Source organism: Psammomys obesus, unplaced genomic scaffold (assembly GCF_907164565.1).
Source record: "Psammomys obesus unplaced genomic scaffold, mPsaObe1.curated_primary_1811, whole genome shotgun sequence".
NCBI classification, from domain to species: Eukaryota; Metazoa; Chordata; class Mammalia; order Rodentia; family Muridae; genus Psammomys; species Psammomys obesus.
In genome coordinates, this window is record NW_026588752.1 from 7,889,223 (window position 1) to 7,958,315 (window position 69,093).

Sequence of the window (69,093 nt, forward strand, 5' to 3'; positions counted from 1 at the left end):
TAATCTCAGCACTTAAAAGGCAGAGGCAGGTGGATCTCTGTGAGTTCCAGGCCAGCCTAGTCTACAAAGTGAGTCCAAGACAGCCAGGGCTACACAGAGAAACGCTGTCTCAAAAAACCAAAATAAACAAATAAATACTTTCTTTTATAAGTTGCATTTATCATGATGTTTACCACAGCAATAAAACCCACAGAGTGGAAGAAGAGAACTGACACCTGCGAGTTGTCCTCTGACCTCTATACACACCCCATGACAGACACATGTGCTCACACACACACAGAATACAATAAATAAATGATAAATCAATAAACAAGCTGTAGTATGTCACAGTGTGGCCCACAGTGTGTCCACACTTCTTTGTTTGTTAACGTCCAATGCAATGAGCTTGTTGGTCTGGTATGAGGCCTCTGGCTTCTGCTACTCTATTAATACTAGGGCCTCCCTGGGACTCCTCTCAGATGTCCTATTGTTGCCCTGTGTCCTGGAGATTCTATAATTTTGGATCTGTAGGACTGGCTCCTTCACATACTCCAGCAGTTAATCGGGGCTGTAGATGTCGGAGTGGGCCGATTCAAAGCCCTGGATCTGGGCCTGAGAAGTATCTGAGCTGGTCAGCCTGCCAGCTCTCCTGTTCCCACACTACCAGGGCCAGCTCTCCTGCCCTGCCCCAGCTGGCCCATCCAGTTCTGCCACCAGCAAGGGGCAGAGCCAGCTCTCCAGCTCTCATTCGCTTAGAGGCTGGATCATCCACACCCATACCGTCAGGGCCAGCTCTACTATGGGGCCCAGGAGAGGTGCAGGGCCTGCTCCTCCTAGTGCTGCATCAGGTGAGGGACATAGCCAGCTCTCCTGCTCCCATGACCCCAGGGCCATGCAGTAGGCGGCCGGGGCGAGCTTGGGGGAGAGCACCTCGCTCGCCCATGTCAGTCACAAGCATGGCAGACAAGTTGTGGGGCCAGCTGTCCCATGCTCACACCCTGGAGCCAGCTCACTCATGCCCCTGCCACCAAGGTCAGCTGTACTGTGCTGCCCAGGCAAAGTGCAGGGCCTGCTTTCCAGAGTGCTACAGCTGATGAGGAGTAGGGCCCGCTCTCCTGTTCTCATGACCCCAGCCAGGGTCAGCTCTCCCAAGATACCCAGGCAAGAGGTGGGACCAGTTTTGCACAGCTCTCAGGCATCAAAATGTCCCCAGTTAGCAACCCAGACCAGAGATGTCCTCCTGGCCTTTGGTGGTAACAGACCCCTGATGCTGCAGGGCCGTGGACCCAGACATGGCTCCATGATGGCACAGGCCAGGACCCCACCATGGTCCTAAGCATGTGCTCACATCAGGCTGTTTCTCACGATCCTATAGTCTCCAGTTCTGCCTCTCCTCAAGTTCTGCCTCTCCTCATTGTCCCTGTATCCTTCTGTTTCTCTTTCTCTTCCAATTCTCCAACTCTTAAGGTGCCCAGGGTCTCTGAGAGTCTGTGGTCATCTGAGGAGTGGTCTTAGGAATTCCATGCCTCACCTGTGACTTATGGCACCAGGCAGGGGCGTCATCTTGGGCATGGTCTGCCCGCACCCAGACTTACCTGGCACTGGATTGATGCTCTTCTCAGGCTTCCTTCTGGGTCCTATGGTGCCTGATTGATGGTGGTCTTGGGCTCACTTCTCCCCCAGCTTGAATGGCTCCCATGGTGGGAGGGGAGTCATCTGTATTGGGCTCACTCCCTTCGCCACCCCCTCAGCCACTGTCAGTCCCAAGGGGGATTCCTCTTGTCTCTGGCTCACTCCTCACTCTGGGAGCCCAGCCAGACCTTCGAGACCCTGGACACTGGTCATCTCGTCTCAGACTTGCTTTCTTCAGGGAGTGTTAGGCTACTAATCGTTCAGATGTCCACAGAACACTGAGAATAGACAGTCTCTCCCCTCTCTGCCCCTTACTGACACACATGGGACACAGCAGCCACACTTGCAACGTATCTAGGTCCAAGGCTATATAGGATTGGCTTCATACCAATCCTCTCAAAAAACAAAACAAAACAAAAAATTTTTTTGGTTCTATCCTAAAACTTGCTCTGTAGACCAAGCTGTTCAGAACTCACAGAAATCTGTCCACCTCTGCCTAGGGAGCACTGAGATTAAAGGTGAACACCACATTTTTTGGTCAGGCATAATAGTACACACCTTCCAACCCAGCATTTGGGAGCCAGCCTGGTCTATATATCACTTTCCAGGTCAGCCAGCTTTGTTCCCAGCCTCCACGTGGGCAGCTAACAACCATCTGTAACTCCGTTTCCAGAGGGTCTTACACCCTTTTCTGGCCTCTTCAGGCTCTGCATACACATGGTGCGTTACAACACGGTGGTTTCAGGGCTGTTGACATACATTAGAATTCTATATATGTGCAGTTTATCACATATTATTTATATCTCAATAAAGCTATAAACAAATTATTCCTGGGGGGGGAGGGGGAAACACTTTTGAAAATTTGTATGGCTAGGCATGGTGGCACATGCCTTTAGTCCCCGTACTCAGGAGGCAGAGAAAGGAAGATCTCTATAGGTTCAAGGCCAGCTGGATCTACATAGCAAGTCCCAGATGAGTTAAGGGTTGTATATTGAGTCCTGGTCAATAAATGAGTAAGTAAATGAGCAAATTCCTGTCGTGTTTATATGCTGCATGCATGTGGGTGCCTCAGGAGTCCAGAAAAGGGTGTGGATGCCCTGGAGCCGGAGTTACAGTTGAGCCACCTGACATGGGTGCTCAGCTCCTCTGGAAAAGCAGCAAGTGCTCTTAACCACTGAGCATCCAACCCTGAGATACTTTTAATTTGTAATTTTGAAAGCTAGGTTAACATTTCGTATTTGACAAGCACACTTAAGTGAGAAGTCAATTTTAGGTCCCTATCGCACACACCCCTGGAGCCTCCAGCAGTCAAGGGCACAGAGCCTCTCATGTTTACTGATATTTTATTTAGTGGGAAGGATTTTTTTTTTCTCACCTTCAAATTTGGCAAAGTACATTCCTTTGAGTAAAAATAGAGGGTGAGTTTGTAAGGCAGAGTTTAATTCCTCCTGACTCAGCCTGAGGATTTGATGATTTTCTTATTTTAACATCGTATGCTGAAGTTGCTCAACCTGCCCCTGTCTCCCTGGGAAGACGAAGCATCTCCAGCCCCCACGCTCTCCACCCACCGTGCCTCCCCTCCTCCCCTCCACACCCTTTCCCACTCACACGGCCTGGGGCAGGAGAACTGTAGCCACAAATCAGAATGTCCTGTCTATAGCACCCATCAGTTTCTGCCCATTCGCCTCGTTACCCAAATACGATGTAATTACATAGGGAAGACTTCTAAATTATTATTATTTTGGAAGCAGGGTCTTGCTATGTAGCCCTGACTGGTATGATTCTCTATGTTTAGCTCAGGCTGGCCTCAAATTTATACCAATCCTCTTAACTCAGTTTCCCAAGTGCTGGGAGTAAGGGCACCACCATATTTTGCTTCAAAGTCAATTTTATTTACTTATTTGCAGACAGAGTCTCAAGTAGACCTTGAACTGGCTATGTGGCTTAGAATGACCTTGAACTCCTGATCCTGCTTCCTCTTTTAGAGTTCAGGAATTACAAATATGTGTCACCATGCCCTGCTGTATTTTTTGTTTGGTTGGTTTTTTGTTTGTTTTGTTTTGCTTTTGGGTTTTTTTTGAAACAGTCTCTTTCTCTATAGCTCAGGCTGGCCTTTACATGTTGACAATCCTCTTACCTCAGACTCCTATGTAGTAAGATTACTGCTATGGACCACAATGCTTAGTAATTCTTCATATTTTTTAACAAATGTTCCTTCTTCCTTCTTTGGCTGCCATCTCACAACTGCACTATGGGTTTCCAAGCTTCCTTGGCACAGAGAAGAAGAACTGAGATCCATATGGGCATATGGAGGGATGCAGAAGGAACATCGTATCTCCTCAAACCTAGAGCATAGCTTGTCAAGTGCCAGTGTGGCTGGAGTCTGGCTCCAGTTCTTCCATCCCAGGCCTGGAGATTTGTAGCCTGCATCTTCCTTGAGTACTGTTATATAGTCTAGGAGCTAGTGAAGGATCTCAGGTCATCTTTAGATCTATGGGGCCAGAGTAGAACTACCTGCATCCAAGCAAAAGCATGATGTGTCCTGAAGGCAGCGCCTCAAGGACCATACCCAGCTGACAGCTGTGGTCAACTTGGAAGTCTTGATTGAGGCCCCACTTGTCCAGTGTTCTAGAAGATATTGCTGTGCACCTGAAACCTCAGCCCAGTGACAGAGACTGACAGAATGCCACTCACTGCCGATCTATGAATCCACTGGAGAGCTTCACCAAGGCAAAGCAAATTTAATCTGTCCCAGGGAAGAAGGATAGTTTGGTAATCCTGCTGGATGAGAATTAGATCACTACCACCTTTTTTTTTTTAGCCAAATTTGAAGTATGCTTTATTAAATACTGGCCAAGACAATAGACAGTGGCCAGGTGGCATAGCTGGGATTCTCAGAGTATGGACATGAATTACATTAGTAGGGGGTTTATAAAAGCAAAACCTACAAGCTACGATACTTCCCAGCTTTGTCCAATCAGGGGCCAGCGTACAACCTGATGCATTCACTGCATACATACCTCCTGTGCACTTGGGACAGCCAAGATCGTTTACAGAAGTAAAAACATCTGAACAGCAGCTTCCAGCATTCCAAGGAGCTATCTGTCCTTGGGCAAGTGGGGCTTTCAGGTCAGAGGCATTTTTGTTTTACAGATCTCTTAAGCACAGCAATTTAAACTTAAAACATAACTTTAGCCATCATATTAGCTGCTGGCCTTAGAATGATATGGTTAATGTACTTTTCTAGAAAATATCATTACATCTTGTCTCCCCTCCACTCAGTCATTGATACAGACAGAGAGAAGCTAAAAAGCCATGACCATAGACACCAGTACTTTCCATTGAGGCTCAGCTCACACACTCTGGGCCTGGGTCCCTAATGCTTCGAGGATATTAAAAATGTTGAGGGCCTGGAGAGATGGCTCTGTGGTTAAGAACACTGGCTGCAATCAGTCGGTGGTGGCACATGTCTTTAATCCCAGCATTCAGGAGGTAGAGGCAGGTGAATCCCTGTGAATTCCAGGACAGTCAGGGCTACACAAAGAAACCCTGTCTCAAAAAACAAAAGAAACAAACACACACACACACACACACACAAAAAAAAAAAACAGTGGCTTCAGGATCCCCCTGCCAGCTCTTCTGCAGATACTAGCAGTCAGACAAAGCCTTTCAGATGAGTAAGACTTCAGACAATAGAGACAAGGTGTTTGTGCTCATCAATTTCACAAAGGGGTGTAAGCCATGCAATGGGAGGAAGAGGAGGAATAGAGAAAATATTAATTAAGTAGTTTGTAAACTATAAGACTTGTGAATAAGGTGGGCAAATCAGTTTTAATATAATGATTGTCAAGTTGAGAAGTGTTTTTGTATTTAATAGGTATGCTATGTCAACATTGTTTATTAATAAAATGTATTTCAATGTAAAAAAAAAAAAATTAAACCACCGGCTGTTCTTGCAAATGACCTGGCTTCAATTCCCAGCACCAGCGTGGCAAGTCACTGTAACTCCAATCCCAGGGGATCTGATGCCCTCTTCTGGCCTCTGCAGGCACTGCATCCCCAGGGTGTATAAACACATTCAGGCAACACATTCATACACAAAAAGTAAATAAAAACTAAAAAAAAAAAAAAAAAAAAAAATTGAAGTGGAAAGGCCTTCTTCAGGGGCTGATGAGATGGCTCAGTGGGTAAAGCCACTGACAGCCTCACAACCAGAGTTTGGTCCCTCAAACCCATGTAAAGGGAGAACTAACAGCACACAGCTATCTTCTGACCTCCACACACACGTGCTCCCCTCCTCACAGCGTGCACACACACCTCACTAGGGGCCAGCAAGATGACTCAGCAGGTAAAGACCACCAGGCCTGTCACCTGAATTCAATCCCCAGGACCTATATGGTGGAGAGAGAAAATCAAGTCTCCAATGTTATGAGCTGTCCTCTGATCTCCACATGTATGTACCCACACATATACATGCAAATAAATAACAGGAATGTTTACAAATAATAAAAAAAGAGGTCACCTTCAACCTGTCTCCCATGCCCCGAGGGGGAAAGGGGGTAGCCTCACCCTGGAATGCAGAGAGGACCCAGTGTTTGGGAAAATCCCCCAGAAAGACAAGTGGATTCTGGTGCCAGCCTTGTAGCACATGTAAGCCACAGCTGGGCTGCTCTGGGTTACCAAGGCAACAGAAATCAGTGGAGAGGAACCCCTCCAAATTAGCACTGTTTATTTTGGGCAACTTTAAGGTTTTTGTTTTCAGTACAGGCAAAGATAAACACAGGCAGACCTTCATTGGTAGCCTGTGGATAACAATGGCATCCTGGAAATCACCTGTGTGACGCAACCCAGGGCACGGGGTGAATAAATACAGATTTTTTTTCATTCATTCGCTCAACATGTCCAACGCAAGGCACTTTGTTGTTTTTGGAGGAGTTGTTTGAGACAGGATTTCTCTGTGTAGCCCTGGGTGTCCTGGAAAATCACATACATCTGCCTGCCTCTGCCTCCCAAGGGCTGAGTTTAAAGGGGTGCACAACCACCACCCAGCTACTTTGTTCATTTTAAGACAGGTTTTTTCTATCTAGCTGTCAGTCTGTGGAAGCTGGCCTTGAACTTGTGGCAGTCATCCTAGGATTAGAAGTGTATACCACTGAGTCCGGAGTTTTGTTGCTACTGAGGGGTTTTGATTTTATTTTTAGTTTGTTTTGTTGTTGTTGTTTGGTTTTGGCCTGGTTTGGTTTTGAGGCAGGGTCTCACTGTGTAGCCTAGACCACCCTTAAACTCTCAGATCTCCTGTGTCAGCCTTCCAAATGCTGGAATCACAGGCCTGTCCCACTACAAGGGACTAATACTTCTGAAAATTCTGCATCTAGGGAGAATGACTCTGTTTAAAACTACATACTCTTGTTGTTGTTTTGTTTTGAGGTAGGGTTTCTCTGTGTAACAGCTCTGGTTGTCCTGGAACTCTCTTTGTAGACTAGGTTGGCCTCAAACTCACTGAGATCCATCTGCCTCTTCCTCCAAAGTGCTGGGATTAAAGGTGTGTGCCAACACTCGAGGTTAAAACGATATACTCCTTTCGGAGAGGACCAAATTTGATTTTCAGGACCCGTGTCATGAGACTCACAACAGATTGTAACTCCGGCCCCAGGGAAATCTCAAGCCCTCTTCTGTACTCTGAGGGCATCTGCACTAACACGTGCACAATCGTCTGAACTAGAAATACCTTGTGTATTGTATGGCTGTAGCACCAATAAAGTGAATGGCCTATAGCTGCGGCAGGAAACAGGAGATGGGACATCCACCAGGTAGCAAGGATTCTGGAATAGATCGAGGCTCTTGGGGATTCAGCCAGCAAGATGTGAGGAGGATGGACACATGACCTCTGAGCTCAGCTAGCCAGCAAACCAGGAGGCAAAAGGTAGGTTAGTACAAGCTAAGTTGTGAGGCAGTCAGAGAAGAGCCTAGCTGTTTGGCCTAGATATTTGTAAATAATTATCTAGAGTCTCATGAGTTGTTATTCCAGGAGTTTACGCAGCAAGGAGGAAAAACCTCCTGAAACATTCAGACACACACAATTTTAAAAAAAATAGGGCTATAGGGACAAAACTCTGGGGTTTCTGTGGAAGTGTTGGGGGAAAGATGGACAGACCTGGAGGGGACAGGAACCTCACAAGAAGACCAACAGAGACAACTAACCCAGTGACATGGGGGCTTTTAGAGACTGGGACATCAACTAAAGAGCATACATGATCTGGACTAAGGATACCTACACACATGTAGCTGACAGGAGGCTTGGTCTTCACGTGGAGCACCCAGTAAGTGGAGGTGGGGTTGTTTCTAACATAGACTCTATTGCCTGCTTTTGGACCATTTTCCCCTGGCAGGGCTGCCTGGCCTGGCCTTAGGGGATGAAGAGGGACTCAGTCTCGATGTGACTTGATGTGCTGGGAAGGGTTGATACGGGGGGAGGGGATCCCCTTACTAGGGGGAGAGGGGGAAGGAGGAAGAAGAGGAAGGGGGGACTGGGAGGATGGGATGGATGGGCACCCTCAGGATATAAAGTAAATAAACTAAACATAAAAATTGAAAAGAATTATGGCTACAGAGATGGTTCAGTTAGGAGTACTTCTATCTCTTCCAAAGGACCTGAGTTCAGTCAGTTCCTAGCACTCATCCTGGAGGGGAACTCCAACTCCAGGCGTTCTGACACCCTCATCTGTTGTCCAAGGGCACATTTCACACAAGTGGCATATACTCACAGATACAGACACAAGGTACATAAATAAAAACAAATTTTAAAGAAATCTGCATCTAAGGAGATGGAGAGAGAGCACAGCAGTTAACAAGCACTTGCTGCTCTTGCAGAGGACACGAGTTCAATTCCCATCACCCACACAGTGGTTCACATCAATTCATTATTCCAGTTCCAGGAGACCTGAAGGTCTCTTCTGACCTCCTCTGGCACCAGGCATGCACATGTCATATAGACATAGATGCAGGCAAAACAATCATACACATTGTATAACATAAGTATAGCAAAAAAAACGTATTTTCAAAAATCTCCATCTAGGGCTGGAGAAATGGCTCAGAGGTCAAGAACACTGGCCTTCCTAAAGGTCCTGAGTTCAATTCCCAGCAACCACATGGTGGCTTACAACCATCTAGTGAGATCTGGTGCCCTCTTCTGGTGCGTAGGCACACATGCAGGCAAAATGCTGTATAAGTAAGTAAGTAAATAAATAAATAAATTGAAAAAAATACTTTGTTTAAAAAAAATTAAAAATAATCTGCATCTAAACTGGGTATGGTGATGCACACCCATAATTCCAGACCCTGGAAAGCTAAGGCAGAAGGATCAGTTCGCATTTGAGGCCAGCTTGAGCTATGTAGTGAGTTCTATGGCATCCTAGGCTAGTGTGAAAATCTGATCTCAAAAACCATATTATCTGGGTTTGAAGAGATGGCTCAATCATTAAGAACTTAGCCTTAAGGTGTGGCTGAGTAACATAGCTCTTGCCTAGAATGTGCTGTGGGCTCTGGGTTCACTTCCCCAACACCCCCCCACACACACACACACAGACAAAGGAGGCAGAAAATGCTTCGTCCTTTGAAACTATGCATAACACAGAACTAAGGCAGAAAGCTGCAAACCACCATGTCTTCATGAACATTTCAGGAACAGACACACACGTGGTTTCTTAAATGCTTCTGGCAGCCAGGCCTAGTTGTGAAGGCCTATAAACACAACTGAAGCGCAGGCAAGAGAATTACAAGTTCAAGGCCAGTCTAGACCAGTTAGTGAGACTTGTCTCAAAATAAGAAGTAAAAAGAGACCTGGGGGGCATGGGAGAGATGGTTCGGTAGTTAAATGTGCTTATTGTTCTTGCAGAGGCCCCTGGTTTGGTGTCCAGCACCTGCATGGTGGTGACAACCATCTGGATCTCCACTTCCAGAAAACCCAGTGCCCTCTTCTGGCCTCCATGGATATCAGACATGCACTGACTGCACATATATACATGCAGGCAAACATTCATATGTGTGTCTACATGCATACATTATAAAATTAAAGAGTTGGGGATGAGCTAGGCAGTAGTGTTTGCCTAGCATGTGTAAGTTCCCTAGGTTCAATCCCTAGTACCCCAAAGTAAAAACTAAAATGCTGCTGGAATTTCGACTTTGTCTTTAATAAGATAGTTGTGTTGTTGATTTGATTTACTATGAAGCCCAAGTTGGCTTCAGACTTACAAGTCCTCCCAATTCAATTCCCTAAGCACTGGCCAGACAGGTGTACACCAAGATGTTGTCAAGGGGATTTCAGATGTTGTTGATGTGACTGGAGATAACGTAGTTCTTCACTCATCATTACGTTATAAAACATTTCCGCGGAGTGATAGCCAGGTCCAGAAGCCAGACGGTTATAGCGGAGCTAAAGACACTACCCTCCTGGTCATAAACACCTGGCCCTTCTCACCCTATTGTCTGTCCTCCCAGTCTCATCAATAGAAAAATGACACTTCCTGTGACTAGGAAGGCAACAAAATGAATGGAGTTTACTCTGTATAGAAAATGACCTGGGGCTGGAGAGATGGCTCAGGGCTTAAGAGCACTGGCTGCTCTTCCAGAGGTCCTGAGTTCAATTCCCAGCAGCCACATGGTGGCTCCCAACCATCTACACTGAGATCTGATACCATCTTCTGGCACGCAGGTGTACATGCAGATAGAGCACGCATAGACATAAAATAAATAAACAAATCTTTAAAAGACAAGGCCTGGCTGTAGAGAACTTGCTTCTGAATTCCTTTACCCTGCTGGAGGAGAACTCACTAAGGGGCTGCAGGATGGGGGTTTCACACAGTTTTCTATCTAGATGGGTGTGGAAATACATACTTTTAATCCCAGCACTTGGAATAGAGATGCAGGCAGATCTCTGTAAGTTCCAGGTCAGCCAGGGCTACATAGAGTCCTTGTCTTAAAAAAAAAAGTTTTGTTTTGTTTTGTTTTGTTTTGTTTTGTTTTGTTTTGTTTTAATATAGGGCTGGCACATACTGCTGTTGCAGAGGATCTGAGTTCAATTTCAGCACCCACATTAGGTGGCATTACAACTGCCTATAATTCCCATTCCCAGGCATCTTATACTTTGCAGGCAATGGCAGGCACACTTGTGGACACACACACACACACACACACACACACACACACACACACTTTTAAAATATTCAGAGAGAGAGTGTATGTGTGAGAGGGAGAAATGTGTGTGTGGATGTGTGTGTACACAATGACCATGCGGAGGTCAGAGGACAACCCTGTAAAGCCAGTTCCCTTCTTCCAGGTTTACATGGTTTACAAGGGTCAAGCTGAGGTCCTCAGGCACGTGCAGCAAGCGCTCTACCACTTGAGCCATCTCACTGGCCCCTGAACTTTTTCTTAAAGCAGGTCCTTTGCTCAGTGATGTTGCCATCTCAACTGTGTATCTTAGCCTTCCAAGGAAGAAGACCCCACTAATCATGGCAGTGAGGTCCTTCTCCCCCACCAGGCGACTCCTCTGAACTTTCTCCTCCGTGGAAGCTGGAGTTCTCGGGCGTTCTTGAAGGCCTGTTACTGCTTGCTTTTTTCTTGCCCTCCCTAGGAACTATTTTTAAGGACCAAAGTTTTTGTTTTTGTTTGTTTTTGAGACAGGGTTTCTCTGTGTATCCCTGCTGGCAGTCCTGAAACTTACCCTGTAGATCAGGCTGGCCTCAAACTCAGAGACCCACCTGCCTCTGCCTCTGGAGTATGGGGGTTAAAGGCAAGTGCCACCAACACCTGGCTCCAAAACTAACTTTCCTTCTCTCTCTTCCTTTCTTCCTTCCTTTCAGTTGCGAGCCTAGCCTTCAATGGCTGAGCCATCTCTCCAGCCCTCTTTCTTTTTTAAAGACTTATGTATAGCTGGGCATGGTGATGCACACCTGTAATCCCAGTACTGGAATCCCCTGGAATTGGCATTACAGACAGTCCACTCTGCAGAGGTTAGGTCTGGTCCTGACAGGGACCTGAGATACCTCCTCTACTGCTGCTCCTCGGGGCTACCAAGTTAAACCCCAAACAGAGAGAGCAGCATTTACAGAAGCTGGGGGGTCAGCTATTTGAGTGACTTGAAAACAGGCATGGTATACGCCCCAAACCACACTTGGTTTTGGTTTACTGTAGGACTGCATTGCTCAAAGAGGCCTTTCCCCAAGGCTTTATCTTGTTCCTCCTGGGCTATCCTCTGAAGAACCAATGTGTTTCGGTTTTAGAGACCAAGAGAAGCCTGGAGGCCATTTCCAATGAAGCCACTGTGAGGGCATGGGGGTGCAAGAGACTAACACCCTGAGAAATCATGGGCCCTCATTGTCCTGCACACCATAGCCAGCACTAGGAAGGTGCAGAGACTATCAAAGATACCCTGAGTCTTTCACACACCCAAGTCCTACAACATTAGACAAGAGGTGCAGGCTCCAGGGAAAGCCACCCTCTTATCAAGACCTCCCAGAAGCCTTACGTGGACTATCCAGGGTTGCTGGACAAGGCAAGACACCAAATGTTCTGTGAACATGTTTGGGATGGTGCTGAGAGTCTTGTGTATTCTGAGTGCAGTGTGATACTGATGGAGCTGTAGCTGGCAGGTAAATGTGCAATCTTATCTAACACCCTCGGATAGGCCGAGTGGGGCTGCTTGTGCTTTACACGTTGAGTGAATGCTGGAATGACATCTTCCTTGAGCTGGCCCAATAACTATAAGCACAATACCGTGTTTGCCCAAGAGTCTGGGAGTAAACCTACCGAGCTGAATATGCTCAGGATTTGCAGTTGAGCTGGGCGTTCAGAGAATACAGGTGCCTACAACACTGAAGAGTTTCAGAGGGAAAGACGCTCCTTCCCACCAGGGTGGCCACGGTGCCACGCCTCCCTCCAACCTGGAGCCTGTTGGTAAGAATCAGGAAGCCCTGCAGCTGTGTGGGAAAAGCCTGGGCTCTGTTGGTGAGAAAAGGTTGTGAGATGCAACCTAGCTGAAAGAACACAGAAAAAGGACAGGGAACACAACCACTATTTCAGTGATAGAAGCAATCGGTTTAATTTTCTCTCTAGAAACTTAACAGATTTCATGTCACAGATATTTTTTAATAGTGAAAAATATTAATTTTTAAAAGAAAATGCATTTTTTTTCTGGCAAAATCATAGGAACTTTTCAGACACCATAGGCAAGTAGCAGACTAGAGACTCACAACCTGGCTACGCCCACCTAGAATGTGGGCAAAGGAGAGCAGGACATGGAAACAGCTTGGACCCCAGAGAAAGGGCTAACTGGCTGGGATTTCCAAATCAGATTAAACCTTTCCTGTGTAACTATTCATCTGTGGGGCAGAAGGCATGTCTCATGAAGAATACTGCCTCCAGGATACCGTTTTCTTAAATACAGTGTTTGTTTATGTGTCAAAAGACCCATCCTGGGGCGGAGGATGTAGTTCAGTTGGGTGGTTCAGTGCTGGTTTAATATGCATGAAGTCTTGGGTGTGATCTTCAACACTGCAAAAACTGGCGTGATGGCTCTTGTATTTTCAACACTTGGGAGGTAGAAACAAGAGAATCAGACATTCAAGATCATCTTCAGCTACATAGTATGTTTGAAGATAGCCTGAGTTACGTGAGATCCTATCTTTAAAAAAAGAAAGAGAAGGAAGAAGAAAGAAATAGAGAAAGAGAGTTGTATTTTAGCATGATCTCAGCACTTCAGAGCCTAAGGCAGAAGATTGCAAATTCAAGGCTGTATCCTTCCAATATGGACAAGACTAAGGTCACTGGGAAAAACCTAGCTTCAGAAGCCTACTTTCCTCACAACCTTTGAGACTGTGTCTGCCCACCAGGCAGGGTCCACTCTGTACCAAGACAGGGGCAGAGATGGCCCTGTGAAAACCTGACCCACAGTTCATAGCTGCAGCTGGTAGAGTAAAAAATGAGGCATTCAAGGACACGGGGACCCCCAAGGACATGTTCCCAAGAAGTGGGAACAGTACCTTACCTAGAGCTTAGCAGGGAAGGTTTCAAATTCTACCAGTTTCTTAATGTCATTTGGGAAAGTCATCCAGCTGCCACCATCAACCACCAACATAATCCCTGTGACATAGGAGGACAGAGGACTGGCCAGGTACAGAACACTGTGGGCGATCTCAGTCTTGTTTCCAGGTCTTTGCAGAGGGCTTGAAAGATACTTTAATTTCAAACTGGCCTGGGGGCCTCCTGGAAGGCAATAGAAAATCAGGTACCAGTAAGCCCCTAGGCCATGGTGTTCACTGCCTTCTCCAGCCAGCACTCTCCCTGATCCACATCTGGAAACAGCAGTTGCTCTATCAAGCCAGACAACTTTTAAGCCCTGCTACAGTTCTAGAATTATGGGTGTCCCAGACTCCCAGAGACTTACCTAATCTCCGGATCCCCTCAGTGCCACTGATGGGTCCAGGAGCCAGGCTGTTGACACGGATATTGTGGGGACCCCACTCTACAGCCATGTGCCGGGTCATGGCATCTGCATGGGAGAGATGCACACAGGAGGTGAAATGGTGAGGCTGCTCTGCCTCCGGGGTAGCCCGAATGCCAGCAGGAGCTCTACAGCATCCACAGCTAGAATCAAGTTCATGTGGAGATCACCGCCCTCCGGGGATAGTCAAGGGAGGTGGTTTGCAGAGGCCACTCCTACCCACAGCTGCCTTGGCGGTGCCTGCGTGTAGCTGTAGCGCCTGGCCACGCATGCTGAGCGTGGCAGTGATATTCACGATCACTCCTCCGTGGTCCTGAAGCACACAAGGGATGACAGTGAGCGGGTAGCCACAGGAGGAAGGGGCCCATCCCAGGAGGATACCCACCCTGAAGAACTTCTCATAAAGAACACGAGACACGTTGAAGGTGCCAATGGTGTCAATGTCGACCACAGTTTTAAAGGCGTTGAAAGACAAAGCACTAGCAGGACACAGGAAGTTCCCAGCTGCACCTAGAGGATAGACGGGGAGAGCTGGTGGGCTCTGGCTCTGAGAATACAGGGCACTAATAGGCTAAGCCCTGTCAAGAGTACAAAAAGGAGCCTGATGGTCTCTGGACACTGAGAGTGTGAAGACCCTCAAAGTGGCCTAAGGCCGACGAGACAGAACACCAAGCACTCAAAGAATTTCTTGGAGTTGGGCGCCGTGGAGCAGGCCTGTAGTCCCAGCATTTGGGGAGGCAGAGGCAGGCAGATCTCTGTGAGTTTAAGGCCAGCCTGGTCTACAAAGTGAGTTCAGGACAGCCAAGGCTACACAGAGAAAAACAAAACCAAACAAAAAAGTAAAAAATGAAAGAATTTCTTGGGCAACAGGCACAGGATAAAAGGTAATACACCAAGAAGTGAAGTGAAGTCCCAAAACCAAGTGTGGGTGCTGAAGGATGGTTTTGTGCACTGTGTATTCAAAGGCTGATTTCTGTACCCAGAGATTTGGTTGCAGTCCAGAACGTTGGGATTGCCATTACCATAAAGCATCTCCTGTCTCAATGTTGTGTAAAAACTATTCTCCATCACTTCAGATTGGTTAATAAAGAGCAGGGAGAGAGAGAGAGACAGACAGACAGACAGAGAGATAGATAGATAGATAGACAGACAGAGAGAGGAGTCGTCATCAGGACAAGGCTAAATAAAGAGGTGCCAGAGGGAGACTAAAATGACAGGTAATGGGCCACGTGGCTGGGAAGTAGGCCAGACTAGCATAGTCGGGTTAGAATAGCTCAGTGTCTGCCCAACTATAGTTCCTGAAACTTTTAATAAATCTAAAGGCCTCCATGTCATTTATTCGGGAGCTAGGGTGGGCATAGAATGCTTTACTTTTACACATGGATGCAGCACTTGGGGCAGTGGCAGAAGGATCATAAGTTCAAGGTCATCCTCAAGCACACAGTAGGCTTGACCCCAACCTGAGCCTATAGGAGATTCTATCTCACAAAGATAGGTAGGTAGGTAGGTAGATAGATAGATAGATAGATAGATAGATAGATAGATAGATGAATGATAAATTTTTTTTTTATTTATGAATGTGACCTTATTTGAAAATTGAGTCTTTAGCCAGGCATGGCAGCACATGCCTTTATTCCAGCATGCAGTAGGCAGAGACAGGTGGATTTTTGTCAGTTTGAGGCTAGCCTGGTCTACCAAGAGAGTTCCAGGACAGCCAGGGCTACACAGAGAAACCTTGTATCAAAAAACAAAAAACAGCTGGAGAGATGGCTCAGCCATGTTAAGAGTACTGACTGCTCTTCCAGAGGACCCAGATTCAATTCCCAGCACCCAGATGGCAGCTCACAACAGTCTGTAACTTCTGTTCCAGAGGCTCCACAGACATACATGCAGTCAAACACCAATGTACTTACAATAAAAATAAATATATCTAAGGAAAAAATAAACAAGAAAAAACCCACAAAAAATCAAAACAAAAAAAACAAAAAACCAAAAAATAGAGTCTTTGTTATCAAGTTGTGTTCATGCTGAATTAGGGTAAGCACTAATTGATTTCTCTATATAAGAAGAGCAATGGGAACTGGGGGTGTCATCAGGGGTAGAACTCTTGCCTAGCATGCACAAGGTTGTGGGTTCAGTCATCAGAACAGAAAGAGAATATGCAAAAATACAAAGACACATAAGATAGTCCACGAGAAGATGGAGGCAGAAATTAGGGTGATGCAGCCACAAGCCGAGGAACACTATGAATTGGTGCAACTCTGAAAGCTGAGATAAAGCTGTAGACAGGTCCCCTTCTGGAGCCTGCAGAGAGCACAGTTCTGGCAACACCCTGGTTTTAGCCTCTGGGACTAAAGAATTGCAGCTTTCGTTTAAAGCCACAAAGTCTGTGGTTCTTTGTCAGCGCAAGGGCGCTAACACACAAGATGTTTACATTTTTATTTTTTTTAGCTTCTTTTTAAAAATATGTATATATATGTTTATCTTCATTTTGTGTTGAGTGCTTGCCTGTGTGTGTAGCATGTGTCTGGTGCTGTGAAGACCATAAGACTGCCTCTGTATGGTAACAATATCAATTATTGGGCTGGGGAGATAGCTCAGAAGTTAAGAGCCCTGGCTGCTCTTCCGGAGTTCCTGAGTTCAATTCCCAGCAACCACATTGTGGCTCACAAACCATCTATAATGAGATCTGGTGCCCTCTTTTGGCCTGCAGGTGTACATGCAGACAGAACTGTGTATATGAAAAATAAATAATAAATAAATAAATATTTTTAAATATATCAATTATTCAGCAAATGTAACATTTGAGTCATAGCAGACACTGTGAAGTGATTATATAGAATTCTGTTTTATCTACTTACTTATTCTGTAATGCTATGAAGTCGACTTTTTTCTGGGCTAATGATAGTAATCAGGGCTTTTTTTCCACGCTGAGGCCCATTGCCAAGTCTATTATTTTGGTTTACTTGTTCATTTATTTATTTATTTATTTATTTAAAGACAAGGTTTTTTTTTATGTAACTCCAGCTGTCCTGGAACTTACTATGTAGACCAAGCTGGCTTCAAGTTCTCTATGTAGACCAGGCTGGCCTCAAATTAAAGAGATCTGTTTCCCTCTGCCTCGTGAATACTCAGATTAAAACCAGACCCATGCTTTTATTTTAAATTTTATTTAATTTTTATATATTTGTGATGTGTGTAGGTGTGTGTGTGCCGTGGCATGTGTGCGGAGATCAGAGGACAACCTGGGGTAGTGGATTCACTCCCTGGACCCAGGGATGACTCAGGTCTAAGCTGCTCAGCCGTCTTCCAGCCCACTTTTTGTTGTTGTTGTTGTTGTTTGTTTTTCAAAACAAGGTTTCTTATATCCCTGGCTGTCCTTGAACTCAATCTGTAGACTAGGCTGGCTCGAACTCAGAGATATGTACCTGCCTCTGCCTCCTGAGTGCTGGGATTCAAGGCTTGTGCCACCACTGCCAGGCCAGTCCACTTTTTTTAAAAAATAGAAATTTTAGTACACAAGACACCCCTGAATTATGATTTAGTCATGTCCGCAGGGCACCCAGCATAGCTTAGGCTTTCCACCCCTTGGAAAGAGCGAACATAGTCCAGGACAGAGCTTTGGCCTAAACTGTGCCTCTGACAATTGTGAGTTCATAGTTGGGCCGAGACAAACACCTAGGCACTTTGGCGCATCCTTGCCCCAGGGAAAGAGTTCTGGGGCTTCCAAACAGCACTCTCAGCTAATCAGAAGACTATGGCCCCAGTTACTGCTCACTCACAGTTAATGAGGATGTCAATTTTGCCAAATTCTTTCAGTGCCTGGTCTACTGCAGCCATGACAGCTGGGGGAACGCGGACATCCATAGATAGAGGGAGGCACCGCTTTCCGGTGGCAGCAACCAACTTTTCAGCAGCCTGGACACCAGAGAGAAAGAGAATTGGATGGCAGCCTCAGCCTGGAGAAGCACATCCTTCATGGAAAGGACTCATCTACATTACATTAGGACCCCAAGTTTGCTGTGGTAGGTACCTGTGGCAGATCTGTGTTCTGTGGTCTACAAAGTGAGTTCTGGGACAGCCAGGGCTACACAGAGAAACCTGCAGTCTTGTGTCAGGGAGACTTAGCTTAAAAATATCCACCCCCAGGTCTAGACAGATGGCTCAGTGGTTAAAAGCACTGTCTGTCCTTCCAAAGGACCTGGGTTCAACTCCCAGCACCCATCATGGCAGCTCAGAACTGTCTGTAACTCCAGTTCCAGGTGATCTGACACCCTCACACTAATGCACATGAAATAAAATAAATAAATAATTTTTAAAAATAGCTACCCCCTGCGGTCATCCTGCATTCCCTGTAAGACGTCAACTGTCCCAGGTCCCACTTTTTGCCTACCCTCCAGGCCATTCCCCCTGGACCTAGATGGGCAGAATAAATGATCTCCAATATTGGTGATCCTACTGAAAAATTCTAGACCCGTATTACTTCTAAAACCATGGCCCAATAACCAAACTTGTAAAAAGTCAACGGTATCTATGAGGGTCCACTTCCACTGAGCTCCTCTGTTTAAGAAGGAACAGACTTGTTTTGTTCCTATCCCCTGGGGTTCAGAATTCTCCCTGACCCAGGTTCAGCATCCCACAGTCTTCTTCTCACCTTGGACACTCTTGGCAGACTCCTGCTGGCGATGACAGTGTGGCAGCCATGCCTACAAAACCAGACAGCAGGCCTGAGAAGTATGAGGGACACACCCTGGGTCCCTCAAGAGTTTCTTAGCTTGAGGGATGAATTGAGGCTGAAACATGACTGGCAATAGGCACAGGGACTCAGGTAGGGCTGAGTCACTCCAGAAAGAATCCTGGGTGCCAAGGTTGCCCACTCCTAGGTTTCTATGATGTGTACTGGGGTATGATGATGGCTTGGGGTATCCCATGTACATGAGATACCATGTACATGGCAGAAAGGGTGTGTGGGCTACTGGTACCAATCTCAGGTCTGTGCAGGGTCTGCTAGGGCAATGGAGTGAAGGACAGAAAGCCCATTTTGAGAGAGGGAGCCTAGTGGTGACAATGGTTATGACATAGGTTCCACAGAAGTTAACACTACTTTATCTAATCTTCAGGACTGAATAAACAGAGCTTTGTTCTACTAAAAGAAACTGCATAAAGCCAACAGCTCTGAATAACAGTTTAGAGCCAATATCAATTCTTGTGGGACTCACTTTCAGTTATGAAAACGTGGAGTGCTGGGGAGAACTGGAAAAGGGTTCTTCTATCTCCACCTCAGCCTAATTCTGAGCCTCCACCAGCTTCAGTAGTAAGTGGGTAACCCTCTCAATGAGCCCTCAAAACCTGTGTCCAAGAGACACTGTTCTGCGCCATAGCACCCCCCCAATCTATAAGGCTCTGAGGCCAGTTCACATAGTCTCACCCAATTCTAGGAGACCCCAAAAGTCCTGCCTTCCCCCCAGAGCAGCATTCAACCACTCCCCAAAAACCATCAAGGGTCCAGCCAAAGTTAATAAGGTGTGTACCTCATGAAAATCTCAGCGATCCGGAAGCCAATCCCAGAACCACCACCTGTGATAAAGGCCACTTTGTCCCTTCAAAAACAGGAAGTCTTTAGATTTATTTATGTTACCTGTATGAGTGTTCTGCCTGTGTGCCTACAGAGAGTTGAGTTCTCATGTGGATGCTGGGAACCAAACCTGGGTTCTCTGCAAGAACAGTACGAGCTCTGAACCACCCAGCCATCTCTCTAGTCCCCAGAACCTACTTTGAAAGTAATGATTCAGCTCAGTAGAGGATATATGCCTGTAATTCCAGCACCTGAGAGGTGGAGGCAGGGGAACCAGGAATTAAAGGCCAGCCTGGTCTAGAGAGAGAACTCAAGACAGCCAGGGCTACATAGAGAAACCTAGCCTCGAAAAGCCATAAACAATCAAACAAAATAACTAATTTAAAACAAAACAAAACAAAAAAACACAAAACAAAACAGCAACAACAAAACAAAAAACAAACCAAACTCTGTTAACAGAAGGTCAATAGATAGGTGGCCCGTGGAGGCCTTTGACCCCATGACTTTCCACCCAGTGTGGTTGTGAAAGAAAGTACGTTCCTGAGAGCATGAAACCTAATGAGCTTACTAGACACAAATCCCCCGCCATAAAACTGCAATCTTTAAAGTTGGTTATTTTTAGGCTTCCTGTAGGTTCGGGGGTGAAGGAGAATATTTAGCCTAAAATTCTCTGTGTAGTAAGTTACCAAGAGAGACACGTTTCCAAAAACGGAAAAGCTTCCTCCCGCAGTCCCTCATCCCATCCTTCCAGAATCCCCAAGAAACTTGAGGTCTAGGATCCCCCAGGAGAGGGGTACTAGGCACCCATCCTCTGGGCTGTCTCATCCAGCGGCAGATCCGTTTTGACCCCTGTGCCCTGACTCGGGATCGCTTCCTAGTTCCCTGCTTTAGCTCACTGGAGAAGATCCGGGCAGAAGAGGTGGTGATATTCAGAAAGACAATCATCTTCCTCAACGTCGGGCGGCGGCTGGGCCATGACTCTGCGCGCCGGCCGCGGTGGCGAGGACAGCCGAACTGGGAACCAGGTCTACCTTTCCAAAGCAATACCTTAAATTCTGCAAGCTGCTCGCCCCGCCCAGAAATGTCCAGCGCCAGGCTCCCGCCCCCACGCCATCCCGCTCACCAGGCTCACCCTGCAGGGTCGTCCCGCCCACGAGGAGGTGCCTCAGCCCTTCACGCCTTTCTATCACACCCAATCCCGAGACTCCCCGCCTCCAGACCGGCCCACTCCACCCGGCGGACATTCCGCCCACCGTGGCGCGCAGCTTGCTGGGACTGCGAGTGGGAGGATTCAGTGACGCAGAGCGGTACTGCTTAGTCCACGCACCCAAGCTCGCCAGGCGGCGAGATATCGGCTGTGGAAGTCGGGACCATCACAGCTCTGCCTTTTGGACACTCCCTCGCAGTGCAGAGGATCTGGAGCTTGCAAAGCTAATAGCTCCCTCGCGTGGCCAGCCCGGGTGAAAATTCCAGAGTGGCGAGGATCACTGCACTCATCGATTCAGTTGAAGCTGCCAGGCAGGGAGACCAGTGCTGAGAACCCAGAACTGGGTTCCATTGTCGAGAGGTCAGAAAGTGGAATAACTTGTCAAATTAACTTCAGAAGCGGTCATGATTTATCAACTACTTAGTCCAGGGACTTCAGGATCCGGGGTGAGATGTGATTTGCATGTGTCAACGTGAAAATTAATGGACATTAGGCAGCGGTCGCCATCATAGACCACCTCAGGTCAGGAGTGGAGGAGGCTCTTCGGGGCCTGAGAGCACTGAGGAAGAGATGTGAGTACCTTCCACTGTTCCAGCTTCAGGAGACCTGACACACAATACCCACAAAGACTTGGTACTCCTACCAACAGTCTCACTGTGCCTTGAAGAGGCCTAAGGCCCCTACCTAGCCCTTGTTGCCACCCTCTCTCAGAAGAATCAGACTGGGCGGAACTGTGATGGCACCAGCAAAAGAACCTTGTTTGGGATCTTGGTTTCATGAGCCCTGGACTCTTGCGTGGTTCATATATTTACCAAAGTGAAGGGATCTTCCTCCTGGGGGAGTAAAGCTGTAAGTTTCAAGTCTACTGTTCACACCACACATAAAGGCACTCGTCAGAGCGCTTGAGTAAAGCAGTTTCCATCATTGCTGTGGTGACCTACCGGATGCTTGTCCCTGTAGCCATGTCAATGAAATAAGTAGAATACAGTGGTAGCTGGGACTAGGGTAATAGTAATCCCGGGCTTTAAAACTCTACCCTTGACTCCCCACCTAGTACTTCCCACTCGAAGTAGTCTTGGGGCAAGGACACCAGGGCATATAAGAGGTAGGTTAACTGAAAGCAGGATTCTATCACGCTTGATGTCAGTGCCCGGGCTTGGTGGTACTTTTCAGTGGCTGGGGTGTTCTGAGGTCATCCATGCCTCTGGGGCTAACCTCTCATCCATTTTCCTATAAGCCAGTCCAATCAACTCATGGGTTCACCAAGCTAGAAATGAATGAAAGCGTTACTCTGGTCTATTGTTGGTGCCTTATCTGGGGTGAACAGGCATTTGTTCACGTCTGCCCAGGAAAGGTCACACAATGTTGACATGGCAGAAATACCAAGTACACCATTCCCATTTTAAGCGTAAGATTTTAATATCTATCCTCTGAGGCCGGCAAAGTCACCTTTGACAATGCCCCAAAGGTTTGTCTGGCACGTTGGTATGGAAGGATATGGTCCAGTATTGTGTTGGCTTAGGATACAAAAAGGCACATAAAGTTGTGGCTTAGATTCCCCTGGGCTGGAGTTGGACAAAGGGTGAACAAGGAGTGGCTTGGGGAGATGGGAAGGGTGTGGACTTGAGTTCTTGTTGACAGAGGTAGTTGGTCATGAGTGGACCCTGAAGTGCAAAGGATAGTTCAAACCCTCAGGCCGGGTAGTAGCTGCCATGGTGAGCACCGTCTGTCTAGTTCAACAGTTCGCTGCTCTGAAACCACAACTGGATCTCCCTCTGGGCCGCCTCCACAGAATCGCTAGCATGGATGACATTCCTGTGAGAAGTAGAAAAGGTGAAGCCTGTGCCACAGTGAGAGGGGTCGCAGAGATAACTTGCCTCTAGCCTGCTGCCCTCTGTCAGGGGAAAAAGGTGAATATAAAGAAGAGAAAGGCATTTTGGAAATGGTATGGTGCTGCAAGCCTGTAACACCAGCACTGAAGAAGCTGAGACAGCAGGATTGCCTTGAGTTCATGGCCAGTCTAGATTGCAGAGGGAGGCCCTGCCTCAGAAAGGAAGGAGGAGATGGGCTGGAGAGATGGCTCAGCAGTTAAGAGCACATCCTGATCTTGCCAAGGACCTGCACTTGGTTCCCAGCACCCAAATAGGGCAGCTCACGACTACCTGTAACTCCAGCTCTAGGACATCTAACACCCACTCTGGCTTCCGCAGGTACTACAAGCACATGCACAGACATTCAGGTGCACACACAATTAAAAAGGAAGCTAGAGATATAGCTCAGATGGCAGAGTGCTTGCCTAGCATGCACAAAGCCCTGAGTTCAATCCCCAGCACTTGGCAGGGGATTGAATCACCCAGTACTTGGCAGGTAGAGGCAGGGAGCTTACAAATTTGTGGCTGTCCTCAGCAATATAATCAGTTTGAAACCAGCCTGGATTACATGAGATTTTATCCGGAAAGAAAAAAAAAAAATGAAGGGAATGAAGAAGGGGAAGTGGGTGGGCAGTAACTGGGCTGGAAATTTCCATCTAGCCTGGCCCCAGTTTTTCACAAGCTCTGAGAGCTGCCTCCCTACCAGAGCCAACCCTCATGGTTGTCAACCAAAACAGAATACTAGAGAGCCAGAAAAAAAATGTTTCAGTCAGACATGGTAGCATACTTAAATTCAACACTAGTAGAGGCAGGAATATCAAGAGTTCAAGACAGCCTGAGCTACAGAATGAACTCAAAGCTAGCCTGGCCTACCTGAGGACTTATCTCAAAAATAAATAAATAAATAAATAAATAAATAAATAAATAAATAAATTTTGTTGTTGTTTTTAATCTTAAAGCAAACACTTCACTATCAGAAGCCTCTTGGCTTTACTTTCAGCCCAGCAAGACAACCTCTCCTTTTGTTTGTTTTTTTGTTTTTGTTTTTGTTTTGTTTTTTTAGGGTTTTTGTTTTTTGGTTTTTTTTTTTTAAGACAGTTTCTCTGTATAGACTTGGCTGTCCTGGACTAAATTTATAGACCAGGCTATCCTTGAACTCACAGTGATCCACCTGCCTCTGCTTCACTGAGTGCCACCACATCTGGCTTTTATTTATTTATTTATGTTTCACATGTATGAGAGCTCTATCTGCATGATACACCTGCAGGCCAGAAGAGGACATCAGATCCCAGTATAGATGGTTGTGAGCCACCATGTGGTTGCTGGGAATTGAATTCAGGACCTTTGGAAGAACAGACAGTGCTCTTAACCCCTGAGCCATCTCTCCAGCCAAAGACACCCACTTCTCAAGGATTTGGGGGTTTTTTTTTGTCTTTTTTTGAGACAGAGTTTCTTTGTGTACTTGTTCGGAACTTGCTTTGTGACCAGGCCAGCCTCAAACTCAGAACTCCATCTGCTTGTGGCTCCCAAGTGTTGGAATTAAAGGTGTGAGCCACCACTGCCCAACTTTAAGGATCTGTCCTAAGTGTGGGCTGCCTTTTTGTTTGTTCTGGTTTTTTTTTGGGGGGGGAGGGGGGTTCTTAGTGTAACCCTGGTGGTCTTGGAACTCACTCTGTAGAAGAGCTGGCCTCGAACTCACAGAGATTTTACTGCCTCTGTCGCTGGGATTAAAGGCATGTGCCACCACCACCTGGCTAATACTGGCCTTCACTACCCCACATTGGGAGACTAAGGGTATCAGTGCCTCCATACCTGCTGATGTGAACACTGAAGTCTCCCCTGATTGTCCCAGGGGCTGCCTTTATTGAGTCAGTGTGTCCTACCATGACCCTTGAGATGCGGACCACATTGTCCCCTTCCCAGACCTGCAGCATAGATATGAAAGTTAGAAAGTAAGTTGAGGGGCCCCAGATGCCCTGGGCTCAGGCTGAGCCCTTTCATTTGCTTGGGGGAAGACACCCCGTACACCCCCACCCCATTGCTCCCGCCCTGCTGTACCATGACCACCACAGGCCCAGAGCTCATGTAGCTGATAAGGGCTGGGTAGAAGGGCTTCTTCTTTAGGTGATGGTAGTGCTCAGCCAGGATGCTCTCTGGTGCCTGTGGGGAGAGAAGGGCGAGACAAACCCTGGGAGAGCAAACCGCTGACTGGTTTCAGACACAGCTACAGAAATTAGCTCCCAGAATGGCTACCTCCCAATCCTTGCAACTACCAGCACTAGGAGACTTTAGGGGCACCACAGCCAAGGGCAGATACCTGCAACATCTTCATCCCCACCAGCCTGAAGCCCCGCATCTCAAAGCGTTGTATCACAGTCCCCACTAGCCTCCGCTGCACCCCATCTGGTTTCACCTTAACCAGCGCCCGCTCCTGAGGCCAGGAGGGTCCTCCTGTAAAAGAGGAAGGGTCGGGGGTGAGGATGCCCCCCATTTTCAGGTCCCTCCCACCTAGATCCCTGACAGAGCTCAGACATCACAGTCCTGGAAAGTGCCTGCCACCATGTCGGGAGGTCTGGAAGAACAAATACAAACAGGGGCTGCCCTGGCAGTAAGCAGAAACAGCCCAAGGTGGAGGTGGTTTCCCTAAAAAGGCTCAGATAACTTAGAGAGGCCTGGCGATGATGACCTCCTGGAAAGAAAACTTAAGTCTAGCCTCACATGACTCCAGGGTACCAGACTCTATGAAGCCCAGACCTACCCACTGGGGGCTTATCCTTTGGGTGTGCAGAAGTGGCATGAAACCACAGAAACTTCTAGGACGGCTGAGTCCTGGGGACCAAGGGGTAGGAATTAAAAAGGACGATGATGGGGGATGATGAGGACTGGAACCAAGCTGCCCGCGGGTCCATGTTGCCCCTCAGGAGAACACTTTTATCTCCAAGTCTGAAGTTGTCCTAGTGCTCCTGCTACTGCCAAGGCATTGAGAGCCTCCCCCAAGACCAAACGCTACTCTGAGAGGATCCTAGCCCCTGGCTGTCTCACAAAAGTGCACCAAAGTTAAGAGAAACGCCAAGTTAAGAGTTTAGAAAAGGGAGAGCAGGCTTCATCCTCAGGCCACAACGGATGCCCACTGAATAAAACGCAAGGAAAGAAGTCTCTCTTGATCATTCCCCAAACCGAAATGACAGGAGACCCAGGATAGCCCCAGAACTCTGGTGCCTGCTTGTCTGTGCCTTGGTGAGACTATTCAATTTCCAGAGCTCATGAAAGAAAGGCTCTCAGCATCCCATTAATGGGTAGCAAGGGCCAAGACCCCAAGAAGTGGCCGGGTTGTCTTGGGCCTGCTCTGACTCAGGTTGGCTTTCAATCCCTGGAAACAACGGCTGCCTGAAAATGTGACCCCACACCCTTAGGAGCCTCGGGTCTGCTAGTCTCCCCGCCGAGGCTTTGGCTTTCTTCTGCTCAAAGCCCTGATTTTCTGGCTGTTGAGGGTGGCGCTTGCACGGTCCTTAGGGACAAAACCAAGCCTTCGGCTGCTGCACGTGCGCAAACAAAGGCCGCGCAGCCGCCATCCGCCCAGCTCCCCACGGGCGAAGGACTCACCGGAACTGGGGCGCACTAGCAGGCCTGGAAAGCGCGGCCCGCACAACAACGCCCGCAGCGCGGCACGCCCAAACAGGTAGCTCATGGCGCGGGCTGGCGCGGCGCCGAACGCTGCGCTCTGAGTGGCAGAGGGTGGTGCCCCGCTTCGGCTCGGCCCGCCTCGGCCCGCCCCGCCTCGCCCTCCCCGCTCCGCCCCGCCTCCACCACCACAGCCGGGTGGGGCCGGTACTCGGATTCTTTGGAAGAGAAGACCATGCTCTTAATCACTGAGCCATCTCTCCAGCCCATAATTTATTATTTTTTTTTGAAAAAGAATCTAACAAACTGTCTGAACTTAAAAAATTGTTCAGGTAGCCGCGGTGGCACACGCCTGTGATCCCAGCACTCTGGGAGGCAGAGGCAGGCAGATCTCTTATGATTTTTGAGGCCAGCCTGGTCTACAAAGCAAATCCATGACAGCCAGGGCTCTGTTACACAGAGGAACCCTGTCTCAAAAAGGAAGAAAAACAAGAAAAAAAAAAAATGTTGAAAAAGTTTGTTCAGGTTAGCCGGGCAGTGGTGGCAGACGCCTTTAGTCCCAGAACTCAGGAGGCAGAAGCAGGTGGATCTCTGAGTTGGAGGCCAGCCTGGTCTACAGAGTGAGTTCCAGGACAGCCAGGGCTACACAAAGAAACCCTGTCTCGAAAAACAAATGAACAAACAAACAAGCAAATAAAGAGTCAGGTGTTAAAAGCACTGGCTGCTCTTCCAGAGGCCCAGAGTTTGATTCCCAACATCCTGGCAGCAGTTCACACAGTTCACTTGGTACCATCTAAAACTCCAGACCTAGGGGATTTACCACTCTCCTCTGGGTCTATCAGGTGCCAGGCACATACCTGATGGCCAGGAAAATGTACACAAGCAAAATAACTATAACCATAAACTAAATAAACAAAATTAAAGAAAGACTTTGTCTTTAAGATTCTAAATTCAATCCCAGCACTGAAGGGGAAAGAAAATAGAGGAGGTCACTCTTCTGTTCAGGCTGGCTCTAACTCCTGGGCTACCTTCTTGCTTCAGCCTCCGGCCCACATGACTTTTGCCTGTCTCTCTGCCTTTAAGTATTTAGTCCATTAATATTTAATGTTATTGATATGGCTAGATTTAGATCTATTTATTTATTTATTCATTTAAGTTTGTTTTTCATTTTCTTTTGTTTTTGTAAGACAGAGCTGCATGTATCCCAGCTATTTATTTCTGATTTTGTTGTTGTTTTTTCAAGACAGTGTTTCTCTGTGTAGCCTTGGCTGCCCTGGACTCGCTTTGTAAACCAGGCTGGCCTCGAATTCATAGAAATCCACCTGCCTCTGTTTCCAGAGTACTGGGATTACAGGTATATGCCACTGCACCTGGTGACTATTTTTAAAAACCCAAATCTTTATTGTATAGACATTCACATAAAAAAGAAATATCTACCTACCTACCTACATTTCCCCATTTCCTCCTCCTCCTCAACGCCTCTGATATACAGGACATTATCACACCTTATTAGAACTTCACGCAGATGTCCAGACCTGCCCCATCTAAATATTCTTCTCTGTTTACAAGCTGCATGCTTATGTAGCTGTATACAGAGACCAGGCAGCCCTTGTATTCCATTCCCCATTTAGGTTTACCATCACTGGCTTTCCTGTCATTCCTTTGAGAAAAGGCTTGGGATTGAGGGGTAAACTCATCACGAACATTCCTGAGCAAGCGCTGTGCCCCACTAGCCAGAGGCCCCTCATGACTGGAGCAGCTGCTGCTAACCGGAACCAACCAACACTAAGAGAAATCGCTGCCAAAAAAATAGCTGTTTATTTCTTAAACATGTTTTTCTCTTTCTTTTTTTCTTTCCCTTCCTTCCTTCTTTCCCTCCTTCTTTCGTTTCTTTCTCTTTCTTTTTTGTTTTGTTTTCTTTTTTAGATAGGGTCTCACAGTATATGTGGCTGTCCTGGAACTAGCTTTGTGAAACGGGCTGGCCTCAGATTCAGAATTCCACTTAAATACCAGGAACTAAAGGCACTGCCATGAGCAAGGCAGTGGTGTCCACTTTTTTTTTTTTTTTTTTTTTTTTTGAGACAGGGTTTCTCTGTGTAGACCTGGCTGTCCTGGCACCAAGCTGACCTCAAACTCACAGAGATCCACCTGACTCTGCCTCCCAACTGCTACAATTGAAGGCATGCACCGCCATGCCTGGCTAATGGTGCACACCTTTAATCTTAGAACCCAGAGGCAGGCGCAGGCAGATCTCTGAGTTTAAGGCCAACCTAGTCTACAGAGTAAATTTCAGGATAGTCAACACGGAGGTACACAGAGAAACCCTGTCTTGAAAAAACATAAAAAGATAAAAAATAAAAAAACATTGCCATCATCCTCAGATGTTTTTCTATTTATTATTTACTTAGTTAGTTAGGTTTTTGTTTTGTTTTGTTTTTAAGAATCTTAAGATTTATTTATTATTGATACAGCATTCTGCCTGCTTGTGTGCTGTGGACCAGCAGAGGGCACCAGATCTCATTTTAGATGGTTGTGAACCACCATGTGGTTGCTGAGAATTGAACTCAGGACCTTTGGAAGAGCAGCCATTACTCTTAACCTCTGAGCCAGCTCTCCAGTCCCTCATTTATCGACTTATAAAGAGAGTGTATGTTAGTGCATGCACACGTGGAAGAGTTTGTATGTAGTGTATGCGTGCGTGTGTGTGATGTACACACGTGTATATGCTCTGAGCAAAGGCCAGAAGAGGACATTCGTTGTCCTCTTCCATCACTTTCTACTTTATTCTTTTGGGGCAGGGTCTCTTCTAGAGCCTAAAGTTCTTGTTTGTGTTGGTAAGCTGTTAGTGACCTAGGCCTTCAGTCCTCCTGCCTTCACTGCTGTCCATATCGCTGGTGTTACAGTTGCTGTCAAGACCGTGACTGAACTGTGACAAAGGTGCTGGCATCCAGACTCGGATCCTCCTTGCTGTGCAACACGTGTTCTGAAGCCAGACAGAGCCAGATCTCCAGCATTTGTTTGTAAAATAATATAATGTGTTTTTTTTTTTTTTCTATTCCCGTTTTAACTCCCAAATGATGAGCCAGAGAGCTACTGGACTTATTAATAAGCTTTGAAATACTAAGCTGGGCTGGGCACAGTGGGGCACACCTGTAATCCAGCACTCAGAAGGCAGAGGCAGGCAGAGCACTGTGAGTTTGAGGCCAGCCTGGTCTACAAAGCGAGTCCAGGACAGCCAAGGCTACACAGAGAATCCCTGTCTTGAAAAAAACAAAAAAGTACTCCAGCTGGGCAGATATTGATCTATTCTAACCTGTCTACTGGCCTGGCTGCTTCCCAGCCATGTGCTCATGTTACCTGTCATCTTAGCCTCCTTGGCTGCTTCTACTCCATCTGTCTGTCCTAATGGCAATCTCCTCCTCTCCTTCTCTGGTCCCTACCTGATAGCCCCTGACTTTAGAAGAAAATAATATTAAGCGAATAGCTAGGAAACATAGAGCTTCTAGAACTAAAAAAATAACAAAGACAGTTAACTGCCTGGACACTCACCAGAGGTTACTCTGTGTCGTGGGGAGCATCCAATCGTCAGTCTACTGGCCCATAATCTGTGACAGAGTTTTCTGTGAAGCAGGAATTTTGAAGGAAGGACCACTTAGTCTCTGAAAAGTTTGGCTGTCAATTTCCCAGTGTTCTGCTTTTTCACAGTTTGGGCAGACAGCCCACTATTAGCAGTTGAAGAACAGTTTATTCTTCCATGGTAATCTTGCCACATTTGTTTCTCTAAATGCTCATCATTTTCTTTTTAGTAGACTAGAGGTGCTGCTAGGTGCAGATGTGTCTCTCTATCAGAATAGCTTTTTTTGTTTTTGTTTTGTTTTTTGAGTCAGAGCTTCTCTGTGTAGACTTGGCTGTCCCGGATTCACTTTGTAAACCAGGATGGTCTTGAACTCACAGTAATCTGCCTGCAGAGCTCTGCCTTCCGCATGCTGAGATTAAAGGCATGTACCACCACCACTGGCAAAAAATCCTGTTATTATTAAACTATCTTTAAATGCCATATTGTAGAGATCTCTGAAGTGTTTGAAGGCCACCTATTTATCTACCATTATATAGAGCATATTCATATCTATCTATCTTAGTATATTAGAGCAATGTTGCTTGTTTCTAGCTATGTACTATCTGCTTAAACTTGAAAACATATACAAGAGACTAAATAAAGCTTATTTCTGTAATTAACTAAACTAGTATCTAACAAGGCTACAAGTAAGATTATTTACAGGTGACTAATTACTAATTTGCATCTCTAATTATCCTGAACAGTTTGCAATAGTTAACTTTCATAAGACTAGAACTTTACAAAAAACAGACTAGAAATTTACATCACATTTTCAAATAAGTTGTATATGTACAACACACTAAGCAAAAGTTGAACAAAACAATCTTAAATTTCTATAAATATACAATAATCCATACTAATATATATTTTTGAGACTAGTAGATTCAATACTCTGTCTTTCATCCTATCATCCTATATCCCCCCTTTTCTTTTATCATTCCCCCTTTCTCCTCATTTCCCCTGACACTAGCTAAGAGAGAAAGATTAGAGAAAAAGGATAGAGGGGAGAAAGAAAGAGATCCCTGATTCCACCCTTTACTTTGTTTCCTCCCTTACCGTGACCAATCCAAAATACACCAAATATTTTGACCAAATTTTGACCAAATATTTGACCAAAAATACCCACCCAACATTTTGGAAATAGGGGTAAAATTACTTTTTGCTGTCTGGGGGTAAAAACATCTTCTAGGTACCCTTAGAAAATGAGGATATTGGCCAAGTGCTGAAAAAAACTAGCTGTATCTTTTTCTGTCCAATCTCTGTGTTTTCTTTCCAGTCTCTGTTTTCTGTCTAGTCTATATGTCTTAGGTCCAGTCTGTGTGCTTTCTTTTTATTTATTTGTTTGTTTGTTTTTGTCTAGTCTCTGTGTTTTCTGTCCAGTCTCTGTGGGATGATCATTTGGGCTAGCCCTTTTGAAGTTGACCCGGATATAGGTTCTTGAGGAAACAGTCTTGAGGCAGTCTGAGAGGCTGGATCAGCTGGGATACTTGCTTCATCTTCATTGTTATCTGGTCTTTTGATCTTTCCAACTTTTATCATATCATACCATATCATATCATAGGTACATTTGTGCATCACGAGAACCAGGTAGCCAATAAAATTCATTTACTATATGAAGACATGTCTCAGCTAGTAGGAGATCTTGCCTGGTCAAACCTAATTTTAAGTTTTGTTGGTAACCATATTTTTTAATTCCCTGTAGCTACATGAGCATGACCACATCCCCATCTCAAAACTGTTGCAGGTTTCCATTCTGCTATCAACACATCCTTATAGTAAATGGGTTGATCTAATTGTACAGTTGTTTTTTTTGTTTTGTTTTGTTTTTTTTTTTTTTCTGTAACCCAGTGTCTCTCAGCAGCTGTTGTTCCTTTTTCACCAACACTAAGAAAATTTAGAGTTAACAAAGCATTACTTAGTCAGTCCCTGGAGGTCTTTCCTCTCCCTTTTTGTTTAATAAGCATCTCTCTTAAAGTACAATTAGCTCTTTCTACAACTGCCTGGCCTGTAGGATTATGTGCTATACCAGTAATGTACTTTATATTATAATATACAAAGAATTGCTCCAACTTACTAGATACATATACAAGAGCATTATCAATCCTTTTAAGTTGTTTTTTGTTGTTGTTGTTTTGTTTTGTTTTTGAGACAGGGTTTCTCTGTATAGCTTTGGCTGACCTGGACTCACTTTCTAGACCAGGCTAGCCTCAAACTCATAGAGATCCTCCTGCCTTTGCCTCCCAGAGTGCTCTGGATTACAGGCATGTAATCCTCCACACCCAGCTGCATTATCAGTCTTAATTTGTGCACGCATACACATGACTGCCATTATTTCCAATAAATGTGTAATTACACAAGCAGCCTTTTCAGAACTTGAAGCAGATGCCTATGGAATCCCCAAGTACATATCAATGATATGGTGTACATACTTTTGTCTTCCAAATTCTGCAAAATGAAACACATCCATCTGCCAGATTTCGTTTCTTTTTTAATATTTATTTATTTATTATGTGTATAATGTTCTGCCTGCATGTGTGCCTGCACACCAGAAGAGGTCACCAACACCAGATCTTGTTATAGATGGTTGTGAGTCACTATGTGATTGGTGCAAATTGAACTCGGGACCTCTGGAAGAGCCACCAGTGCTCTTAACCTCTGAGCCATCTCTCCAGCCCCCAGATTTCATTTTCTTAGGTACCCCTAGGGTTACTTTCAGCAGGTGATGGAGTTTGGTTATACATAGAACACTTTAAAAAAAATTTATTTGGCTTATGCCAAAGTGATAGAGAGTTTTTTCTTTAAACCTTTCCTATTAACATGGTGTTTTTCATGAAAATTTGAAGCTTCTAACATTTTCTATTAATAATTAATCTACTTTCTCATTTCCTCATGCCAATGGACCTGTATTAGACAGAATATGAGTAGTATATATAATGGATAGTCTCTACTTCTGATGGCCTGTTACAATTGCATACATAACAAAGCTAATTCTGAGTTATCAGGAATAAATTCAGCAGTTTCTATATGCAAAACAACTCTTTCTGCATATTGAGAATCGGTAATTATATTAAGAGATTCAGGAAAATCTAACAATACCTAAGGACTGCATATGATTCTGATTTTTGAACTGAGATATGTGGGCTTTTGATCACCTTGCTTATTTTGTCTGATTTATAACCTGCCATTCCCATCTTATTTGAATAAGTATAGAATGTCGGGGCCCTGGAATCAGTGTTCCCTTTACAATACGTGGGAGAATCCAATTAGTTCTTTTTATAAACTGTATATGTTTGCTTTTAGGATATTTGTTATTAATTTCTCTTAAGTACTACAAGCTCATTGCCACTCTTCATTGATTACCCACAATAACATAATCTCGGTATTAGTAAAAGGTACTACAATGTCAGCTGGATCTATTCCTGACAATTGGCGTAGCCTTATTCTACCTTTTCCAATTAATTTAGAAAACTTTTCTATGTACACAGTTAATTTTTTACTTTATGTGCTAAGAAAATCATTCCATAATACTATCTTCCCTTTGCATAATGAGCCCAGTAGGAGAATGAGTTGAAGGCAAAATGACCAAAATACAATCAAGTTTAGGATCCACATATGCATCTTACAGTCTTTGTTCTACCAGGGGCAACTCTTTTTCTGCTTCAGTCGTTAAACATCTTGGACTGTTTAAGTCTGAATCTCTTTGTAATGTTTGAAACAATTACTTAATTCATAAGTACTTAATCAATTGTAGGCCTCAGAAAGTTAATAATCTCCCATTAATTTTTGAAAATCATTAAGTTGTTGCAATTGATTCCTACAAATCAAAATTTTTGTGGTCAAAATTTTTGTTGACTTATTTTATTTTTTAATTCAGATAGCTAATAGAATCTTTTCTCTGTATTTTTCCTGGAGCAATCTGTAACCCCCAGCATAGCAGATTTCTTTGTGTTTCCTTAAACATTTTCTCTAAAGTATCTTCATCAGAATTAGCCAACAAAAAATATCATCCATGTAATGATAAATAATAAATTGAGGGAATTGCCTATGAATTATTTCTAACAGTTGTTGCACAAAATATTGGCATAAAGTTGGACTTCATGTTTATTTGGCATTACCTGTGGAAGCACCCTCCAGTGCTGTCTCTATATTGGACCACTATCGTTAAAAGTAGGTAGTAAGGGTATTGGTGTAAACATTCCATTTTGTCCAAGAGACTGATCAGTATCTCTCCAGTTCACTGGGGAATGAGGATACCCCCTCCCCCAACCACAGCCTTCAACGCTACAGTTGGCCCTTCTGGCTGACTCACACATAGACGCCTTCCCTTGGGTGAATAATCTTTTTCTCTTTACCAACATGATCTCTCAGCTTTCCTTTTCTTATGCATCGAAAAAAATCCTAGTGCTAGGCGAGGCTGTGTCTCTTGGGAACTCTTCCCTATGGTCCCTGGCAGAGCTCATGACGACTTGCTTCGCCAGCTTGTGCCCTTGAGTCTCTGGTTCTCCTGTACTTTGTGGGGATACCCCAAGTCTGGCAGAACTGATTTACTTTTCTCTCTTCACCCATTGGACTCATGTCTTCCACTGTACTTCAGGCTCTCCTCTGGAGTGTCTCCTAGATAATTCAGATTCATACACCTAGCACCTGCTTTAAGGGCCTCGAAGCTTACACACTTCTGCAACCAAATTTGGCCTCAGCATTCCTTAGATGACAGATCCAAAACAAAATCTTTTTTTTTTAAGATTTATTTATTTATTATGTATACATGTTCTGTCTGAATATACACCTGCACGCCAGAAGAGGGCACCAGACATTATTATAGATGACTGTGAGCCACCATGTGGTTGCTGAGAATGGAACTCAGGACCTCTGGAAGAACAGACAGTGCTCTTAACCTCTGAGCCATCTCTCCAGCCCCAACAAAATCTTTTTAATTCATATCAGCAATTGGGTAAATGGAGGTTCCCATGTTCAAGTCTTTTCTTTGATCAAAATCTTTTGTCTCTGTTTGTTCTCCCAAAAGTTTCAAATGTACACCTAAAGAAAATTTCTCCATAACTTACTTAATTTTGTCTTTTGCCTATATATATATGTTCCAGTATCCTGCCTGTTGTAGTAAATATAAAATTAATATTGGGCTATATAATGTTTATGATTTGCCCTATTACCACAGTGGTTTATTTAACCTTGTATCACAAATAATAAGACATAGACACATGTTACATTTTATAATTGCCTTATTTACCTTGGGCTGGGCAGATATTTCACTTACATTGTCTCCATAACCTCACCATCTATCTCCCAGCCCTCATCCAATACCATCCACTTTAATCATTCTCATCTGCTCTACCTTCCATACATAATTCCATGGTACTTGCTTGTATTCTTTATCTGGGCCTTTTTATGCCATTAGTAGAGTCCTTCCTCTAGGCCCACATGGTTTTTTCTCTACACTAACCCATCATGGCATCCTCCTTCCTCCTCTCTTTCCATCCATCTATCTCTTGTCTGAAGCCCGGGAATCTTAGCCATGCTTACCCCATTCTGCCCTGCCCAGGTATAGGCTGTTTAATCAGCCAATCAGATATGACTTAAACAGGTTTACACAACATGAATAAGTATACATAACAAGAATAAGTTTAACCAGATCTTGAGGGCTACATCAGAACAACCTCCAATACGTGCCAGACCCAGGTGTTTCCTACATTCGCAACAGCGCCAAAGCAACTATCTATAAGTGCTCCAGTCTAACATCACAGAGTGCATCAAGCTGGTTATGTTCCCTCCCAGCTGCAGATGTTCTCAGATCCTGGAAAGCAAGTACAACAGCCTACTCTTCCTGGACTTCAGCCTTTTGGCCTCCCTATCACTGAACCAGTGTCTGCAGGAAGTAGCTAAAGATGACTGATAGCTGATAAGTAGTCTGTTAGCTACTTATTATCAACAAAAGGCTGGAATGGTATGCTTCAGGCCCAGGACAAACAGCTCCAGGTTCTCCTCAGTTCCTGTCTGCTGCTGGCAACTCTACCCTCTACCCTGAACTTCCCAGGGCAGGGGCTTCCTTTCCTCCTCACCATGTAATCCGGACATTTTGGTGCTTTTACCTTTCTCTCTCTCTCTGTTACCCCCCCATGCATGGTAGCAAGAGCTGCCTACATTCATATACTTTAACTTACCTTGCATGAGAAGCAATCCAACGTCCTCACTTCCACCTTGCCACCCTTCCTTGACTCCCATTTTTTTAAATTATAGGAAAAGGGAGGAATGTTAGTTCACAAGTCTATGTATTAGCCCATCCTAGATTGTTTAGCCACCTGTGATGTCATCATTGGTCTCCATTGCCAGGGGCCTGGGATAAAAGGACCCCTGCCTCTGACTTCTCTCTTGCTCCTCTCTGCTTTCTCCCCTCTCTGTCGGGGTGCCCCTCCCCCACCATGTCTGTGTCTCTCTCATTCCCCCTCTCCATCTCCATTCAATAAATATCTTTCATACCAGATCTGTCCTATGCATGGCATATTTTAAAATAAATCCCAACAGAGGGGTTGGAGAGATGGCTCAGAGGTTAAGAGCAGTGACTGTTCTTTCAAAGATCCTAACTTCAATTCCCGGCAACCACATGGTGGTTCATAACCATCTATAATGAGATCTGGTGCCCTTTTCTGGCCTGCATGTGTATATGCAGGCAGACTGCTATATAAATAATAAATAAATAAACCTAAAAAAAAAGAGTCAGCTACCAAGCTGGGCCTGGTGGCACAGTCTGTAATCCTAGCACTTGGGAGGCAGAGACAGGTGAATGAATCTCTGTGAGTTTGAGACCAGCCTGGTCAACAAAGTGAGTCTAGGAAGGCCAAGGTCACACAGAGAAACCTGTCTCAAAAAAAAAAAAAACAGTCAGCAAGTACTGTTAAGGTTCACTAGTTCACTAGGCTGTTTGATTTGGTTGATTAATGCCTTTCAAGTTTCAAAAATACAGGTATTTCAACCAATACTTTTTTTCTGCTTCATTCTCTTTCGTATTTTCTTGGAATTCTAATTTTCTTTTCCACTCCTGCTAAAGGTACTTCTGGAAGCATGCAGGAATGAGGGCTGCTTCTCTGTGGGGGGTCCAGGTAAACTGGTGAGAGGGACCAAAGGGAGCCTTCAAGCCAAAGCACTTTGCTTGATGACCTCTGTCCCTGCATTGCTTGGAAGTTGGCAAGGACACTTGCTCTGGACCTTACTCCAGGCTTAGCCCAGACCAGAATGTTTGCTTGAGGTTGTTGCCTGCACCTTTCATCTTCTGGGTCATCAGTACCCAAGATCTAAGAAAAGATGGGTTCATTTGTCCACTTAATAGTTAATCTTGGTAGTCATTGCAATAAGATTTCAAGTTATCCAAGAGGCAAGCTTCTGGGCTGGTCTGCGAGAGCCCTTCTAGGAAAGATCAACAGAGAGGAATACCATCCCTGAGTGGCAACACCTTAGCTGGTGTCTGGGGACAAACATAAAAAGGTCAGAGGTAAGAGCTGAGCTGCTGGAGAGGTGGCTCAATGGTTAAGAGCACTGTCTGCTCTTCCAGAGGTCCCGAGTTCAGTTCCCAGCAACCACATAATGGCTCACAACCATCTATACTGGGATATGATGACGTTTTCTGGCATGCAGATCGAGCACTCATTTACATAAAATAAATACTAAAAAAAAAAAATCAACAAAAAGAGCTGAGCTGCTTGCTGGGCATGGTGGCGCATGCCTTTAATCCCAGCACTAGGGAGGCAGAGGCAGGCAAATCTGTGAGTTTGAGGCCAGCCTGGTCTACAGAATGAGTTCCAGGCCAGGATAGCCATAGCTATACAAAGAAACCCTATCTCAAAAACAAAACAAAACAACACAAGACAAAACAAAACAAACAAAAAGCACAAAAGCAAGCAAGCAAACAAGACAACAAAAAATAAATAAATAAGATGGGTGCGTACACACACATAAAAACAACAATAATACATAATAAAGCTAAGCATGGAGGACATTAAAGTGTAATCTTAACACTCTGGAGAAACAGGTGGCTCTTGGTGAGTTTGTGGCCATTATGGTGTACATAGTTAGTCTCAGCCAAGGGTACATAGTGAGACCCTTTGAGAGAGAGAAGACAGGGGTGGGGAGGGGTGCCTCAATCCTTGCTTAGCACACCAGTCTTTAAGGTTGATTAGAATTTGACTCAGTTTGGAGCAATCCTCCTGCCTCAAACTTCCAAGTGCTGGGATGGCTGATATGTGCTGGTATGTGCTGATATCACACCCAGATTGGAAGGAAAGGGCTAGGCAGCCCACAGCTTCATACTGAAATCTTTTCATCTGTGACTAGTGCCTTTTCATCTGTGACTGGCTGGCTTCTGCAATGAAGCAAAAGCAGAACCAGAATGGTGACTCACAGGCATGGAGGCAAGAGTCATTTTACAAAGGAAAGAACTGCTGGATTTCAGTTGTGCCCAGACCACAGGTACTTTTAAAATGTGGAATTTGCTGTTATTTTGGTAAGTAAGGAAAACCTGCATATCCAGAGAGCTCTTCCCAGAAATGGGTGCTTTTTATGTGTGTAGTTTTAGATTTATTTTATTCATATAAGTGCTTTGCCTGTATGTATGACTATGCACCACATACATGCCTAGTGCCTGAGGAAGTAGTGAGCCCCTATGTGGGTGCTGGGAATCAAAAAATGAGTATTTTGCAAGAACAAGTGCTCTTAAGCACTGAGCCAACTCTTCAGCCCCAAAATGGGTGCTTTTAAGAGCTTCAGTAGGGAGGCTCAGGAATTTGGAGCACTGGCTGCTCTTGCAGAGGACCTTGGTTTGGTTCCCTGGATCTATGTGATAGTTTACAACCTCCTGCAGCTACAGGTCCAGGGGACCCAATATTCTCTTCTGGTCTCCACTGTCACCAGGCACACAGGTGATGCACAGATATACGTGTAGGCAATTGCCCATACACATAAAATAAAAATTAAAAAGAAAGAAAGGAAGGAAGAAAGAAGAGAGAGAGAGAAAGAAGAGAGAGAGAGAAAGAAGAGAGAGAGAAAAAAGAATTACCTGTAATTGGTAGGTATGGTGACACAAGGGTGTAGTCCCAACATTTTTTTAAATATTTACTTATCTATTTTATGTATGTGAGTACTGTGTCTTCATGTACACCTATACTTCAGAATAGGGCATCAGATCCCAGTATAGATAGTTGTGAGGCACCATGTGGTTGATGGGAATTGAACTCAGGACTGTTAGAAGAGCAGATAGTGCTCTTAACCTCTGAGCCATCTCTCCAGCCCCATTCCCAGCATTCTTAAACTGGTGACAGGGAAATCAGAAGTTCAAAGTCAACCTGTGTATATAGGGAGTTAGAAGGTAGGTGGAGCTATATTCAACCTTGCCTTTTTAAATTTTAAAAAAAAAAAATATATATATATATATATATATATATGTATATTCATTCATTTATTTATTTTTATTAAACACAGGGTCCTGGGTCCTGGGTCCTGGCTGTCCTGGAACTTGGAGATTTAGATCTGCCTCCCCTAGCTGGGATTAAAAGCACTCACCACCATGAATGGCTAAATAATTTTTTTTTATAAAGAGTTGCAACAGAGTTTTGTAATAAGAAAAAGAAAATTGCAGCAGAGTAGGGCATCCTCTGTAGTGAAATATTTGTGTTGAGAAAATAAGAAAAAAAAAAAAAAGAGGTCTGGAGAGAGAGCTCAGTGCTTAAGTGTCTGCCTTGCGTCCAGGAGGACCATTGATGTACCAGGCCAGCTATTCTCCAATGTTTGCCTCTAACCTCTCCGTAGCCTGCCATCTGGCCAGCACAGTGGAGAAATGGAGCAGCAGGGTCAATGAGAGACCCCTTCCATGCACACACAGAGAATTAAGTCAGATAGTAAAAGAGAACACCCAACCCCCTCTGTCTTCCATGCTGGCACACAGGTACATATAACTGCGCACACACACACATATACATACAAACAGAGTTAAGGGGAGGAAGCAATTTCTAAAAGAAGAAAAAACATCTGGGGGCAGGTGAAGACACTTGCCTTGCAAGTCTGATGACCTGAGTTTGAGCCTCTGACTTGCATAAAAGTGGAAGGAGAAAAAGAGAGAGTGGAAGGAGAGAAGTGGAGTTGTCCTCTGACCACCATATAGGCACGGTACAACATGCTCACCCCCCATCACACATGTATGAAGTGGGAAGTTATTTTTAAATCGATTGTTATTTGAGTGTGAATGTGTGTGCTCTCGAGTGGGTATGTGTAGGTCATTGCAGGTACCCTTGGGAACCAGAGGAGTGTGATCTCCTTGGAGCTGGAGTCACAGGCAGTTTTGAGCTGCCCAATGTGAGTTCTGGGACTCAATCTCCATCCTCTGCAACAGCAGTATGTGCTCTTATTCACTGAGCCATCTCTCCAGCCCATAATAAATAACTTTTAAAGTCTATTTTATCATTATAGAGTATGCACTTTGTATTTTTCTCAGAAGATGATCTTTCCTTTATGAAATCATAGAAGGTAGTTGAATTTGGAAAAATAAGTTTGTTTTAATATGACTAAGGTTCTGAATTTTTTTTTTCCTCTCTTTTGGAAAAAAAGTTTCACACTTATAGCCCAGCCTGGTCTTAAATCCTCAGCAATTCTCCTACCTCAGCCTCTCAAGTACTATAATTACAGATATGAACCAGCCTGCTCAGCAATATTTAGAAGTCTTAGGCTGGTAGAGTAAGGTTAAAAAGACCAATTACTAGATATTGATTTATTGACTTATTTCGTGATTTACCTAAAGCACTGCTTGCACTGCCCATTTGCTGACTTTACTTGCTACCTGAATGGAGTGGAGACATAGCTGAAAATAGCTCTGAACAATCTGTTGAGTGCCATGTGTGCTTCTGCAAAATAGATTTTGCTGGCCTGCTCCACCTATAAAATGAGAATGGAAACTGGACATGGAACCAAGGTCTCTCAGGAGCTGTCCTGGCTTTCAGTAACATCTGTTCTCTTCCACTCTCACTGCTGTTGGAATGCTTATTCCAGGAAGAATCCCACAACAATGAAGAAATTATTTCTCCATATGAAACCTAAACATCTAGGCAGGCCTGGTCTAACTCTAACTCATACTAACAAGTTGGGGTACTGTGGATGGAGATGTCTGTCTCCCCTCTTTCCTTCTAGGTCACATAGAATACAGCAGGTGGCCTTGAACGTCCCCTATTTCCTTTGTGGGACAGTCAGGAGAGAACCACCTTCACTTCTTTTCTCCATATGGCAGGTGTAGGAGCTTGGAGGCACCCCTAAAATCAAAGCGCTAGAGCGCTTCCTCTTGGTTCAAGCCAAACTATAGAGGTCCTTCTATGCTCTCTCCCTCTCTCCCTCCTTCCCTTTATACTCTTCTCCCTCCCCCTGTAGTTCCTCCCTTCCTCCCTTTTGATACTGGGGGGTTTGTGCACACAAGGGAGGAACATTATAACTTAGCTCTAGATAGGAATCTTTTTCTGTTAAGCTTTTGAAATTTGTACCCAAAGCATGGGTAGTCAAACTAAAGAGCACATTGTCTGGGAAAATAGATACTGTGCTAGGGCGGAGGATCTGAGAGTTTCCAGTCAGCCTAGAAGTAGGACAAATTCATGTTTTTCAGCAACTAGATCCTCCCAGCATGGCAATTATTCCTCCTGAAGATCCACAGATAGACCTAAGAGTTTCCATAGAGATTCAGAAAGAACATGCCAGGTGTGACAATGTATACCTATAACCATGTAATGGGGTATGAGCCTAAGGTTGGGGGTTTGTGTTGAGGGTCAGGTGCCTAGCAGATCTGGGCTCTTTCCAGAGCGTCATCTGTCTTGGGATTCAGACTCTAAGAGGTGAACAAACAACTGGACACCTAAGAATAAAAGAAGCAAAGACAAGCCAGGTGTGACGGCAGATGCCTTTAATCCCAGCAGAGGATTAAAGCAGAGAGGCAGAGGCCAGCCTGGTCTATAAATCAAGTTCAGGACAGCCAATACTACACAGAGAAACCCTGTCTCAAAAAACAAACAAAAGTGTTCACCACCAGCCTCTGCAAATTCAAATCTTTTTATTTCCACCTCCAATAAAAACCTTTATTTACATAGGGTCCACTGCTTTATTCTAGAAACTTGATGTCCCTTTCCAGCTTCCTTCATTTCCTGTGACCAATTCTTTTCTGGCTGTTCTGAAACCTATTCTGTACCAGGCTGGCCGTGAACTCACAGAGATTTCCCCTGCCTCAGCCTCTACCACAAGGATTAAAAGTGTGTACCACCATTGCCTGGCTGAGTATATACTTTTTTTTGTTGTGTTGTGTTATATTTTTAATTTTTGAGACAGGGTTTCTTTGTGTATCAGCTCTGGCTGTCTTGGATCTCAAATTGTTGACCAGACTGGCCTTGAATTCACAGAAATCCACCTGCTTCAGCCTCTGGAGTGCTAGGATTAGAGGCTGTGACACCATGGCCAGCTTCTCTCTTAGGACTTCTGATTATCCTCTTCATGATCCTTATTTTCTGTCCTTGTCTTCTCAACTGTGTTACCATTTTCATCTCTTAGCACACTGAGGACATTAAATTACCAAAGGGTTGTCTGCATGCAACCCACTATGACCATGCCCCTGGACTTTCATTGGCCATTCTCCAACCTCTAAGAGGATGTCTCTCTCTGAACTCCTAATTCCAACACACACGGCCTGAAGAAGCCAGATCAATCCTTGCCCTTTTACTTTCAGACAGAAGTGTAACTTTACCCTGAGAGAGGGGAATGTGAGGAGTGAGATGGGAATAGGGAGTTAGGGAAGAGGTCAGAGGTGCAGACAGCATTCTTATGTAACAGTTGGAACTCAGTCATCACTCCATGCTGCCTCCATCCAGGTGAACCAAATGAGGCAACAGGAGAGGGGAGAGGCAAAAAGGGGAATGGAAATGAAGTAGGGAGAATTAAGAAAGAGGAGGGCCCAGGGACCCCTTCTTTCCAGACACCCTGCCCTTCCTGAAGAGTGCTCATGCTTTGCTTCAATCATCTACTCCCTACTATTACTTTCCCTGAGTCTCTGGTTTTTTGGTTTTGTTTTTTTGGAGACAGGGTTGGTTTTCTCTGTGAGGCTCTGGCTGTCCATGGCCCCGCTTTGTAGACCAGGCTGACCTCAAACTCACAGAGATCCACCTGCCTCTGCCTCTCTTTGTAGAGAGAGAGTTCCAGGACAGCCAGGGCTGTTACACAGAGGAACACTGTCTTGGAAAAAAGAGAGAGAGAATTCTTTCTTCAATACACAAGTTTTGTTGTTGTTTTGTTTTTTGAGACAGGGTTTTTCTGCTACAAAACACATGTTTTGTTTTTTAAGACAGGGTTTTGGTTTCTCTATATAACTGTCCTAGAACCCTTTTATTTTAGACCAGGCTGCCCTGGAACTGCCTGCTTCTGCCTCCTAGTGCTGAGATTAAAGGCATGAGCTCCTACACATAGGTTTTAAAGTATTTCATAGAAAAGACACATATCTGATATTTCTTAGGATTACCACCGAAGTAAGGGTAATGGGTTCATTTGACTTCTTGACTGTCATTGCTGATTTTAGTGGTTAATCTCAGCAAGAAGATTTCTATGAGGTATAGTCAGACCCAATTTGGATTGAACCCCAGCAGCCAAAACAAAGGGGTTCAAACATTGTAACTCCAGCACTCCGGAAGTTGAGGCAGTAAGATCAAGAATTTCAGGCCACAGTGGGGTGAGGTGGTAGATGCCTGTAATCAATATATAGATTTTGAAAAAAAACATTCATGAGAGCCAGGTGCAGTGGTGCTTGCCTCAAATCCCAACAGGCAGAGGCAGGTGGATTTCTGTGAGTTCAAGGCTAGCCTGGTCTCCAGCCAAGGTTACACAGAGAAATCCTGTCTTGAAAAACAAAAACAAAAACAAAAACAAACAAATAAACAAAGTAGAATTTAGGCCAGCCTGTAACAGATTGTGTTTTTTGTTTGTGTTTGTTTGGTTCGCTTTTCAAGACAGGGTTTCTCTTGTAGCTTTGGCTGTCCTAGAATCACTTTGTAGACCAGGCTTGCCTTGAACACATAGTGATCTGCCTGCCTTTGCCTCCCTGAGTGCTGGGATTAGAGGCATGCACCACCGTATCTGGCTCTTACACGGTGTTTTAAAAAAATCTATTTATATATTGCTTTACTTTACATGGATGAGTGTGTTTGTAAGTATTTTGAAACACAACCTCCTTCTGGGTTACCTAGCAACATGTCATCATGCTTCGCAGGCCAGGTGGCCACACCTGGAAGGCGTGGTTACCTTGCCCCTTAAAGGAACATCCTGACAGGCTCTCTTATGCTCTGACTCCTCTCTCTTCTCTTCTCTCTCTCTTGGGGCGCCCTCCCCCCTTTCTCTCTCTCCCCATAATGTCCTGTCCCCCCCCTTCCCTCCATACCCACCTAATAAACCTCTCACCTCGAAGACAGGTTGACCAGCCTCATTTCTTTTATTAATCTATCGGTTTTGCCCGAAAGCAGGTTTGTACACCTTGCGTGTACAATGCTGGGTGAGGCCTGAAAAGAGTCAGATCCCCTTGGACTGGAGTTACAGGTTATGAGTAGCTATGTGGGTGCTGAGAATCAAACCAGGCCCTCTGCAAGAGCAGCCAGGGCTACCACGAAGGCCTCTCTCCAGGCCCCTATATACTGGTTTTGAAAACAATTTGGGCTATATAGTGAAATTGTCTTAAAAAGGAGAAGAAATAAGACATTGGAATACATCTCTATGACTTATTCTGTTCACAGAGCTCTTGGGTGTTTGCAGTAGCAGGCAGTTCTGAGTGTTTGAGCTCCTGGAGTTTCTACCACATCCAAGTGCTAGAACATTAATTTTCAAGGGCTGAGGTTTTAGGAGGCACTTAGTTGTAGTTTTGTTTTTTCTTTTCTTTTTTGAAAAGATTTTATTTATTATATATACAACGTTCTGCCTACATGCCAGAAGACACCAGATCTTAATATGGATGGTTGTGAGCCATCATGTGAGTGCTGAGAATTGAACTCAGGACCTCTGGATGAGCAGCCAGTGTTCTTAACCTCTGAGCCATCTCTCCAACCCCTTATTTTTTTCTAAAAAACATTCATTCTTCACTTGGACCCACAATATAACTTAAAAAAGAGGGAGGGGGTCAAAATATGGTACTTTTTGCCTTTATGTTTCATTGACCTTGAGTTGGACTCCAGTTTAATTACAGACAGGGACATCATGAAGGAGACATTATCTCTCCATTTCTTACCCCTACAAGGCTAAAAGCCAAAAGAATCCTTGTTCTAAGCTTGTTCTAATCTAGGCACCTTAGATTACAACAACAGCAAGGCTTTGCAGGTAGGATGAACACATCCATTTCTGGATCCTCTTCCAGGCTGTTGGGAGTTCCTGTTGTCTATTCACGGCCACCTGCTGAAGATGAATATGGGAGTCCCAAAACAAGGACAGTTATTCATAATGGTGAAGCTACATTCTGAACAGATAATTTCGTTGGAACCAGATCAGTTCCTTTAGGTGAAGATGATGATTAACAGATCAGACAGCAATTAACAACTTTAAGAAACATTTCCATTTTTAATTATATGTGGCTCACAGTGCCTGTGAAAACCAGAGGAAAGTGTTGGCTGGAACTGGGTGGCAATTGTGAGCCACCCAATACATATGTTGGGAACTGAAATTGTGTCCTTTAACACAGCCATTTCTTCAGCCCTGATTAACAATTTACCAGAGCACATTTTCAGACTGAAATTGAGATAATTATGGTGGACCCACCCTTGGACTAAGATGGCCTAATTACGGATAACTTTAGGCCCTGGTTTGAATTCTTCTTCTATTCCTAAGGTTCATATTAGTACCCTGAAAATGCCCTGGGGTTACTGGTCTTCTTTACCTGTTCTGATTAAATGGTCTGTCTGTGTGTGTGTGTGTGTGTATACAGTATCTCACATTGTAGCCCTGGCTGGCCTTGCTTTGTAAACCATGGAGGCCTTGAACTCACTGAGAACAGCCTGCCTCTGCCTCATAAGAGCTAGGATTAAAGGGGTACACCACCATGGCTAACCATATTTTTTTAATAAACATTTTATGTGTACAAATGTTTTGTCTGCATGCATGTATGTGTACCAAGTGTATACAGTGCCCCAGGAGGCCAGAAGGCAGTGTCAAACCCCTGACACTGGAGTGGCAGATTGGTTGTGAGCCAACATGTGGGTGCTAGAAACTGAACCCAGGCCCTGTAAGAGCACAAAATGCTTTTCTGAGCCATCTCTCCAGCTCTATTATTCATCTTTTTAAGCTGTTGGAACCAGGGCTTTTGCCCTAAAATTCTGGCTACAAGGTAGTTCACAGTCCTGCTGAAAACTGCAGAAACCGTTGCAGCCTGTGCTGACCAGGAGGCCAACAGGACAGGCCAACACAAGTGAGCGTTTGCATTTATGGTTCCCTAACCGTAAGTGCAATAGAGCTATTATTTCCTGGTGGTTCCTCCCATTCCTCAGCTGTTACTCAGCAAAAGCCCTTAGACTTCAGTCCCAGGGCTGAGTGGCCATCCACCACAGCGCTATAGCTCTTAGATGGGTACAGGAGGGAGTGCCGCTGCCTGCTTTCCACCCGTAAGACACAGCAACCCTCCTCCATAATGACGCTCTCAGGAAGGGCTTTTGGAGCGGGCAGAGGGGGGCCCAGAGCCCAGAGCGCAGTCTCGGGCAGCCAATAGAGCAGTCATCCCATAAGGAACTGCCCATAAAGACTCTGGGTAGCTTCAGAAGGCACTGAGCAGTACACTAAAAAAGTCAACTCAGCAGAAGTTTCAAATGATGTCTGTCCCTTTAAATTGAGAGCTGCCTGTGGGGCCCCTGCTGTTGAAATTAGCAGGGCTCAGCCTGGATTCCAGAGCAACAAAGGGTCTCCTTTGGCTTTGCACACTGTGCTTCCTTCCTCAGTGGCCAACACCCTTCACCTGCCCTTCTTGGGTCTTCAATGCCACGTTAGCAGGCTTAGCAATCCCTTCCCCCTACTTTGTAAAACATTCAAGAGATAAAAGCAGATACGGTCCAGTCTTCCCTTCCTAGCCACCTGTTTCCCCTCCCCCAGGGCCTGTTGACACAGGGTTTCTCGGGCGTATCCCTGGCTGTTCTGAAACTCCCTCTGTAAACCAGGCTGGCCTTGAATGTAGGGATCCCCTGCCTCTCTACCGCCCTACTGCTGGGATAAAAAGGTGTGCTCCGCCATGCTTGTTTTCAGTGACCAATTTATAGGTGCATCTACCAGTGTGGCAGTGGGCACACACAGTCCCACACGTCAATGACCATTGGAAGGATAAACAGGAAATATAGAGCATGGGGGCAGGCTTTGGCTATTTTTGTAGAGTCCAGAGGCTCCCTGGTGACATCTCTAATCTGGGCCCCATCTTCCCCGACAGATCAAGCGTTTTGGTCTTTGTTTGGCAAAAGGATAAAAATGACCTCACTATTTAACATTCTCTAACACAGGACGTAGTCCTGTTCTAATTTGAATAATGTTTTAGGAATCCTGTAGCACCTTGACCTTTATCATTTTTTTCCCCCAAGACAGGGCCCTCGGAGTACCTTTGGCTGACCTGAAACCCAGAGACTTGTCTGCCTCTGCCTCCCAAATGCTGGGTTTAAAGGTGCCTGCGGTATCACTGCTCTGGCCCTTTATCACTTTCTATGAGAAGGCCGGTAATAATAATGCAGGGAACACTTTACTAGTATCTGTAGCCCAGGCTGGCCTCAGTCTCATGGCAATTTTCTTCTTTCACACTCAGCTTTACATGACTACCCTTTGAAGTTGGCTGCAACCTGCCTTGCCTTTTTTTTTTTTTAATGCATTTTAATTTTGTTGTTGCTTCGCATGACTTCTTAGAAAAGCCTCTTCTCGTGACTGTTTCCCCAAGTCCTCTCGTAGGGCTTTCTTTGCAACCGTGTCTTTAATATGTTTGGAATATGTTGAACATATCCCCTCTAGTACCCAGAGTTCATGTAACACTGACGTGAAACTCGGTTAGTCAATTCTCACGGGTGCAAAAAGCACCTTCCCGTTTTCATTTAGTCGTTTATACCTTTGGGGCTGTGTGTGGTTCCGGTTCGGTTCATCACAGCAAGGTCAGAGCGCGCCTTCATGGAACGCTGATTCTGGCGTACAAATTGCTGAGGTCTGTACTACTGCCCTCCGGTTCGAACATCCAACAGATTCCAGCTAGTACCCACGCTACTCTGTGTTCCTGTTTTGCGTGGCCCCTCCGTTCCGTCCCCATGTCATCTGTCCGTAAATGAGTACCATGTAAAACTTCTGTGTGCTCCCATGCCTTCATATGACTTTATTCGTGTGTCCTATGGTGCCTCCCCTACGACCATTTCCCCCCACCTCCAGTGCCTCGCGACCCTAGTCCCGTGTCCTTTGGGGTTCCGTTTGACAGCCCCTGCCCTAAATCCACCCAGGTCACGCATGATCCCGTCGCTCCGCGTCCTGTCTCTGGCCCTGCGTGGCCCCTTTTGCCCGGCATCCCACCTCACTGTCTCCCACGTGACGTCTGTCCTCCGTATCCCAGGGCGTTCCACAGGACCCTTCATCCTGTGCTGCCCGTCCCCTCAAGCTGCGTGATCGGTCGCGAGTGCGCGTCCCCTCCAAATGCGACCTTCCGGGGCCCCTTGCTGTACGCCGCCTCCCCTCTGGCCAAGGTGACGCGGTCCCGCACCCTCAGGGACCCAGACCTCAGGCCGGCTCCCCGCGGGGCGGGGCCTCGGAGGCGGAAGTGCCCGGGGCGCTGGCGGCAGGTCTGGCCGAGCCATGGGACCTCTGGGCACAGGCAGCGGCGGCGGCCGCAGAGGCGGCTGGGGCTGCCCAGGCGGGGGCGAGCGGCGCGGGACGCGGGCGGGGTAGCGCCGGCCCAGCGCGGAGCCATGGGCCGGGTAGGGGCCGGGGGCACAGCGCAGGCGGCAGCGGCCGGGCCGCTGCTGGTGCTGCTGCTGCTGCTCCTCGCTCGGCCTCCGCCTGCCGCCGCCGGCAACAGCAAGAAGAGCGGTGAGCCCGCGCGGGCCTACAGCGCCATCGGCGGCGCGGGCCGGGGGCAGGGGGCGGGCGGGGGGCGGGGCGGATTGTGACTCACGGGGGGCACCTGTGCGCTCACCTGGCGCAGCGTCGAAACGAGGTCTTTACCCTGGATTGCGCCCCCTGCGGGGCATCCGGGGCAGAACCCCCTCCCTCCCAAGTCCGCTTTGCTGTTCCGGGCCCGCCGAGTTCGCTCACTTGGAGCGTAACCTCTTGGGCCGTCTCCCGGGTGCTCTGGGGGCGCGACTGTGGCACCTAAGAGCCGGGAGTTAGAGGAATCTATCTCCGAAGAATAGTCGAACCATGGCGGCGCGAGGGCGGTCATCTGGTAGAAGGGTAGAGCTGGAGAAAGTTGGGCAGACCCTGGGCTAGGGGTCCAGCCAGCATTATGTTCATGTAGTAATCCCAGGAAGGCCACTCTTGAGTGCTGGTTTTGCTTCTCACCGACTGTACTGCCAGCTGGTCCTAAAGAAGCTGGCTGATCGGAATGGATGTAACGAAAGGGTCCTTTCTGTAAGGGAGCTTTCCAGCTGCTCTTTGCAGGAGGCAGTTAGCACTTTGACCCTCTGGCTTCTGCTTGAGGCAGGGCAGTGGTAGTCAGTGAGGCCCTAGACATTTAGAAATGAGTTTCTTCCCTTTTTCAGTGTCGCCTATAACGCCCGGGAGTCCTTTGTGCTACCTGGTGTTCATTAGAGCTTTTCTAATGTTGACTCCCACTTCCGGTTTCCAACCCTCTCCCCTTCTCTGAAATATCGCACCCCAGAGCTCTTGTTATTTTGAGGGATGTTCCTTCTTGTTTCTGGTAGACACAGCTTTGAAGTGAAAGGCAGTATTCCCTAAAGACCTTCTGATAAATTGATCCATACCACATCGTATTTGCTCTTCTTCCTCCATCCCTGGGACTAAGCCTAAGTAAGGGTCACTGGCTAAGTGAAGGACAAGTGGCTCTGTGGCTGTGGTTGCTACCATCTGTGACAGGTGGACAGTATCTCTGCCCCTTGCTGGGGTTTGGAAGGTGTGGGGCAGAGTGCCTTCATTCAGGTTCCCAGGGAAAGCTCAGGGACTTTCTTTTCCCTTTATCTACTGAACCTTATGCCAATGGGGGTGTTGTGGGAGATAAGATGGGCTTGCTCAGCAGGCCCTCCCATCCTTCCTGATGTTGCCTGGAGCTCACACTCTCATGCCAATGGTCCAGGTCCTATTTGTTCCAACAAAATAACTGCGTGTTTCATCAAGGAAACCCAGAGGAGTTGTTTAAATATGAGAGTTTGGCAACCTTGAATAGGTCTCATCTAAGTATACAGGCCTCACAGGCTGTCAGCTCTGCGCCACATGTCCTCCCTCACAAAGACTTTGTGGAGCCCAAGGGTTTTTCCCATAGTCAAATGTGCTGCACACTGTAGGGTGAGCTCTCCCACCCTGTTTTCTCAGAGGTTTGGGTTTCTGCCTGTCCAAGACCCCACAGACCGAGGGGGTGCAATCTGCCCTGCCTCACCCCAGAGAACAATATTTTACCTCACAATTTTTCTGCTCCATTATCCTGTCCCCCACCTTAGGGCCTGTTTTAGCTCCTGGGCATTCAGGCCTCAACCTGGTGAATGGGACCTGCACATACCAGAGAGCTTGGAATTCATGGAGGGAGCTTCACTCTGCCCTGCCCCCATGCCAGGTTTCTTTGCAGCTCCCTTAGCCTCCCTGCAGGAGGCTGCTATCTTTTCTCCAGGTGCCTCTCCTCCTCTGGAGGAGTCACGTGTCTGGCAAGAAAGCCAGCTGCCCACCTGACTCCCTCTCCCCTCTCCTGAGGGAACCAGGCACCCTTTCCACAGCAGGGCAAAGAGAGGCTTCCTGAGTGGGAAGGATGCCAAATAGTGTTTCTCCTCAAGCACTTTATCACTCATTAACCTCAAAGGGGCAAGCAGTCTACCTTAGCCTACCCATAGGGATACAGGGATCTAGAGAGGTAAGAGACACCCAAGATCATACAGGCACAGGGCCTGAGCTTGTACTAGGTATGGGGTAGGAGCCTGTAAGCTGAGGCAGGGCCTGAGGGCTCTGGGTTTATCTGCCTGGTCCTCTGCTTTGTCTTTGTACCACCATGCATGGGTGTGTGCCCTGAGGGCATTCGGAGGTCATGCCCATTTAGAACAGAGAGAGCACCTGTCCCTTCTTTCTTATGGCTGTCCAGCTTCTTTCTGGGTAGGGATCTGACTGTGTCCTAAGTCGTAACAGCCTTCCTACCTACTGGTAGTTCAGAGGAGGTGAGGTGGGAGGAGCTTTTGCTGTGTTCCAATAATCAAGCAGGGGTGGGATCTCCTTCCTGACTGCCTCCTGCTGTACCTTAAGTCTCTCTCTTTCTCTTTTAGTTTTTAGAGACAGGGTTTCTCTGTATAACTTTGGCTGTCCTGGACTCACTTTGTAGAACAGACTGGCCTCCTGCCTCTGCCTCCCAGAGTGCTGGGGTTACAGGCGTGCGACCCCTGTGCCTGGCTCAGTATCCATCTCTTGGCCTGGATATAGCAGGATATTGTGTAAGGGGTGGAACTGACCAACCAACATGCCGAAAGAGAGCTGATTGTCCCTGGTGGGTCCATCTGGAAGGTGGTGGGTGCTGGGGGTACTGGCTTCATTGTTTCAAGTTGCTGTAGTGTGAGAAGATAAGAGTCCCTGGTGAGGAGGCTGTGGCTATCTGGGGAGAGGAGGCAGAGGAATAAGCTCATTTCTAGGACAAACTTCTGATCACTGCAAACAACCTGCAGGTGCTGGAAGGCATTTTCTACCTTGGTTACGGTCAAAGTCTGAGAAACAACAAAGGTCAAAGTGGGCCTAAGATTTGTTATCCAAGTACCTCCTGCCTTACAGGCCTCATTCTTCCTCTCTGCCCCACCCACTTGAGTATTCCCTTTTCCCTGTAGAGGCTGGGCTGGCATCTGAACACTTCACACAGGCCCCACAGAAGCTGTCCTTCTACAGCTGGTATGGCAGCACCCGGCTCTTCCACTTCCGCGTGCCCCCAGACACTGTGCTGCTTCGTTGGATACTGCATGTGTCCCAGAGAGGTCCCTCATGCACCGATGTAGAAATCACAGTGTAGGTACCCAGCATTCTGCCCCGAGCACCTATGCCTGGCTGAAACCCTGACCCTGACCATTGATCTGATCTCTTCCAGGCATTTCCGCTATGGCGCCCCTCCTGTCATCAACCCGCTGGGCACCAGCTTCCCTGACAACACCTTGAATCAGACCTCCTTTCAGGTCAGGGCATTGCTGAGTACCATGCTGCTGGACAACACCTCTGTCAACATCTCCCACCCAGCCCCTGGGGACTGGTTCGTGGTTGCTCACCTCCCTCCCTCATCCCAGAAGATCCAGGTGAAGGTGAGAGGGCTGATCTCCCAGGATGGAGGCCAAACCCCTGGATGCATGGGGGGACTAACCTCATGTCCATTTCTGTGGCAGACCTTACTCTCAGCTACCCAACTCCAGATTCAACGCCGTGTCCCTCAGAGATCTTCTCCTTTGGCCTACATCCTACCTTCTCTGACCTCCATCACCCCCTGCCTTGCTTTCTCCTAGGGCTTTGTTCCTACCTGTGACTACACCTTCCAGCCCGACATGCTGGCCATGAGGGTGGTTGAAGTCTCCATCCTAGAGCCTGACGTTCCCCTCCCACAGACGCTGCTCTCTCACCCCAGCTACCTCAAGTGAGTGGAAAACAGGGGAGCCCCAGTCTGTCCTGTCCCCCACCTTTGGGTTTAGAGCGGGTGGTGGCACTCTCTCATCTTGCAGGTGAGAAAGCTATACCTTAGAGGCATGCTGGGGAGAGAGGCCAGATACCTCCCCCAAGCAGAGTAGAGGGAGCAAGCACACATATGAGCTAGTGAGTCTGAGTCACCACCTTGCCACAGGATCTTTGTCCCTGAATACACCCAGGAGCTTCGACTGGAACTGCAGGGCTGTGTGTCCAGTGTGAGCCCTGGATGCCCAGTACGTCTCACGGTGGGTGCAGCCACCCTGCCCATGAACTTCCAAAAGGTGTTGATTTGCGCTAGCCTCACCCCAACCTGCCATTTGCTTCTGTCCTCTCCACCCTGGGGCCGGTGGCTACAAGTGTCAGCTGAGAGCCTCGAAGAATCACATGTATCAGTGGTCTTCAGTGCTAAAGCTGCCTTTACAGGTGGGCTGCGTGGGAGGGAGGAGTGGACTGCCTCTGCCTACCTCCCTCAAAACTCCAAGCTTTCTTCTGGCTGAGCCTTTTGTCTTCTTGACAGCGTGTAAGCCGTGGAGTGTGACCTTCCATCATCTTATGCAAAGCAACCCAAATCAGAGCCATGGCACCTCTACAGGCCACTTGTCCCAAATCGCTGCCTACTGGGACCTGGGCAGGAGTGGCAGGGGAGGAGATGGCCCCTTCTGTCTCCTGAACTACCCAGTCCTGAGGGAGGACACAGACGTGGTTTCTGTACACTTCCAGCCCCTGACTGGGGCCTTCGTGCTGGTGCATTCAAAACTGCCTTCTGTAATGCAGCTCCGTCTTGATACGGGCATGGACAGTGGAGGCTCCTTCATCATCACCCTGAGGGCTAACCAGGTATCTCCCGGAAGCCCACTAAAGCTGTCTGCAGTTGCTTGTGACCTGGGCTTAGCTCAGGGTACATACAGGGTGCCTTCAGCATTGAGACTGGGGTGAGGTGGCCTTGTGGACCATAGAGTGACAACAGTGTGGGCCAGAAGGGGATTTATCTGAGGGTAGAAGATTTTTCCCTAGGTGTAACCCTGTCCCTGTCAGAAGTTATCATAATTGTATCTGTGCAAATGGGCAGGGGAATCGCTGGAACTAGAGATAATTAAGGAGAATTTGGACCATGATGAACCTTGGGCTCCACCTGAAAAAGTACTAAGCATGACTGAACTAAAATGCAGGGTGGGCAGGCGAGCTGCCTCTTCGGGTGTCTTTTTGGGGGCTGACAATGGCTAACTTGCACTACGTCCGCTTCCAGACAGAGTTCACAAATGGCACCTTGTTAGCAGGTTGTGTGAATGTTGCCTCGCCTTTCCTCAGCTTCAACACTTCATTCAACTGCACCACAGGTATTCTGGGCAGGCAGTTTTGGTGGAGAGACTGACTGGCCCCTCTAGCCACCTCTGACAGGCCCTCCCACCCCATGCAGCCTTCTTCCAGGGCTATCCCATGTTTCTGAGTGCCTCATCTCCCATGGCCAACCTCATCATTCCCTATCCGGAGACAGACAACTGGTACCTCTCCTTGCAGCTTGTGTGCCCTGACAGTCCTGAGTATGTGAACCTGGGCCGGGGCAACATGACATGGGCTGGTAGCAATGAAGAGTGGGCAGCATCTGTGTGTTAGGAGGGGTTCTCCTTTTCTACCTGCCCCCATCCTACACTAGCAGGGGAAACGGGTGTTTGAGCTGTGGGAGCCTGGAGGGCTCAGCTCCAGGCTTGGGAGTCCTAGTGGTGGTGTGACTGGCAGAGAGCTACAGCCAGCCTTCTCGGGCCCCTCCTTTGCAGGGATTGTGACCATGCTGTGGCTCGGGTGGAGACCATTTTGTACCTAGTGCCCTGTTTGAATGATTGTGGACCCTACGGCCAGTGCCTCCTGCTCCGGAGATACGGCTATCTGTATGCAGGCTGCAGCTGCAAGGCAGGTGAGAATGATCGTGCAGAGCAGGGACAAAACTCCTACTTCTTCCCATGCGCCCTGTGATTCCTCCTGCCCCACAGTCCAGGCATAACGGACACCGAGGCGTTTGCAGGAAGGTTTCTGTTTCCTGATTTTGGCATTGCTTGCATCCTGCCTGCCCTTGGCTACCTCCATACCCACACAGTGCCTACAGCTTGTTCCCTTGCCCACTCTTGTCTGTGCTTGTGTCCTGCTGCTCACACATTTGTGCCTGCATATTGATCTACACTTTTTCATGGTAGTTTCTGCATAGTCACACTTGCTTCTGTCTGTCCATACTTGGCACACTGGTTCCTACATGTCCGTATATCTCTGCATCTGTCCCTGCCAACTTATCCCTTCCTACATATACCTGTTTCACACATCTCTCTCCATGCTCATGCCTGCTTATGGCTGGGCATACTTGGCCACGTATCTATGTCTACACACACTCATCAATACCTATTTCCCATGATCCATGCCTGCCTGCACCAACTATGCTTATCCTTACTTCTCCATGCCTGACAATACTTACTGTGGTTGTATATACTTGTCCCAGACCTCCCCATGTCTACAGGCATCTTCCAACTGTCCCAAACTGCCCACAACTGTCCCCACTTGCCGATGCCTGCCCACACTTGTCTATGCCAAGTTCTATTCGTTCCTGTTTCCTCCTATCACACCTGTGGATTCCATCAGGCTTGTCTACACAGCCTCCTGCTGGGTGAGGAAGGGGCCCTGAAGTTCAGAAGCTTCCTATCCGCTTCCAGCACACACCTGGGTATTGTGTGGCCCCCTAGGCTGGCGTGGGTGGAGCTGCACGGACAACAGCACAGCCCAGACTGTAGCCCAGCAGAGGGCAGCGACACTCCTGCTCACGCTCAGCAACCTCATGTTCCTGGTCCCCATCGTTGTGTCCTTGCACCGGTCCTTCCTGCTTGAGGCCTTGGTCTACTTTTACACCATGTTTTTCTCCACGGTAGGCTTAGACTTAGTCCTTTTGGGAACTTGGGGTCGGGGGGAGGTCAGGGCTGCTGCTCATTGCTTCACCTCACAGTTCTACCACGCCTGTGACCAGCCGGGGGAGGCAGTGTTGTGCATCCTCAGCTATGACACACTACAGTACTGCGACTTTCTGGGCTCGGGGGCGTCCACCTGGGTAACCATTCTTTGCATGGCCCGTCTGAAGACAATCCTGAAACAGGTGAGTGGCCTCTGATGCCAAACCTAGGCTGCAGGGAAGCAGAGGCCCTCACATAAAGTATGTGAAGTGGCAAGGAGGGATAACATGGAAGGGGCTGGGTGTCAAGCTACACTTCAGTGGACTCCGGGAAGGAAGATGGGAATCCAGGAACCTAATCTCAAAGGGGAACCAGGCCAGGCCTCCCTGAGAAACCTCAGTCATGCTCCTGAGGTCCTTGTCCAGGGGCACTCTGGGGACTCTAAGGCAGGAGCTGAACAGTAGAGATGACTCTTCGACTCTTCGGTGCTTGTGAATTGTGTCCTCTGTGTACAGGCTGGATACTGCCCATCAGGGGCACCCTTATCATCCTGAAGAGTGGGCAAGGAAAGTGCTGAAGCATGCGGATCCAGGAGGCTGAGTGTTGAGGCACGAGCTTGCAGGCCGTGGGCAGATGTGCTGATGGAAACTTAGGCACAGGGTCCCCTCCCAGGGAGTGTCTAAGGCCATCCTGATGAGGACCCCTGGAAGGCTTGGTGTGCAACATTGTGCAAGTGTATCCAAGACTGCCCATTAGGATTGCCATCATACCTAATCCAAAAGGGCCTTTGGACACAGTAAAGGGGCTAGAAGAAGGACACTTCCCTGCCAGGTGGCTGAGTGGGAATGGGGCAGAATCTGCCAATAACACATAAGAGGAGCTGGCAGAGGTGCCAGAATGGTGGAAAACTGGCCACCAGTGCCTGTTGTGTCTTATGCCACAGGTGATTTCAGCCAAAGGTTCCTATGACCCTACAAACCATCCCTGTGTCTCTCCTAGGTCCTCTTTGTCCTGGGCATACTGGTCATTGCCATGTCCTTGCAGATGGATCGCAGGGCCATCTGGAACTTGATGGGACCCTGTCTCTTTGCCTTTGTGATCATGGCCTCCATGTGGGTAAGGAACAGGGCACACGGGTTTTCCTGTTCAGACTCAGGGAGAAGAGAGCTAGGCCCTTAATTCTGGTTATGATCCCATTCTTGCTTGGAGGGCTCCAAAATTCCACATTTGTTCAGGGACAGTAGCAGCTACCCATGGAGCCCCAATATGGTTGTGTGCCTATGGGCTTGGCCTGAGAACCCCCAGCCATGAGTCCATAAGCAGTTCTGCTGATTAGATCTAGATAGGCCCCCAAAACTCCTGGCTCTGGGCCTCTGGGAACTGTAACTGCGCTTGGCTTGTACTGACACTCATGTGGCTGTCCACTCCAGATATACCGTTGTGGGCACCGGCATCAGTGCTACCCTACCTCATGGCGGCGCTGGGTCTTCTACCTCCTGCCTGGCATCTCCATGGCCTCTGTAGGCATCGCCATCTACACTTCAATGATGACCAGTGAGAATTACTACTACACCCACAGCATTTGGCATATTTTATTGGCTGGTAGTGCAGCTTTTCTTCTGCCACCACGAGAGGAGCAGTCTGAGCCCTGGGCTTGTTTGCAGAAGATCCCCTGTCACTACCAGATCTGCAGGAATGACCGGGATGAGTTATACACAGTAACATGATATGGTTGCTCATGGACACCTGATACTCTAATGACCTCTTCGGATAGGACTGGGACAAAAGAGGCACCTGTCTAGCCCCAACCAGGTTTCCATCAGAATAAAACTGTCCTGAGACCCTTGGCTTCTTTTGGCAGAGGAGAGCACCCATCTACCCCCAAATCTCTGTGGCTGCTGCCGATTCCTCTGTAGGTCACAGCCGCTTCCACCTGGAGACCACAGGTACTATGTGTAAGCAGATTGCTCTATTATGGCTGGAGCTATAGATAAGGGATACCTGTTGTCCCATTCCTTTGTGCAGCTGTGATGTGAGACCCACAAGGCAAGGAAGGCTGAGTCCACAGAGTCCATTATCCCTGACAGCATGTACCCCTGAATGCTATCCTGCCTTGGCATGGAGATGCCCTGCTGCTGCAGTTGCTGGGGTAGAGTCCAAGGTCATCGGAGAGCTGATAAGACCCTGGCTGCTGCACTGTCCCTCCTCCTCTGTTGGAGCCCAAGAGCCTGGGAAGAGCCTGGGGTAGCAGGCTGCTCAGCTGTAGGAGGCGTGGCTCTAGAAGACTCAGATGGCACTATTGGTGTGCCCTTCTCATGCTAAGGGTCTTCGGCCCTAGTCTCCCGAGCATTCTTGTGTGCTGGCCTAGGTGCGTGGATGAGGCTGACCCCCACTGGATCAACTGAGGTTCTGGGGCCCTGGCACAATCTTTCTGTTGCCCCCTGGGCTCTCAGAGCTGACGATGCAGTGGTGCCCTGTCCATATGAGGCTGGTCCCACTGTGAGGCCTGCCTGTTCTGAGTGCTGGGATTACAGGTGTAGGCTTTCTGACACCCTGGATTTGGCCACCAAAGCACACTTCAGCCCCTGAAAGGGGAAACACAGATGTACTGTTGGGGGAAGGTGGTAAAATGTTCTATGAGATGAAGGCATATTTTTATGTAATTGGTAACTTTAATATTCTACAATGATTTTTCAAACCAAACGAGTGTTTTACTTTTTTTTTTTTTTCTTGCGTCCCTAGAGGGAAAAGGGAGGCTGGACCCAAGGTAGCCATTTGCAGGACTGCCGAAGCTGCTGGGGAACGCCTGGGAAGGCCTACAATTGGCAGACGGTGCCTTGAACGATTACATTTTAAGTAGATAATTTTCCATGGTCCCTAAAGAAGGCGGAGGCAAAGAGATCAGTTTAGATGGATGGGCGTTGCTGCCAATTGGCAGTGAGTAAAGGCGCACGTTCGGTGACGCTCTTCCGGTTCCGTCAGGCTCGGGCGCGCAACTCCAAGGGGTAGAGGGTCGCGCAATGCTTCTGCACAAGTATCCTGTGCACCTGTGGCAGAAGTTGCGGCTGCGGCAAGGCATCTACGCGCGCTTGCCCGCCCACTTTCTGCGCTCGCTGGAAGAAGAGCGGACACCGACCCCGGTACACTTCAAACCTCACGGGGCCAAGTTCAAGATCAACCCCAAGAATGGGCAGCGCGAGCGCGTTGAGGACGTACCCATTCCAATTTACTACCCCCCAGAGTCCCAGCAGGGACTGTGGGGTGGAGAAGGGTTCATTTTGGGCTACAGATACTCCAACAACGACAAGGTGGGTGCGGGCCATCTCGGCGGCTCTGCGTGCTTTGCTGGGCGGGCTCTGCCCTGGGTGCTGCCGACTGTCAGCCTGGCTGACACAAGCGTTGTGTTTACGGAGCATGCTAACCAGTGAAGCGCTGAGGGTTTAGAGAATCCCAGTGGCAAAGTCTAGTGCGGTCCTGAAGTGGGGTGGTCCTGATCAGGTAGGCATCAAAAGTAAAGATAGAGTGGGGCTGCGGTAGAGCAGGGGTGGTAGCGTGCTTCCCTAGCATACTTAAGATGTTGGGTTGAGCACCACAGAGAAAAGAAAGGAAGGATAATAAATTCTAGGCTGGTGCTAAAGAGGAGGGAGAGGTGAAATCTGGTTGTTATCAGCTGGTTTCTATGAGCATTTGCCTAATTCTTGTGACAGGATACTTTTGCTTCTTCCACATAAAAATTGCAGACTGAGCTCCCCAGATGCCCACAGCCTACAAGGGGCAGAACCTTATCTGACTCTCCACAGGAGCCCTGTCTAGCAGCAATGGTTCTGTGAAGCCTCTGAGGAAGTGAGGGGGGCAGAAAGATGCTTTGGGGCCCACTAGGTCTGTAGGGAAACACAGTCAACAGGTGTCTCTTGCACACTCAGCTCTCCACGAGGGTGAAGAAGGTGTGGAAACCTCAGTTGTTCACTCGAGAGCTTTACAGTGAAATCCTGGACAAGAAATTCACCGTGACTGTGACCATGAGGACCCTGGATCTCATTGACGAGGCCTATGGACTGGACTTCTATATTCTCAAGGCAAGCAGGGGTTAGTGCACTACAGGGTCTTGTCAGACACGGGGGAAGTGCGGAGCAGCACTGAAGGTGGCCGGGGTGGGGAGTACATGATCCCCACGGTAGCGTTTACAAGCCTTAGCAAAACACAGTGTATTGAGTCCTCTTTGGTGCAGCCCCAGTGGGTGCCTTCTGCCTTTGTTGAGAGCTGCTGACCTGACCAAGGAAACTGAAGGATTGTAGCCACCTCTTAACCTTCTTGGGATTGCCTTGGGCCTGACCCATGTAGGCTGGGATGCTGGTGCTGATCCCAGTGCCTGTTGTGCTGTTGTCTAGCTTAGGGCTGCCAGCAGCTGAGGGGGAACCCACAGGGTCAGCCGATGGGGTGGGTGGGAGCCTGCTTGTAGCACCTGGCCCCATGTGAACCTTCTGCCAGACCCCAAAGGAGGACCTGTGCTCCAAGTTTGGCATGGACCTGAAGCGAGGGATGCTGCTGAGGCTTGCTCGCCAAGACCCCAAGCTACACCCTGATAACCCTGAGCGGAGAGCAGCCATCTATGACAAGTACAAGGTGAGAGTTTCCCCATCCTGCTTGCTGCTCGAGGCTTCTGGCCCGGCCCTGTGTCTCACAGAGCCCTTTTCTGCTTGCTCAGAGTTTTGTCATCCCGGAGGCAGAGGCTGAGTGGGTTGGCCTGACACTGGAGGAGGCTGTGGAGAAACAGAGGCTTCTGGAGGAAAAGGTGAGCACCTGTATACTGGCTGACCTCAAGCCACTGAGGAGTGATGGGGTAGGGTTTGGGGAGGGGCCTGCTTTAGAGAGAGACTAGTATTTAGGGACTTCCACATCTAAATGCCACCATACATTTGGTTTCTGCCACTTTGAAGAGGCATGGCATGCCTCGTCTCTTGAGGTCCTTCCCTCTCTTCCCATGAGTGCTCAGGGATTCTTTGGCACTGGGTGCTCACTTGGCCACCCAGAATCCCCCAGGGTCTTCCTCTTGTGTCTGTTTCCCAGAACAGTCGAGAGCCTGTGGTGGCCGTCAGTACAGGGAAGCCAGGGGTAGGCATGTGACTCTCGGTGTCCATAAGAAAGCAGTCCTGTTCTTGTGGTTAGACTGCCCTCCAGGATGGCAGGCAAGTCTTATGTGATTGTGCCTGTGCCCATCTCCAGTGCTTCCACACCCCAGTTCTTCTCCATGTTCAGTCAGAAGCAGCTGGCTACCACCCTCCTTAGAGCGCCATCCCTGGGCCACATTGAGCCTTACCATGACCTCTCCCCTTCAGGACCCTGTACCCCTGTTCAAGGTCTACGTAGAGGAGCTGGTCCAGCGGCTTCAGGAGCAGGTTCTGTCCAGGCCCGCAGTGGTGCAGAAGAGAGCCGGTGACCACGCCTGACCACCGGGCTCAGCCTCCTCTGTGGGCATTTAGCACTGTGGACACAGTTGGGGTGGGCAAGAGGACCACCTGTGGGCAGTGAGCGAACCCCACTTGGCATGTGCTGACCACACAGCTCCTGTAGTAGAATTTTCAGAGAAACCTTCTGTGCCAGGACTCTTGGAGGTCTGGAGCGGAGCAGATTCCTGTCCAAAAGCTGGTCAAGTCCTTACAGCATTCTAGTTCTTGGGCTGGAGTAAGTAAAGTCTAAGGTAGTCTGAGCCACAGTAAAATGTGTTGGTTTGCTTGGAAGTCTGGAGTCCTGTGTGTTCTTAGCCTGGTCATTCCTCCGTCCCAGAAACCCACGTGGACTGTTTGCACTGTCCTGCTGTTGCTGCTGGCCCTGATGAGGTGTGGAGACTGAGGTCTTCTTTGGTGCTTATCACCCTCAGGGAAAGGGTCCCTTGTGGATGAGGCATCAAGGATACAGCAAGTTGGATTACATCCATTGTACTCCCCTGCCTGCTCTGGGTTGTTATTCAGGGCACAAGAAGGCAGCCTGGGGCCTAACTCAGGCCTGGGAAGAGTCTCTGCAGTATGCCCTGAAGAGCTATAAGGGGGAAGCTTTCTGGGTCTAGAGTGTCCTCAGTATCTCTCTTGCAGTAATGCAGGAAGGGGTGCCACATGGACTTAAAGGCCATGATTTCAACACCGCACCCCCATCCTTAACTGCCCCCATTACTTGTGGTTGGGGCTATGACTTGAGGTAGGAAGCCAGGCCAGTGACCTTGGTGTCTCTTTTGCCCTGAGAGCTGGGGCCTCAGAGGTATTAGTACTGAAACCCATTCCTGTCTCTGGGAAGGACAGGGAGGGTCTCCGTACCTGTGTGTGGAAGAAGAAGAGGTGGTAGAGGGAACTGAGCTCCCAGAGCCCCACATCTGCCTGGCGTAAAAGGGAACAGTAGGTTACTGCTTGACTTGGGCCTGGTCACTGACTATGGAACAATGGAATCCCTCAGAGGGGAGCAATGGGAGTGTCCATGCTTGGCTGTGTTCATGATGCCAAATCCAAAGCTGGCATAGAGCCCTTCTGCCAGTGTAAGAGGGTCCATACAGAGATACATAAAGATTGGGGTTTACCTTGGGGTCAGAACCCAAGGGGTGTAGCCTGGGTCTTTGCCTAGTCTGGCCTCTCTGCCCCTGGATATCATGTAATGCTTTTAGGTTAAAAATTTCAAATTACATTTATTTAGTGTGTATGTGTACTTTCGTATGCCATGAAGCATGTGGAAGTCAGGAGGTAACCTGTGGGCATTGACTCTTTCCTTCTACCATATGGATTCCAGAACCAGGCAGTTCATTAGGCTTGATGGCAAGTGTCTTTACGGTTCAGCCATCTCGCTGAGTGTAATTAAAAAAATTTTTTTAACCCACATCAAACACTACTTGGCCAGCTCTGCCTTGGTGGACCCTACAAGAGACCCACAAGGCTCTGCCTAATTGTTTACATCACCAGCATGATTCCTGAGTCCTAAGTGTAAATCAGTATCTTCCGGCTAGGGCTAGGTCGTCTTTGTTTGGATGTGTAATAGGATGCCCTCACTGTCTGCTTGGTTCAGCTAGATACCTCTTTGATTATCTATGCCCTTTCTTATTGCCAAGGCCTGAGTCAAGTAGAGCCTGTGTTGAATTTTTTGTTGTTGTTGTTGCTTACTCTTTTCTTTCTTTCTTTCTTTTTTTTTTTTCTTTTTTGGTTTTTTGAGACAGGATTTTCCTGTGTAGCCTTGGTTGTACTGGCCTCAAACTCACAGGGATCCGCCTGTCTGCCTTCCAGAGTGCTGGGATTACAGGTGTGGTCCACCACACCCAGCTGCTTTGTTTTTGAGTGGGGATAACCCTATGTAGTCCAGGCTGGCCTTGAACTCCAGATCCTCATATCCCTGTCTCTTCCAAGTGCTGGAATTATGGATGTATCCTCCCCCACCCCAGGCCTGGCTAGGTTCTGTAGGATTTCTTGTGTCAGAGTTTCCTGGGGCCCCAAGAGATATGTGGCTGTCTTGAGGGTCATAGTGAGAGTAGGGCAGGGGCTTCGCTTGAGATCTTACAAGCTCTAACCTCCTTTTACAGTAACAAGTGCTGAATGTGGCCTGAACATGTCAGTGCTAGTCACTGCTGGTCACCTCTGCTGACGACTGAAGTTGTTTCATTTTCCTAACAGAAGGCCAGACAGAACTGAGGGGTACTCTGGTGTGGCCCTAGCCTTGAATCCCAGGATAGCCCCATTCTAGTAGGATGTAGTTACTTGTTTTATTACAGCCTCACTATTTTTTTTTTTTTTCTTTTTTCTTTTTTGAGACAGGGTCTCACTTTAAACCAGGAAGGTCTAGAATATGAGGCAAACTTAATGTCTCACCCTCTTGAGTTCTGGGATTTTAGATGTGAGGCCTGCCTGGCTTTATAAACATCCTTGAGTCAGACAACTGTGATGCTCATAGATGCATGCACGTATACACACTGAGGCAAGCCTGTGTTCATACTCCAAACCATGCATGGAATAGGAGCTGAGATGCAAGCTGTCGGGGAAGTGGCTCTCTGCCTGATTTTCCTTGGCTGCCATGAGTCTTAAGCCTCCACTTTAGCTGCTTTAGCCACTCTTCTAGTTCTTTCTGTGTCCCATGAACTAAGCTGTCTGTCTGCTGTGTGTCTCAGGGCCTGTACCAGGGGTATGTACTAAGACCAACCTGTAAAAGGCAGACAAACTCCCCGCTGTGTCTGTATGACAACAGTCTGAGGTCAGCCTTACTGTTAAAGGGACTGCAGCTGGCTGTGGTGATAAGGGTGGATAGGAGGCTGTATCATTGCTGCTGTGATTTCTTACTTCTCTTGTTTCTTGCACATTGGGACTGGGTAGTAGAGGCCTGAGAAGCTGAGAAGCTGTGACCCCATCGCTCCATCTAAAAATGAGACCAAGGCCAGAAAGAGCCTCTGCCTTTCACAGAGGAGGGCGGGAAGGCCCTAGGGGTTTCTTCGGCACCATCGACCCTGGTTCTGTGCCCTAGCAGCACTCTGGGAGCCCAGGGAACCACTAGAGGTCCACTCTCATTTCACCCTGCCTGTGTATGGCAGTCTACCTGCTCTTGTCTATGCTCCCACCATGGATGGTCTTCTGACAGCTTGAACCCTTCCTGCAAACACAGGTCAGGCTGTGTGGTCCCCAGGTCATCTCCTGTCTATTCTGAGCCATCGCAAGCTGGATGCCTGGGCCCGGAAGAGCTCAGCCAGCCGGAGGAACTCTACATCACTGCAGCTTCAGCTCACTCCAACCTCCCTTAATTTACACTGTGCTGTAGAATGGACCCTTTCTCACAACCAGCTGGCTCAGGCTGCCGTTCCCACACACATACCCTTCCTGTGGAGGAGACTTGTCTATTGGTGGTCTCCAGTGTGGTAAGGAGACCCTTCAAGTTCACATGCTGTCCTGTGTCAGCACAGGAAGCACTGGAACTGACTAGCGTGAAGACTAGCGTAAGCCATGGGCCATGCTAGGGCTGGTCCCTGAGTTGCCATTCCAAGCGTGGTTCCCTAAGACCGGCCCTGCTTGTTCTGACCGTGCTTCTCTGGATGCAAGCACCCCTGGACCTATGTTCCAGACTCTCCTGGCTCTTTAGCAGGATCTGGCTTTCTCTGAGGATCTAGAGGATGGTACCTGCTCCTGGAAGCCGAGGTGGTGTTTATCAAGATATTATTGCTCAGCGGGTGTGGTCTGGGTTTTACTTAGAAAGTGGGATGCAGTCTGAGAGCCCTCAAGGGGCCTTGCAAGGCTCTCAGGCAGGCAGTGCTTGCTCTCACTGATGTCTGACCAGACGGGGCTGTTTCTAAATGTCACAGAACTGGGATGTCGGTGGCTTCAAGGTGGTTCAAGGGTCTGTAACCAGAATGGTTAGTTCATGGAGGGATGACACGTCATACTCTTGCTGAGAATCTCTATTCTTGGGGTATTCTGGGATGTCTCTCTGGGGACTAATATTGGCTTTGGGGATACAGTGTTCTCTAGAAGGGTTCCAGAGTCTTTCCAGGTCAGGGACCCAAGGGCCATACTTAGGACCATGGGAGGGTCTTGGCAGCAGGTCTATGTGTTCAACAGGCAGTGATATTACAGCAAGAGGATGGAGTGCTTTGGGAGTGGAGCCAGTGTTGACAAACTTCCATCTGAGGTAGGGTGAAAGCTTGGCTCTTCCTATCTGCAATTGGGGTGGGCTCTCTCCCTGTTTTTTCCTTTCATTGTCTACCATTCCCCCTACTCACTGTTTTTGTTTTGTTTTATTTTGTTTTCACCAGCATAGGCCTGGCCTTCAGCCCCTGGGGCAAGCCTGACCTGAAGTCCTTTTCTCAGTGGGGTCTCAAAAAATCATTGTTTCTACGTCAGCCAGGGAATCAAGCAGGATATAGAACAGCTCAGGAAAGCCCCTGAGGTGGACAGAGACCCCTTCACATGGGACATGTATGAAGCATATAACAAAAATGCCTAAGAGCTAGTATAGAGACAGGTAGTATGTAGTCAATCCCAGTTGCCCCTCTGAAGGGACACTGGCATGGGGCCACTGGCAGCACTGTCTGCTCCCTCCACAAATAGGAGTGGCTTGGGGGGTGGCGGTGTCTAAAGGGGCTGGTTGCCATGGCTACCATAGGGTTCTGAGGCCCGTCATCTGGTCCCTGCCTCAGCCAATAGGCGGCAGGAGCCCGAGCTGCAGCCCAGAGTCACGCTTCTGCCTCCCAGCCACACAGTAGCCAAGAGCAGGGACCCGCTTCCTGGAGTGGCTGAAAGTGCTCGGACGGACAGCCAAGCCCATCATGGCGGACAGCGGGACAGTGGGGCGCGATCAGGCACTTGGAGCCAGGCAGGTGAGGTAAGCCAGGCGGGTGGACAAATGGGTGGAAAAATGGGTGGACAGGTGGATGTAGGTGGTCCTTGTAGCCCATTGTTCTTGTGGTTTCGGCCCTGCCCTCAGCCCACCCCACCCTCAGCAGACACACACACTCCCACCAACCCTTCACTTCGGATCCTCACCCCCCATGGTCTGTGGAAGGGTCAAAGGAGGAGACAAAGAAAGTATGAGCAGAATGGAGCCACACCACACCACCACGGGTCCGAAAACCGCCTCGGTTGGTCTCTCACATCAGAGACCATACAGAGGCGGCTTCAAAGACCCCCCGACTAGCCCAAGCTCTTGGTGTCCTGACCACCACGCCTGGGCTCAGCGACAAACCGTCTCAAATCGGCGCGGTTTAAGGAGCATTTTTCTTTTTTCAATAAGGGGGAAAAAAAGAAGCAACAGAAAAAAAATGTCCACCTATAACAGGGGGAGCAGACAGCCCTGATAGATCAGAAGCGCCAAATCCCATTACTCGGGACTTCAGAGCACAGCCCTGCACAGGCAGCTGCGATTAAGAGCTTGTCAATGGAGTCCCCTTCGGAGATCAAAGGGGCATGCCTGTGAGTGAGTGGTGTGTGTGTGTGTGTGTGTGTGTGTGTGTGTGTGTGTGTGTGCGCGCATATGTGTGTAGGAGCACATGCTGTGGGGTGACAGCGGAGAGGCCATGTGCCACAGCACAGAAGAGCCTGGTATATCACCTGCCTCCTGTGGTCACCCTCCATGTTGCTTCTGTCCTTGGCTGCTGTGTATGACATGCGTGGATGCATCGGGGGCCAGGGTGGGTGAAGGAGAGGCCTGATCCCCGATACATCTTCTGTAAGTCAGTCCTGGCTAGACCTAGTTCCCCTTTTTGGGCTTTCACTTTTTACTTGCATCCTCTCCCTTCCCCAGAGTCTACCCAAAAGAGCCTGTAGGAGCTGGGAAGGCATGCTGGGCAATGGGCAATGCTGGGTGTGAGGATGGGCTGTGTCTGGGTGCGTAACTACCACAGTCAGGTTCTGCTGCCCATCGGCCATGAGCTCTCGGCCAGCCTGGTAAATGCATCCTTGGGGGTTGAAAGCTGCTGTCGATGTGATTGGTAGGTTGTTAGGTAAACTCTGAGAAGCAAATCTTTTAATCCACTGTGGCTAATCCAGTGCACTTTTGTTTGCCAAGACAGATTCTGCAGCAACAAAGGGGCTGGAGGGACCCCAGCATACATAATCACATACTTAGAACTTGGCCGCCGCTGCCCACAGGGTTCCTAGGCAGCAGACAGAGACATCTCAGGACAGCAGTGTAGGGGTGGGTGGTAGGAGGAGGGGCCTAAGTGGGCAAAAGGTGTGGTCCATTAGCCTTCTTAGGTGATACCTTTTTACTTGTCTGGATGTCCCCTGGCCACCTGCCAGATGGGTAGCTTTTGGGTATGGGGACTTTGCAAGTTTGTGGGGGCAACTGAGCAGAGTCAGATAGAAGGAAACCAATACACAATACAGGGTTCAGGAGTGCCCGGGACACAAAAAGGCTTATGAAGAGAAGCTGGGAAGAATGACCATGACATCTGGGGAAGGAACAGAAGGTGACAGTGGGCAGCAGGAGGGCAGGTGTGCCCAGGCTAGGGAGAGGAAGTGGCCGGAGGCTGTGTAAGGAAGCACGAAAGAACACCTGCAGAGCATCTTCAGGGCCTGGCATACTCAAAGGAGAGCACTAACTATCCTGGGAAAATAGTGCTGGGGTTAGGGAGGCCAGCAGGCTTCTGATTCTCTTTAAGACATACACTAGGCATAGCAGTAGACTATCCTGTTACCCGGTCTTGTTTATGCAGAATTGTGCATGGACCACTAAGGGACCCCAGTTTGCCAAGGGGAACACTTTACTCAGACACAGCAGGCATTCGAGTCTCCAGAGTAGTGGTTCAGAGTGGCTGGTGCCATTCCCTTGTGTTCCTGTGGTCCCCTTACTGGGAGACGTGTTGGGCTTTGTGGCAGGTTATCTTCTGCTTTCTTGACTCTAGGAGTGCTAACTTAGACCACACACCCTCCATGCCTACCGGCTGATCCTAATCTTCTTGCCTGTTACCTTGGTATCTGCATTTCCCTTTCTCCCAGATGCCCGTTAGACAAGTCCTGGGGGCTAGAGCCCTTTAGAACAGCAGTGTGGATGACTCCCCTTAGGACAGTAGGGAATCAGGTCATAGTAAGAACGCATTGATAGTATCCTGGGAAGGGTTTACTTCTTGGGGTCCACTCAAGTTGGGAGCTGGCCCAGCACCACCTTCATGCCTGTTTACACTGCTTTCCTGCCTTACTCTTGACTTCTGGAGGCTGGCAGGAAGATGGTATGCAGGATCAAGTCTGCTGGATAGAGAAGGGCATGGCTGTGAGTACCTCTAGAGTCTAACCCAGGGGATAAGCATAGAACCACCTGATGGGACCTGGAACAGATAGTAACCCAGAGGTCACAATTAGTGACCATGGTGTCCATCTCTGAAGAGAGCATACTAACAAGGTGGGGTGATTAATTCTCCACTTCTCTGTGGATGGGTGCTCCTTACCTGGAATGGGAGGGCAGACACTGAGCTGAAATAGCGTTCTGAAGCAGGAGCTAGCAGAACCCTCCATTGCAATGCTCTCTGGCACAGAACCCATTTTTTTAGAAGTGGTTAACACTGCAGCCATAGCTGAGTGGCACATACCTGTAATCCCAGCACTCAAGAAGAAACAGGCAGGCAGATCTCTGAGTTTGAGGCCAGCCTGGTCTACAAAGCAAGTCCAGGACAGCCAAGGCTACACAGAGAAACCCTGTCTAAACAACAACAACAAAAAACAAACCAAAAACTGCAGCCATGTTGAACCATATCATTTTAGACGGTCGTGTTCTTGTTGGGCAAAATACAAACAAGAGTAATGCAACATGCATATCACCAGGAGTGATACAAGACAAGGAAGAACTTGGGGCCAGCAAAATGGCT

General features: G+C 47.6%; 4 protein-coding genes and 2 pseudogenes across 6 annotated transcripts; 2 read left to right on the top strand and 4 right to left on the bottom strand.

Moving 5' to 3' along the window:
• Positions 1–1,851: 1,851 nt before the first annotated feature.
• LOC129674740 (small nucleolar RNA SNORA17) lies at positions 1,852–1,976 on the bottom strand (annotated as a pseudogene).
• Positions 1,977–12,684: 10,708 nt separating this feature from the next.
• Decr2 (2,4-dienoyl-CoA reductase 2) lies at positions 12,685–20,769 on the bottom strand. 3 transcript variants are annotated; one of them, XM_055604676.1, is made up of 9 exons: positions 20,582–20,769; positions 19,642–19,710; positions 18,765–18,816; positions 17,893–18,028; positions 14,496–14,620; positions 14,330–14,423; positions 14,054–14,158; positions 13,655–13,872; positions 12,685–13,287 (listed from the first exon to the last, which is right to left on the bottom strand). In XM_055604676.1, the coding sequence occupies exons 1-8, from the start codon at positions 20,659–20,661 to the stop codon at positions 13,655–13,657; spliced, it is 879 nt and encodes a 292-aa protein (XP_055460651.1). In that variant the 5' UTR covers positions 20,662–20,769; the 3' UTR covers positions 12,685–13,287. The 3 variants fall into 3 exon arrangements, with proteins under 3 accessions (XP_055460651.1, XP_055460649.1, XP_055460650.1); XM_055604674.1 differs by having other exon boundaries at positions 12,685–13,291; XM_055604675.1 differs by having other exon boundaries at positions 12,685–13,199; positions 20,582–20,768.
• A 1,523-nt stretch (positions 20,770–22,292) lies between these two features.
• On the bottom strand, positions 22,293–26,514 carry Nme4 (NME/NM23 nucleoside diphosphate kinase 4). Its single transcript, XM_055604640.1, has 5 exons — positions 26,367–26,514; positions 25,081–25,214; positions 24,822–24,923; positions 24,576–24,688; positions 22,293–22,707 (listed from the first exon to the last, which is right to left on the bottom strand). Exons 1-5 carry the CDS (start codon positions 26,449–26,451, stop codon positions 22,623–22,625), a joined length of 519 nt encoding a protein of 172 aa, XP_055460615.1. The 5' UTR covers positions 26,452–26,514; the 3' UTR covers positions 22,293–22,622.
• Positions 26,515–27,840: 1,326 nt separating this feature from the next.
• Positions 27,841–28,081, bottom strand: LOC129674697 (small nuclear ribonucleoprotein F-like; annotated as a pseudogene).
• A 20,804-nt stretch (positions 28,082–48,885) lies between these two features.
• On the top strand, positions 48,886–58,487 carry Pgap6 (post-GPI attachment to proteins 6). Its single transcript, XM_055604571.1, has 13 exons — positions 48,886–49,080; positions 52,020–52,194; positions 52,274–52,481; positions 52,680–52,807; positions 53,012–53,280; positions 53,375–53,694; positions 54,104–54,194; positions 54,275–54,398; positions 54,633–54,769; positions 55,584–55,762; positions 55,841–55,987; positions 56,784–56,900; positions 57,215–58,487. Exons 1-13 carry the CDS (start codon positions 48,960–48,962, stop codon positions 57,509–57,511), a joined length of 2,313 nt encoding a protein of 770 aa, XP_055460546.1. The 5' UTR covers positions 48,886–48,959; the 3' UTR covers positions 57,512–58,487.
• Positions 58,488–58,620: 133 nt separating this feature from the next.
• Positions 58,621–61,522, top strand: Mrpl28 (mitochondrial ribosomal protein L28). The gene is made up of 5 exons (XM_055604572.1): positions 58,621–59,092; positions 59,708–59,860; positions 60,273–60,407; positions 60,490–60,576; positions 61,121–61,522. Exons 1-5 carry the CDS (start codon positions 58,805–58,807, stop codon positions 61,229–61,231), a joined length of 774 nt encoding a protein of 257 aa, XP_055460547.1. The 5' UTR covers positions 58,621–58,804; the 3' UTR covers positions 61,232–61,522.
• The last annotated feature ends 7,571 nt before the right edge of the window (positions 61,523–69,093 follow it).

Bases quoted from the DNA above. Each gene is read 5' to 3' on its own strand.
- Decr2 (XM_055604676.1), bottom strand. From the start codon at position 20,661: ATGGCCCAGCCGCCGCCCGACGTTGAGGAAGATGATTGTCTTTCTGAA. The intron at 19,711-20,581 runs GTGAGCTAAAGC...CTGTTTTTGAAG, and splicing joins TTCTGCCCGGATCTTCTCCA to GGACAAAGTGGCCTTTATCA. The intron at 14,159-14,329 runs GTAGGAGTGGCC...TCTCCCATGCAG, and splicing joins CACCGCCAAGGCAGCTGTGG to ATGCCATGACCCGGCACATG.
- Nme4 (XM_055604640.1), bottom strand. From the start codon at position 26,451: ATGAGCTACCTGTTTGGGCGTGCCGCGCTGCGGGCGTTGTTGTGCGGG. The intron at 25,215-26,366 runs GTGAGTCCTTCG...CCTCTTTTACAG, and splicing joins GCTAGTGCGCCCCAGTTCCG to GAGGACCCTCCTGGCCTCAG. The intron at 22,708-24,575 runs GTATGGAGGCAC...TACTTCTCACAG, and splicing joins TTCAGTGTTCACATCAGCAG to GAATGTCATCCATGCTAGCG.
- Pgap6 (XM_055604571.1), top strand. From the start codon at position 48,960: ATGGGCCGGGTAGGGGCCGGGGGCACAGCGCAGGCGGCAGCGGCCGGG. The intron at 52,808-53,011 runs GTGAGTGGAAAA...ACCTTGCCACAG, and splicing joins TCTCACCCCAGCTACCTCAA to GATCTTTGTCCCTGAATACA. The intron at 54,399-54,632 runs GTATGTGAACCT...CCTCCTTTGCAG, and splicing joins GTGTGCCCTGACAGTCCTGA to GGATTGTGACCATGCTGTGG.
- Mrpl28 (XM_055604572.1), top strand. From the start codon at position 58,805: ATGCTTCTGCACAAGTATCCTGTGCACCTGTGGCAGAAGTTGCGGCTG. The intron at 59,093-59,707 runs GTGGGTGCGGGC...TTGCACACTCAG, and splicing joins GATACTCCAACAACGACAAG to CTCTCCACGAGGGTGAAGAA. The intron at 60,408-60,489 runs GTGAGAGTTTCC...CTGCTTGCTCAG, and splicing joins CCATCTATGACAAGTACAAG to AGTTTTGTCATCCCGGAGGC.